This window comes from Salvelinus alpinus, chromosome 5 (assembly GCF_045679555.1).
Source record: "Salvelinus alpinus chromosome 5, SLU_Salpinus.1, whole genome shotgun sequence".
In the NCBI taxonomy this organism is placed as follows: Eukaryota; Metazoa; Chordata; class Actinopteri; order Salmoniformes; family Salmonidae; genus Salvelinus; species Salvelinus alpinus.
In genome coordinates, this window is record NC_092090.1 from 32,462,696 (window position 1) to 32,534,784 (window position 72,089).

A 72,089-nucleotide genomic window follows, 5' to 3' on the forward strand; every position below is an offset into this window, starting at 1 on the left:
TCCTACTTGTGCTGTGAAAAATGTCTGTCCTCCTTTTTTATTTGGTGGTGAGCTAACATAAATATATGTGGTGTTTTCTCTCTAAAACATTTAAAAAATCGGACATGTTGGCTGGATTGACAAGATGTTTATCTTTCAAATGCTGTATTGGACTTGTTAATGTGTGAAAGTTAAATATTAAAAAAAAATAGATTTTGAATTTCGCGCCCTGCACTTGAGCTGGATGTTGTCATAGGTGTACCGGCGTCGGGCTGACGTCGGGCTGCAGCCATAACAGGTTAACTTTCACACATTAACAAGTCCAATACAGCAAATGAAAGATAAACATCTTGTGAATCCAGCCAACATGTCCGATTTTTAAAATGTTTTACAGCGAAAACACCACGTATATTTATGTTAGCTCACCACCAAATACAAAAAAGGACAGACATTTTTCACAGCACAGGTAGCATGCACAAAACCAACCTAACTAACCAAGAAACAACTTCATCAGATGACAGTCTTATAACATGTTATACAATAAATCTATGTTTTGTTCGAAAAATGTGCATATTTGAGGTATAAATCAGTTTTACATTGCAGCTACCATCACAGCTACCGTCACAAATAGCACCGAAGCAGCCAGAGTAATTACAGACACCAACGTGAAATACCTAAATACTCATCATAAAACATTTCTGAAAAATACATGGTGTACAGCAAATGAAAGACAAGCATCTTGTGAATCCAGCCAATATTTCCGATTTCTTAAGTGTTTTACAGCGAAAACACAATATAGCATTATATTAGCTTACCACAATAGCCAGAAACACAAGCCATTTACCAGCAGCAAAAGTTAGCGATCGTAACAAACCAGCAAAAGATATATAATTTTGGACTAACCTTGATAAGCTTCATCAGATGACAGTCCTATAACATCAGGTTATACATACACTTATGTTTTGTTCGAAAATGTGCATATTTAGAGCTGAAATCAGTGGTTATACATTGTGCTAACGTAGCATCTTTTTCCCAGAATGTGCGGATATTTTTATGACACTCAACTATTCTGACCAAATAACTATTCATAAACGTTACTAAAAAGTACATGTTGTATAGGAAATGATAGATACACTAGTTCTTAATGCAATCGCCGTGTTAGAATTCTAAAAATAACTTCATTACGACATCCAGCTTAGTTATAGCGAGAGAGTGCCCAAAATCTGGGCGCAAACTACTAGTACACATGTTCGACAGATATATGAAATAGCATCATAAAATGGGTCCTACTTTTGATGATCTTCCATCAGAATGTTGTACAAGGGGTCCTTTGTCGGGAACAATCGTTGTTTGGTTTTAGAATGTCCTCTTCTCCAGTCAATTAGCACGGAAAGCTAGCAAAGTGGCGCGAAGCTCTCCTTCGTGAACAAACGCAGACAAAGCAACACGCCTAACGTCCCGAAAAAAAATTCAATAATCTAATAAAACTATATTGAAAAAACATACTTTACGATGATATTGTCACATTTATCAAATAAAATCAAAGCCGGAGATATTAGTCGTCTATAACGACAGCTTTACAGAAGGCAATACCAGGTCCCTTCTCGCGCGTTCCAGAAAACAGGAAATTGGGGTCACGTCATGCCAAGAGCTTTTATTCGACCTCAGATCATGTTATACACTACATTTCTTCTCTCACTGCCTGTTGACATCTAGTGGAAGGCGTATGAAGTGCATGTATACTAATACATATCAAGCACATTTATAGGCAGGCCCTAGAACAGAGCATCGATTTCAGATTTTCCACTTCCTATTAGGAAGTTTGCTGCAAAATGAGTTCTATTTTACTCACAGATATAATTCAAACGGTTTTAGAAACTAGAGAGTGTTTTCTATCCAATAGTAATAATAATATGCATATTGTACGAGCAAGAATTGAGTACGAGGCCGTTTGAAATGGGCACCTTTTATCCAGGCAACTCAATACTGCCCCTGCAGCCCAAAGAAGTTATTAAGGGCCATCTCATACATAGTAAGGTACTTCTCTCTGATTAAGTGCAATATTGCACATAGTAAGGTCCTGATCTCTGATTAATGGCCATAACATACAGAGTACGTTTTCACTCTCTGATTAAGGGCCATATCATACATAGTAAGTTCATACTCTCTAAATAAGGACCATGACACACAGAGTCAGGTCCTACTCTATGATTAAGGGCCATACCTACATAGTAAAGTCCAACTCTCTGTCTGTGGGCCGAATCATTTGTAGTTAAGTTATACTCTATTATTAAGGGCCATACCTTACATAGAAAAGTCATACTCTCTGATTAAGGGCCATATCATACATAGTAAGGTTCTACTCTCTGATTAAGGGCCATCTCATACATACTAAGGTCCTACTGTCTGATTAAGGGCCCTGTCATACACAGTAAGGTCCTACTGTCTGATTAGGGGCCCTGTCAAACATAGTAAGGTCCTAATCTCTGATTAAGGGCCATATCATACATAGTAAGGTCCTGTTCCCTGAATAAGGGTCACACCATTAATAGTAAGGTCCTATTCTCTGATTAAGGGCCATCTCATACATAGTAAGGTACTTCTCTCTGATTAAGGGCCATCTCATACATAGTAAGGTACTTCTCTCTGATTAAGGACCATCTCATACATAGTAAGGTACTTCTCTTTGATTAAGTGCCATCTCATACATAGTAAGGCACTTCTCTCTGATTAAGTGCCCTCTCATACATTGTAAGGTACTTTTCTCTGATTAAGTGCCATCTCATACATAGTAAGGCACTTCTCTCTGATTAAGGGCCCTCTCATACATAGTAAGGTACTTCTCTCTGATTAAGGGCCATCTCATACATTGTAAGGTACTTCTCTCTGATTAAGTGCAATATTGCGCATAGTAAGGTCCTGATCTCTGATTAATGGCCATAACATACAGAGTACGTTTTCACTCTCTGATTAAGGGCCATATCATACATAGTAAGGTACTTCTCTCTGATTAAGTGCAATATTGCACATAGTAAGGTCCTGATCTCTGATTAATGGCCATAACATACAGAGTACGTTTTCACTCTCTGATTAAGGGCCATATCATACATAGTAAGTTCCTACTCTCTAAATAAGGACCATGACACACAGAGTCAGGTCCTACTCTATGATTAAGGGCCATACCTTACATAGTAAAGTCCAACTCTCTGTCTGTGGGCCAAATCATTTGTAGTAAAGTTATACTCTATTATTAAGGGCCATACCTTACATAGAAAAGTCCTACTCTCTGATTAAGGGCCATATCATACATAGTAAGGTTCTACTCTCTGATTAAGTGCCATCTCATACATAGTAAGGTCCTACTGTCTGATTAAGGCCCCTGTCATACACAGTAAGATCCTACTCTCTGATTAAGGGCCATATCATACATAGTAAGGTCTCATCTATGATTAAGGGCCTTACTATACATTGTAAGGTGCAACTCTCTGATTAAGGGCCAAACCATACATGGTAAGGTTCAACTCTCTGATTAAGGGCCATCTCATACATATCCAGGTCCTAATATCTGATTAAGGGCCATAATATAAATAGTAAGGTTCCACTCTCTGATTGAGGGCCATATCAAACGTAGTAAGGTCCTATTTCCTGATTAAGGGTCATACCATTAATAGTAAGGTTCTACACTCTGATTAGGGGCTATACCATACATAGTAAGGTTTCACTCTCTGATTAAGGGCCATTTCATATATAGGAAGGTCCTACTCTCTGATTAAGGGCCATATCATACATAGTAAGGTCCTACTCTCTAAATAAGGTCCATGACACACAGTCAGGTCCTACTCTATGATTAAGGGCCATACCTTGCATAGTAAGGTCCAACTCTCTGTCTGTGGGCCAAATCATTTGTAGTAAAGTTATACTCTATTATTAAGGGCCATACCTTACATAGAAAAGTCCTACTCTCTGATTAAGGGCCATATCATACATAGTAAGGTTCTACTCTCTGATTAAGGGCCATCTCATACATAGTAAGGTCCTACTGTCTGATTAAGGGCCCTGTCATACACAGTAAGGTCCTACTGTCTGATTAAGGGCCCTGTCAAACATAGTAAAGTCCTACTCTCTGATTAAGGGCCATATCATACATAGTAAGGTCTCATCTATGATTAAGGGCCTTACTATACATTGTAAGGTGCAACTCTCTGATTAAGGACCATACCATACCTAGTAAGGTCCTACTCTCTGATGAAGGGCCAAATAATATATGTATGGTCCTAGTCTCTTATTAAGGGCAATACCATACATAGTACGGTCCTACTCTCTGATTAAGTACCAAACCATACATGGTAAGGTTCAACTCTCTGATTAAGGGCCATCTCATACATATCCAGGTCCTAATATCTGATTAAGGACCATACCATACATAGGAAGGTACTTCTCTCTGATTGAGGGCCATATCATACATAGTAAGGTACTTCTCTCTGATTAAGGGCCATCTCATACATAGTAAGGTACTTCTCTCTGATTAAGGGCCATCTCATACATAGTAAGGTACTTCTCTCTGATTAAGGGCCATCTCATACATAGTAAGGTACTTCTCTCTGATTAAGTGCAATATTGCGCATAGTAAGGTCCTGATCTCTGATTAACATACAGAGTACGTTTCCACTCTCTGATTAAGGGCCATATCATACATAGTAAGGTCTCATCTATGATTAAGGGCCTTACTATACATAGTAAGGTTCCACTCTCTAATTAAGGGCCCTCCCATACATAGTATGGTCCTAATCAAATATTAAGGGCCATACCAGACATGGTACGGTCAATACCGCACACAGTAAGGTGCTACTCTCTGATTAAGGGCCATACCATACAGAGTAAAGTCCTACTCTCTTATTAAGATCCATATTATAGAGAGTAAGATCATACTCTATGATTAAGGGCCATATCATACATAGTAAGGTCCTACTCTCGTATTAATTGCAATACCATACATAGTAAGGTCATTCTATCTGAGTAAGGGCCAGATCATACATCGTAAAGTCCTACTCTATGATTAAGGGCCATAACATACATAGTAACGCTCGACTCTCTGATTAGGCGCCATACCATACCAAGTAAGGTTCCACTCTCTGATTAAGGGCCATCTCATACATAGTAATGTCCTACTCTCTGATTAAGGGCCATATCATACAGAGTAAAGTCCTACTCTCTTATTAAGAGCCATATTATAGAGAGTAAGATCATACTCTATGATTAAGGGCCATATCATACATAGTAAGGTCCTACTCTCGTATTAATTGCAATACCATACATAGTAAGGTCATTCTATCTGAGTAAGGGCCAGATCATACATCGTAAAGTCCTACTCTCTGATTAAGGGCCATATCATACATATTAAGGTCCTATTCCCTGATTAAGGGTCATACCATTAATAGTAAGGTCCTTCTATCTGATTAAGGGCCATATCATACATTGTAAGATCCTACTCTCTGATTAAGGGCCATAGCAAACATAGTATGGTCCTACTCGTTGATTAAGGGCCATATCATACATCGTAAGGACCTACTCTATGAAGCTTGTTTAAATCAGGCCAATATCCCTAGAAAGAGGAACATAGTAGCCTATATCCACTGTTAAAATAGGACCCAGCCCAGGGCTAACTCTGATTGAATGTTTTATCACAGACAATCCTGAGTGCTGGAAAAAATAACTAATTCATTCATCCCTGTTCAAGTACAGCACTGTAACAACCATGTAATTCTTCCCAGATTTTCCCTTTCATACGACTTTGATTTGTCATGTTATTTCAGTCTCTTTAATCCCTCTTTCCTCCATCCTTCTTTTCTTCCCTCGTTCACAGAATGCTTGATATCAGTGTGCAGTAATTCACTTATTGAGTATCCTGCCTCAGTCGTGTCATGGCAGGGCGACGGGAGTAATTCGGCGCTCTGCCACGGTAAAAGGATACAGTAAGTAGGTGTCCGGGGCAGCTTAGGAAGGGCACGGAGATCCATCAGAGTGGCGTATATGATGGATCGCGCCAGCGTCCGGGATGAATAGACATGCAACGCAAAACACATGGAGACCAAAATAGGAGGAGGAATATACATTACATCCATTTAATCATCCACTGCCACGCGTGTGTTACTGTAGCGACGCAGGCAGGCCACGCTCTGCTCTACTTTCCCTTTCTACCTCACTCTCTCTCTCCCTTTCTCTCTTTCTTTCCCTCTCTCTCCCTCTCTCTCCCGCTGCCTTCAAAGGCCTCAGTCAGATTGATTATGTACAGGAGAGCAACAAGCAGAGACGCAAAATACCTGCCAAGGAGAGGATGCTGCACGCTTTTTCACCATGCCACAAAAAACCTACTGTGAGACGACAGTGAGAAAAAAGAGAAAGAGAATAACCCGTTGGCTTCATAACAATACTGGGTAGAATCTTGTGACTTCGTAATACAAAATACATCAAGGATATTCTCCTCTCATAATCATGAACCTACAATTATAATTCCAATATAATATCCAATAGGCCAGGGCACTCCAACCCTGTTCCTGAAGAGCTACCCTCTTGTAACTCTAATCTAGCACACCTGATTCTAATAATTAGCTGGTTGATAATCTGAACCAGGTTAGTTCCAGTTGGGATTGGAGCGAAAACCTACAAGAGCGTAGATCTCCAGGAACAGGGTTGGCGTCCCCTGCAATAGTCCTATAGTATGTTAGCTTTTCCACTGGTGTGGTGCTGAAGAGAGATAGGAGAACTCACACAACAGCATTTTATTTAACCTTTATTTAATAACTAGGCAAGTCAGTTAAGAACAAATTCTAATTTACAATGATGGCCTAAGAACAGTGGGTTAACTGCCTTGACAGATTTTTACCTTGTCAGCTCGGGGATTCGATCAAGCAACCTTTTGGTTACTGGCCAAACGCTCTAACCACTAGGCTACCTGTCGCCCCAGCATGACAAACGAGAACCGTCAGTGTATTGACACGTCGGGGGACCAGAGAGCTGAGAGTTCAGTGGGGAATTGAGGTGAAATGTCAAAGGATATCTAAGTTTACACAGCTGCAGGGCAGAGGATGACAGAATCCCTCGCTACTGTCTGACGGAGGAGGGTAAAGAAGTGGAGGCCATTAGGAAGGACTACCACAACATGGAAAATAGATAAGGTGCTGGGTGGGTTGGGGGTCCATCACCATCTCCTGCAGGTAATTGCCTTCACACCCAAGACCTGGTTTAACCTCCAGGTTGAAACACTCAACACCTTTAAGACTGCCGTATAAAACAGCACCACCAAGGTCAATCTGAAGAAATGTCTTAATGCGCTGAGATTTGCATGAATAGGAGAGAAGGTAGACGATTAGGGCGACAATACAGCAAACTCTTCAGAGTTTTCTCATGACAAAATCTGTTGTGCATGACTGGCATTGTTGTCAGTGTGTGTGTTGTATGCTGACAGTATTCGTTGTTTGTCTGATGTAGCGTATGTCCTAATATGTACACCGTACTGCTCCTATGCATTCAGCGCTATCAATGCAAACATCTCCCTCTTGGCCCATTTTGACGAGAGCTGTCCTACATGTCAAGGCTGACACCAAAGTACAGGCCTTCCCTCCCCTCCCGAGACCAACAAAACACTGAAGGTTTCAACTCACTGTGTTCCCTGTTTAAAGTTGGGATTTTGAAGGACTCCAGCCTAACTCAAGATGAAGGGGGAAACAGCAGATTGAGGGAAATGGGGAGGATGAGAGGAGATCAAGACTGTACGACTTGAAAAGACACTTTCGATAAAGGAGAGCAAAGACCCTTTTATGTTTCTTTCATGAGAGGATGAAGACATAGGAACCACTTAGATATTCCAATATACATGGTGAGGTTGTGGTGATCTTTCTTCCAGATTCAGTACCCCTTACCACTCATAAATATACATGAGACATATGTAAATTATATTTCACAGAACCTTTTTTTAATGTGTATGTTGCATTTAGCCATGTGTGATTGTTATTCAACTTTTCTTTTCATAGTGTATTATATCCAGTGGTAAAGATAGAACAAATGAATCTGTCCATTTTTGGGGATCTACAAAGCAAAAACATCCTGTTGAAATGACTATGAAGGAGGTTAGGTTATTTTCTACACCAGTAAGCTCTGTAGTATCTGAGGTAGTGGTGGGTTAACCGTCTTTTGACTCCAAGGCATGGTGGAGCCTCTCTGCCAGCCGGACCCACAGACTCCCCCTCACCTTGCTCATCTGGGGAAGATCTGGGGCCTGGCCAAGGGAGAAGGGAGATGGGAGAGAGGGGAGGGGCTGGATGAAAAACGAGGATGTCACAACATTGTTGCAAGGTTAGCACTGGCGCTAATGGAGCTGTGCTGGGGCAGGGCGCCCCGAGGATCGACCCCGCCAAGGGAGGGCATGTACGAGTCCAAGATAAACTACTGTTGGGGGCATGGCACTGCCCCAAGCCCCACCACTGCCCGCTAAGTTTGCACACACATGCACGCAGACACACACACGCAGACACACACACACACACACACACACACACACACACACACACACACACACACACACACAACACACACACACACACACACACACACACACACACACACACACACACACACACACACACACACACACACACACACACACACACACACACACACACACACACACACACACACACACACACACGCACGTAGACACACACACACACCCTTCGATTTATCTGACCATCACATCCAGCTCTGAGAGATCCCCTTTGTTCATAAAGGATGGAGTTTGACACAGCCCTATTCACTGTTTATATTAACACTCTTACTTGCTTCTTACAGGGTTAGGGTTAGAGTGGGGGCCTATCTATCAGGGGATTGTTTTGATATTCTGTTTGACCCTGTCACATATTCTCATTTTGGAACTATTCCATCTAATACTCAGAAACGTGATGCTTGAGGTAAATGATCGATCGTTGGAGAAAAATATTGTTTTTATTCAACTCACCCTTTAATCCATCTGTCTGACAAATCAAGTGAGCCCTCCTGTAGTGCTGTAATAGTGCTATAATAGCAGGAAACCTCTCACTTAAACTGGCAAACCTAATTGAACTATTGATCTAATTGCAGATCAGGAGACAGAGAGCGAGAGGAGACCACTTTACGGTTCACATTTCAGGAACTCTCTGCCAAGCCGTTCTGCTGCTGCTGTCTAGCCTCATCATCTACATGGGAACATGCTTGTCGTAGTCCTCCCCAGTTCAACTACATAGGTGATTTTAACACAGGGAGATGGTTCCTGAAGAGAAGAGCTCAGGGGTGCCACAGTAGACAGTCATGGGAAAAATGAGAGAGAATAATGAAAAAGACATGCGATTGTATGACATGGCGTTCTCCTACAGTGTTGAGGTAGACAGATGAGATGAGGGGACAGAGGGTTAAAGGGATAGGGGGACAGGTTTAGGGGTGACACACCCCGGAACCTGATGGTCCTGCTGTCACATCGGATTCAGCTTGGACTCAACTTGGACAAAGATGGCCGTGTTTTGGCAGTGCAGCGACAATATTAATGACTAGTTTATGTCTGTTTGGCTATGCTCATTCAGAGCCAGAGAGGGAGAAAAGGAAAAGAGGGAGAATCTCTCCCAGCAGAGCTTTAAGGAGCTACACTTCCTGCCAGGAGAGGAAAGGAATGCTGACATCTCCCTGTTGGCAGCTCATAGGCATTTTTGATTGGTCAAGAGGGGATATGGAGGTCAGTACTCTATGCTTTGATTGGACAAGGAAGGATATGGAGAGGTCATCGTGAAGTGTTCTCATGCCTTTTAGGAGCCGGGGTAGATGGGTGACTGGAGATATGACAATAATTAGAAAAGAAGTTGGTCTCCACTTTGCTGCTATAACAGCTTCCATTCATCTGGGAAGGATTCCCTCTAGATGTTGGAACATTGATGCGGGGACTTGCTTCCATTCAGCCACAAGAGTATTAGTGAGGTTGGGCACTGATGTTGGGCAGTTAGGCCCGGCTCGAAGTCGGCGTTCCAATTCATCCCAAAGGTGTTCGATGGGGTTGAGGTCATGGCTCTGTGCAGGCCAGTCAAGTTCTTCCACACTAATCTCGAATAACCATTAAATAACCATTACTGTATGGACCTCACTTTGCACACAGGGGCATTGTCATGCTGAAACAGGAAAGGGCCTTGCCCAAATTGTTGCCACAAATTTGGAAGCACAGACTCATCTAGAATGTAATTGTATGCTGTAGCGTTAAGATTCTCCTTCACTGGAACTAAGGGTCCTAGCCTGAACCATGAAAAACAGCCCAATACCATTATTCCTCCTCCACCAAACTTTACAGTTGGCACCAGTGGAGGCTCCTCAGAGGAGGAAGGTGAGGACCATCCTCCTCAGTGAATTTCATTTAAAAAAATTAAATTGTAAAACATTAAAAAAGTATAATCACGTCACCAAATAAGTTATTAAAACACACTATTTAGCAAATAAGGTCTACAGTAGTCTCAACAGGACTCTGTAGGGTAGCACCATGGTGTAGCCGGAGGACAGCTAGCTTCCGTCCTCCTATGGTTACATTGACTTCAATACAAAACCCAAGAGGCTCATGGAGGCTACTCCTTCCATAGACTAACAAACTAATTATGACTACTTCCGGAGGACATCCTCCAACCTATCAGAGATATTGTAGCATGAACTGCCATGTTGTCCACCCAATCAAAGGATCAGAGAATGAATCTAGTACTGAAAGCATAAGCTACAGCTAGCTAGCACTGCAGTGCATATATTATAGTGAGTAGTAAACTCAAAGAGAGAGAAAGACAATAGTTAAACAATTTTGAACAAATACATTTCTCATAATTCCAAAATGAAGGAGAAGCAAGAGAGAAATAGAAGGCAAGAGATATTATATTTTGTAATTTGTTTCACTTTCAGTTTCACATGGCTAGCAAATGCAGCTAGCTAGTTTAGCCTACTGAAACACCCTGCTCAAACAGAGGGATGCTATGTAAGTTAGCTGGCTATGACTATCCAACACAACACTGGAACTCTTCCAAGTCAAAGTAAGCTTTTGGTTTTAAAATGTATTGCCACCGAGGCCTGCCGGTGTAACTGCTTACTGACTGTACATTGTAACGTTACTGTATTATTGTAGTGGGTTTACTAACGTGTTAGTTCTATTAGCTATGCTGACTATGATGTTACTTTAGCTAATATGGTGACAACGATGTGTGCTGTGTGTAGCGGTTTTGCATGTACAGTTTTTTTTTGCCTGGTCAGATACAGGTGATGTGTTGTGCATTGCTGTCCACAAGCGAAGGGAAAAGGTGAGAGGAGGAGAGTTCATAGATGCAATAAGGAATACAATGTGGCTGCTATGAAATTGAACTGTGTTTACGCCTGATCGGGGTGTATTCATTCCACTGATTCTGTAGAAATGCATTTCTTAAACAGAAGCAAATAGAACAAAACGGAGATAAACATTACTGAATTTGTCAAATGGAAACTCTCGTTTGCAACTGTAGAGAGAGAGAGATAGAGAGGGAGAGAAACCCCTGCCTATAGATGTATGGTCCTGTCAAGAGAAATGATTTGGGCCACTGGAACAGCATAAGTACTATGAGTAAGCTGGAATCATTATCACCGATATTACCACTTCAACACACACTTCAATAAAGCCATGGGCCACCAGCTTTCACAAGGATTTAAATGATGCCCAAACCCCTCTTCCCTTCCCCTTCCCCTGCCTCCCTCCTCCCCCTTCGCCAGACTGAAACCTCAGATGATCAGGCCTGGCTGGAAAAAGAGCCTGAGGTTTTGTGGGGTTCCCTCCTGAGCCGTGATATCACTGATGCTGTCTCCACTCCTAATCTCACCCATGTCTCGCTACCCGCTCTGCCTGGCCTATGGGAGATAATGCCTGATGGAGAGAGTGACTGAAAGGGGGAGCGAGAGAGAGAGAGAGAGGGATTGTGTGTGTGTGTGTGTGTGTGTGTGTGTGTGTGTGTGTGTGTGTGTGTGTGTGTGTGTGTGTGTGTGTGTGTGTGTGTGTGTGTGTGTGTGTGTGTGTGTGTGTGTGTGTGTATTTGTACATGTATACCTGTGTACGAGCGTGTGTGTGTGTGTGTGTGTGTGTGTGTGTGTGTGTGTGTGTGTGTGTGTGTGTGTGTGTGTGTGTGTGTGTGTGTGTGTGTGTGTGTGTGTGTGTGTGTGTGTGTGTGTGTGTGTGTGTGTGTGCGTGCGTGCGTATTTGTACATGTATACCTGTGTACGAGCTTGTGTGTGTGTGTGTGTGTGTGCGTGCGTGTGTGGGATTGACAGAGACGGGGGCCCTTACACAACCCCACAGAGACAGCCCTGTCCAACCTTCTCCAAAGCCTCCACCACTGATCTAACAAAGCCCCTCTTATTCAGGGCAGCAGACTGAAGCCTACGGGGAGAAAACCTCAAAGACTTTAACAACACCTCCAATGCCAGCCACCATGAAGGCTTGTTTCTTTCATTATTCAGCTCAAACAGGGGGCCCTGTGGGTGCCAGTGTGGGCATGCCCGTATTAGAGAGAAAATAATCCTATGCCCACACACTATCAACTTGCATAGCATTGGCACCCACAGGCCTTATTGCTGGGAACTTTCCACTACCAGCATCATCACCCAGAGTAATATGTTTCCATATGTGGTGGCAATTATAAGATCCCAGCACAGAGGTGTAATGGGAGCCATGCTGGCTCTCCGTGTGTAGTGCACAGACCACAGTGGCTCACACGTCCCTGTAAAACCACAGGGGTACACTGTGACTACTGTACACGGGGCCCTTGGTACAGATGTAGGATATTCATTTGAGGCAGTTTGCTACAGCAGGAACATAATCCTGCAGCAACAGGAAATGTGAATTATTTTATGGATTATAATTAATATACTTTTTGTAAATGATAAACTTTAGAAGCCTTTTTAAACCTCAAATAAATGACAGTTTGGCATTTCCTGCCGTGCAGGAAAATTCTCAGCAACAAAAGAGTGATCAAATTAAGATCCTACATCTGTAGGAGAGATACTGGCTCATAACCTATGGTGTTTACTTGAATAACCACACTTTGAGCTAAGGTAACATCTTTAGTTGAATTTTGAATCCCTTCTACATATTGTCTAGTTTGTTTGTACATTATGGAGTTGGGCTGGGACAAAACCTCTCAGTCTAGGACACAAATTATCAGTCTAGGACACAACCTCTCAGTCTAGGACACAAATTATCAGTCTAGGACACAACCTCTCAGTCTAGGACACAACCTCTCAGTCTAGGACACAACCTCTCAGTCTAGGACACAACCTCTCAGTCTAGGACACAGCCTCTCAGTCTAGGACACAACCTCTCAGTCTAGGACACAACCTCTCAGTCTAGGACACAAATGATCAGTCTAGGACACAACCTCTCAGTCTAGGACACAACCTCTCAGTCTAGGACACAATCTCTCAGTCTAGGACACAACCTCTCAGTCTAGGACACAACCTCTCAGTCTAGGACACAACCTCTCAGTCTAGGACACAACCTCTCAGTCTAGGACACAACCTCTCAGTCTAGGACACAAATGATCAGTCTAGGACACAACCTCTCAGTCTAGGACACAACCTCTCAGTCTAGGACACAACCTCTCAGTCTAGGACACAACCTCTCAGTCTAGCACACAACCTCTCAGTCTAGGACACAACCTCTCAGTCTAGGACACAACCTCTCAGTCTAGGACACAACCTCTCAGTCTAGGACACAAATTATCAGTGTTGAGAAAAGTATTGAGTTTGGATGCTCTTCAGCAAAAAATGGCCAATCAAAACCATAGCTTTGGGGACTTTATTAACCTGTTTAGGGTTTCCTGGCATTTCTCAGTTCAGTGTGGGAATAATGATGTTGAACAGTAGCTGTGGAGTAATAGAGCATGAGATGGAGATTTCCTTTGGCAAAGATTCAGCCTTTGGTCTTTCCATCTCTCTCTCTCTCTATTTCTCTCTCTCTCTGTCTCACTCTCTCTCTCTATTTCTTTCTCTCTTTCTTTCTTGCTGCCATCCTTCCTCCAAAACTTCTTATGGCAAGAAGGGGGTGGATTTAGACATGAACCACTGGCTCCGTTTGTATTTTCAGTAACATTTGGACGTCCCATCACAGAGCTAGAACCCACTAGACTGCACATAAAAGTTGTGCTACCAAGGTGAGTAACACAAACAGACCATTTGAACCAAGACACAAAGTACAGTAAGCATTTCCCTTTTCCATTATATTAACATTGTGACCATGCAGATTCCCATTAGGAAGGTAATGGTCTGATTTGTCGATGATGATAGATGATCGCACCTCTGATCTGTGGAGGCTGGATCCAAAACTGTCCATATGTTTATATTCATGCTGATCTAAAATACAAAACTGATCTGTGATCAGTACTCTGAGAAGCTTTTTGAATATGGGCCATGGCCCTGTCCTTCTGACTGTTATGGTTTTATCTGCAGCGGCTTTGGACCATCAATAGTCCTCAGAATGAGCTGCTGATAGGAAGCGAGGATTTTATGATCATGGCCTGCATCTGATTTTCCTCTCTCTGAGTCCCTGAGTTTCTTTACGGTTCCTGAGATGTTGTTTTATCGTTTTACTGCTCTAAGAGGTTTTGCAGCAGTTGTATGTATTCTCTGAAGACAAGAGCAGAATGATGACCCTCTCCCCGACTGCCTTGGCTTGTTGCCAAAATGTCTCCATAATCCTGTACATACAAACATTCGAGGAGAGGGGAATATGAGAGGCTGGGCTGACATACTTGTTGGTTATTCTCATCACACTTGTATGCCATAAGTACAACAGGTAACCCTAATCCCAGGTGGTTTACTGGCTGTTAGGGTGTTCTGTTTCTATGTTCTCAGTGGTGTACAGAGAGACCCATATTCTAAAAACAAAAGGTTGTGCTATTTTCAAGTAACTAAGGTACAGGCTGAACAAGAACACCACCCACGGAACCACAACAGGACATTCTCAACTGTCACCTCCTCCAAGCGTCGCTTTTCCGATAACCATCACCTACATACAGAAACATCCTCTTCCACTCACCTCATCAACCCACAGTGCACTCAACACACAGAGTCAGTGTGCTATGAGCACTGAACCTTACCAAGAGAGAAAATGGACAGTGATCTATCGTAGGCCACCAGAGCTGAGAGGCTGCACTCCCGGTACACTGACGATTCTCCACTGAGGCTCCAGAGAAGCATCATCGGTCGCCTGTCACTCAACCCTCCACCCATCCTACTACCCTCTGACCCTCAATACACTGATAGGGTGGTGCTTCATCATATCTCTGACAGAGGAAAGGGAGAGAAAGAGGGAGGGAGAGCGAGAGACAGAGAGATAAAGAAAGAGGGAGGGAAAGAGAGATAGAGGAAAGGGCAGAGAATGAAGTAGAGAGAGAGAGAGAGAGAGAGAGAAAGAGGGAGGGAGAGAGAGAGAGAGAGAGAGAGAGAGAGAGAGAGAGAGAGAGAGAGAGAGAGAGAGAGAGAGAGAGAGATTGAAAGCCTCAGTGAGAATACGTTATACTGTATACTGTAGGACAGAGAGGAAGATAATTGAGTGGAGAGCTAGAGCTTGGAGAAAGAGAGAGGAGAGGCAGATTGGTGTTATGGTATTCAGGGGCATGGGGAGAGTGCTTTGGGGACAGTGGGGTTAATAGTCCAGGGGAAGACAGACCTGGCACCAGCATGTTATAATAATACACTTGGCAGGCCAAGTGGTGTCAACTCCTGTCATTCCCCTGGGGAGGGAAGGACACAGCCTAATCTGTATTCAGTCCTGACATTGTCCACATCTGATATGGAACATTAGCCCCTAACTCCCTCTATAGACTAGTGTCCTTCAGTTTATATTACTTTATGTTAATAGAGAGAGAAAAGTCGGCAAGCCGTCGTTTGTCATTGTTAGTGTGGGTGCTCCGTGCGCCTGTTTTAAATGCATGTGTTTATCAGATAGAGAGAGGTAAAGGGGGAGAGGGGGAAGTAGACCTGACGGGGCAGGGAACCTCCTTTTTTTCCATCTTTATTGATCTTTGATCCAACTAAAGAACAACCCCCCTTCCTCCCTTCATATCCTCCTTCCCCTCACTCTTTTGGCTATGTTACGTTCCTCTTTGACCGTCTATTTTCCGTTCCTACGCTGAGCATCCGCATCTGAGTGGCGCCAGGCAGGAGGAACGTTGTTAGGTCCATGTGGAACAGCGAGCAGCAGGGAACTTGCTCTTCCACCTGGATCGTTTGGTTCCCATTATGTTCCTCCTGGCTATTCACTCAGGAAAGTACTCTCTACCAATGGGGTTGAAGCTTAGGGAGAAAAGCTGTGTTAATACGTTACATTTGGACCCAGTGCCTTGACGTGTGGTGAGAAGATGTTTGATTTGAACAGGCAAACAGCTTAAGTAGTTTAACATTGAAACAGACATTAGGGATCTCAATGAGCTGTTATGAAACATAAAACAGTGACAGGAAGATTGAAGACTTGAAAATGAGGAGTCAATCGTTTTGGGAGAAAGCCACATAGTTCTGAACCTGATACCAACCCTCATCTTTCTCACCCCTTACACTCATCATCTGATAATCCTATGAATATAAAATACTGCCCACTATAATTTGTCTAGTAATACCCAAATACATAGGCCTACAGTAATAAATAATGTTGCATGGGGATGTATTGGGTAGCGAAGCAACCCTACCACCTATTACAAGTGTACTAACAAATGTGCTATACTGTATGTCAACTAAACATCCTACATCAGCGTCTTGTTGTCTCAACCCCATTCACATCTCCAGACCCTTGTATAATCCTTGTAGAACTTTGTTTTGTTGTTTTGTGTACTTCAGAAAAACAATGATCTGGTTCAACAGAAGATGTTATTTACAATACAATTGAAAAGCACAACAGCAACACTAATGATGATTCCACCAGTCAATGGCAAAACAGAACACGAACAGTGCTACAATTAGAACCCTGCTTAACACACCGCACATCATCTCATTTGAATGAAATAAAACGAGAGTGAGCATCTGATGAAGTCAGCCGAGGGAATATTGTTTAAATCCGACTCTATTCTCTGACTTCTGTTGGAATTAATGCGGCTAATTGTCTTCAGCCAATTAGGAGTCTATTCCCTGCTGCCGTCTGGTGAAACACTGCCAGCTAATTGGATTAAATCTTTATCATTTCCTGTGAAACTGGGAGCGAAAGGGGAATATGAAGGAACGCTATTGCATGATAATTAAAATCCCAACCTAATGACTGTGTTTTTATTAACATCCTCTTTTCATGTGTGTCTCTTTGCCTTAAATAGGGGTGGAAAATCAAGCTAAAGCTGGGGTCTTAGGCTACATGACCAATTTGATGACGTTGAATCATTCACTGTAGGGACACTCCCTTCTGCTAATTCTTATTACTCTGAGACCAATCCTAGTCTATGTTTCAATGTCCATATTATTTTAGAATGCATGCCCAATGTATTGGTTTGTCGTAAGGGGTACACTAGTTGGTGCCCATATTGGAATAGAACCATAGTTTGTGTTTACACAGGTAGCCCAATTCTGATATTTTTCTAATAATTGGTGTTTTGACCAATCAGATCACATCTGTTGCCAATAATTTGGCAAAATATCAGAATTGGGCTGCCTGTGTAAACCCAGCCATATAATCCCATAATCCAAGTGATAATTAAATAAACAGGTGTCCTAATGTCAACAGCTGTTTGAAATCACTCCATAAATATTTGAAGGTCATAAAGGATCTAGTTTTGTTTTTGAGAATGTATTTTTCTGTAACTCCCACCAGCTGTCAGAGATCTCCCATCATCAGCTCTGATGGAGCAGAGAGAACAAAATGATACTGATCATCACACACTTGGTCTTTGTTCTCTACACACCGCCATCCTCCATCTGGTAACCAATGTGGAATTAATACAATGTGGACATAAGACCTGATTAAATTGATCCAATGCTTATCTCTCTCTCTCTCTCTCTCTCTCTCTCTCTCTCTCTCTCTCTCTCTCTCTCTCTCTCTCTCTCTCAGAGGTAATGTATACTGGGTTTCATATCATCAGAAACAATAGAAAGTATAAGGATGTATACCACACAGGACAATGCTATTGCTAAACAATTATAAAGAGAGAAGAGGGAGGCTATAGGTCATTATTATTGTCATAATCATTAGGTTCCTGACCTCTCCACATGACAACATATCAGATTTATTATGACTACTTTATGAATTGGCACAGAGACATTATGAAAAGTCATCAGTTTGGATTGGAAAGCCTGATAGTCCACTTAATACACACTGAGCAAAGCTGAATAGCTAGGTTGTTTTTATTGGCCCATTACCTGATTGGTTGTTATGAAGGTGTGAGGGGATATTTTTGTACCACACTTAATAGCCGTGATGTATTTCCTCCCCAGTAACAACATAGATGCTGTTGCTCACCAATCCTGCAATCCCATCCACAGTAACATCATACTAATTTCATCAGTGGCCCATGGCTCAACCAAACCACTGGTGCGGACATCAATTCTCTATTAGCACACTGCTGTCAACATAGAGGCAAGCTACTTACTGCAGGCTCACTCTGTGGAGTGACTACTGTTTACGTTTCTGGTAATAATGTGTTTACTTAAGCTGTCCAGGGAATCAGAGCCAGTGACAAATCCTTCCTCAAGGATAAACTACTTATTCAGAATTAAAGAGAGTTCCTCGAAAACAACGATTAGGAGAAACAGAGAGTGAGCGTGTGTGTTTTTGTGTTTGTGTGTGTTTTTGTGTGTGTGTGTGTGCGTGTGCGTGTGTGTGTGCGTGTGTGCTCATGCACTTACTTGTGTATTAAATACACAATTCTAGTAAAGGGTCTTAACGATATCTCTCCCTTCTGCTCGAGGATAAGCAGAGATTTGGACTAATGATGTCATTTAAAAACAATAACATTTGGGAGTAAAACAGACAGACAAACAGACAGACAGACAGACAGACAGGCCACTTAGCTGATGGCTAGTGGTTAGAGTGACAGCAGTGACAGTCAGCTAACCTGGAGGATGTCATGCAGCTTGGCTCTAAGCAGCACTTGAGTAATATGGGGATGAGCTGCTTAGCCATGGTTGTTACCATGATGATCCTGTAGAGAACAAAGCTCAAAAGCTGGATTTCTTAGAAACATCAATACACTTTCAAGTAAGCAGGCCCTTTTCAATTGTTTTTTCAAATGGTGAGTGCATTGTCCTATAACCTCTTAAAGGTGCTGGTTGAATTATTTGAAACTACAATATCAATTCAAATCCATTCAAATAACTTTTATGAATGTGTGGAATGAATGATACATACAAGACGCATAACAACATAGAAAACAAAAACATGAAGGCTATGGTATAAAGGACTAGAAGCATTCTATGCAATCCCAGGGAACATACACATACAGTATTTACAAATACAATTACAAACTTAAAGAGTTAAGGAGTTTGATATGGCCACATGTCAGCTCTTGCCAGGGTGAGAAGTATTGCATGTGTAAACTCAGGTGTCCTCTCTCAAAACATGCAGTACCTCCGCAACATAGTCACTACACGACACTACACACCAATTCCCTGACCATTCAGTTAACCCTTCTCTACATTGGCTCCACCATATTGATTTAGTGAGAGCTTCCTCCTCCTTCCTCTGAGGGAGCCAAGTCGTGGGCCAGCTCTTCTTTGCAGCTCCGCTCCCAGTGTCGTTTCCCTGCCGACGCAGAGGGACAGACCAGCGATGAGGGAAAGCATCTGGAAAAACAAACAGGAAGCCCGGAGAGAGGAATCTTGGGATGAAATACTGCCGAGTTGGACGACTGCAGCGCTCTGCCATAATACGGGGGGCTGGAGGTTGAGGGGTGAGGGGGATTGAGGGGCCAAGAGGGGCTTTGGTCCCATTTGTACTGCATGCCTCATGAAAATATAATGAACAGGAGGTATTGACCCGGGGCACACACACACACGTTCGGATGTACACACACACGTACACATGCACGCATTAGGTACACACATGAGCACACACAAATGCGCACATGCTCACACACACGTGTGCACACACACACACCCAAACACACACACTGTACAGTCCAGCTCAAACACGCTCTAGGCTGCCAAGAGATTTGATAGCCATTATTGACATGCTGTTCTTTTTCATTGGTCTTACCGTAGTGAGAGTTGTTGTTAAATTCTTTGTGAGCCGATACTATCAGAACGAAAGTAATGCAATATAGTCACTTAGCTCAAGAGCAAAGGACAGTCATGTCTGATGTCATTTTAGTGGAACATGATATATCTAAACCATGTTATTTCATGCCTGTCTACACACACTCTTCATCGTGGAAATGTCTCACGCTGACATTTCAAATAGAATTTCAAGGATCTGTTTTGCAGCTGGGAGAATGGCTCAGTTTTATTGAAAAGGACTGGAGAGGTAAATGGATGTGTATCTGAGTGGTGAAAATGACATTGTGCAGAGCATGGAGCAGAGGGAGAGAGATCAATGATGATCATAAACAAAATACAATAAAGTCATCTATTGCCATTATGAGCAAATGGGCATTGTATTGGAGGCCATGTGCGGTTTGAAACATGTAGCGTTTAGCTTTGCCAAGAAACTTGGACGAACACATGGAAAACAATTGGCGTGTTATGCAAAACAAATGCACAGATGAATACGCTCTGTGGACCTCTTCACTCTGCACCTCTTCACTCTGCACCACACACACACACACACACACACACACACACACACACACACACACACACACACACACACACACACACACACACACACACACACACACACACACACACACACACACACACACACACACACACACACACATACACACACACACACACACATACACATACACATACACATACACAAACACACACTCTTCCCTTCACACACACTGACAGACAATCGCCTAGCACGCGTCAGAGAAACCCGAGTGCTGTTTTGTCACACACCAACATCTGGATCTGCTAAGGAAATGAACAGCCGTTCTCCTGTCATTTAACCTGCAAGCTATTGACCCACGTGTTGAAAAGTCTTCTTGGATACTTACAGAGGCCTACTCAGGATACAGCCCCGCGCACCATAAATCATTGGGTTCCCTCCTTCCACGGGGTATTCGGCGTCTGGTTGTAATTTTGAGGTTTCTTTCAGAAACATTTACAGTAGTGCACAGATTACCTAAGCGCCGTTTCAAATCCGCGGCAGATGCTCCACACAGAAAGATGTAAAAGATGCTCCACACAGAAAGATGTAAAAGATGCTCCACACAGAAAGATGTAAAAGATGCTCCACACAGAAAGATGTAAAAGATGCTCCACACAGAAAGATGTAAAAGATGCTTGCGAGGCGGATCGCATATGATCGTATACAGGCACGTGAAATGAATTACCCCAGAGTGAAATCCATATGGCTGGAATTGATTTTAGTTTCTGTCATCCTTTCTGTTTTTATGGTACATTGATTAAGACTGGATGGTTGACAGTAAACCAGAGATATGCTCTGGTGATGGGGCAGTTTAGGATGGTTGACAGTAAACCAGAGATATGCTCTGGTGATGGGGCAGTTTAGAATGGTTGATAGTAAACCAGAGATATGCTCTGGTGATGGGGCAGTTTAGGATGGTTGATAGTAAACCAGAGATATGCTCTGGTGATGGGGCAGTTTAGGATGGTTGATAGTAAACCAGAGATATGCTCTGGTGATGGGGCAGTTTAGAATGGTTGATAGTAAACCAGAGATATGCTCTGGTGATGGGGCAGTTTAGGATGGTTGACAGTAAACCAGAGATATGCTCTGGTGATGGGGCAGTTTAGGATGGTTGACAGTAAACCAGAGATATGCTTGGTGATGGGGAAGTTTAGGATGGTTGATAGAAAACCAGATATATGCTCTGGTGATGGGGCAGTTTAGAATGGTTGATAGTAAACCAGAGATATGCTCTGGTGATGGGGCAGTTTAGGATGGTTGACAGTTAACCAGAGATATGCTCTGGTGATGGGGAAGTTTAGGATGGTTGATAGTAAACCAGAGATATGCTCTGGTGATGGGGCAGTTTAGGATGGTTGATAGTAAACCAGAGATATGCTCTGGTGATGGGGCAGTTTAGGATGGTTGATAGTAAACCAGAGATATGCTCTGGTGATGGGGCAGTTTAGGATGGTTGACAGTTAACCAGAGATATGCTCTGGTGATGGGGCAGTTTAGGATGGTTGATAGTAAACCAGAGATATGCTCTGGTGATGGGGCAGTTTAGGATGGTTGACAGTAAACCAGAGATATGCTCTGGTGATGGGGCAGTTTAGGATGGTTGACAGTAAACCAGAGATATGCTCTGGTGATGGGGCAGTTTAGGATGGTTGACAGTAAACCAGAGATATGCTCTGGTGATGGGGCAGTTTAGGATGGTTGATAGTAAACCAGATATATGCTCTGGTGATGGGGCAGTTTAGGATGGTTGATAGTAAACCAGATATATGCTCTGGTGATGGGGCAGTTTAGGATGGTTGACAGTTAACCAGAGATATGCTCTGGTGATGGGGCAGTTTAGGAGGGTTGATAGTAAACCAGATATATGCTCTGGTGATGGGGCAGTTTAGGATGGTTGACAGTTAACCAGAGATATGCTCTGGTGATGGGGCAGTTTAGGATGGTTGACAGTTAACCAGAGATATGCTCTGGTGATGGGGCAGTTTAGGATGGTTGATAGTAAACCAGATATATGCTCTGGTGATGGGGCAGTTTAGGATGGTTGACAGTTAACCAGAGATATGCTTTGGTGATGGGGCAGTTTAGGAGGGTTGATAGTAAACCAGAGATATGCTCTGGTGATGGGGCAGTTTAGGAGGGTTGACAGTAAACCAGAGATATGCTCTGGTGATGGGGCAGTTTAGGATGGTTGACAGTTAACCAGAGATATGCTCTGGTGATTGGGCAGTTTAGGAGGGTTGATAGTAAACCAGAGATATGCTCTGGTGATGGGGCAGTTTAGGAGGGTTGACAGTAAACCAGAGATATGCTCTGGTGATGGGGCAGTTTAGGATGGTTGATAGTAAACCAGAGATATGCTCTGGTGATGGGGCAGTTTAGAATGGTTGATAGTAAACCAGAGATATGCTCTGGTGATGGGGCAGTTTAGGATGGTTGACAGTAAACCAGAGATATGCTCTGGTGATGGGGCAGTTTAGGCATGAAGAGAGGAGTTTCTTTAGTTGTTTACAGCACACAATAAGGCCGTTCCTGGTGAGTATTGGAGGTAGTTGTAGTAACTGTTGTGGTGCTGCTTTAAATGGAACCGTGATTCAGCAGTAGCACTATTCTGAATCTATTGTACGATACTGCTTGTCTACACCATCCTTCAGGCCGGATAGGAACAGTTGTCCATGAACAAAATGTATGGATGATATTGCTATCGAACTTAACCCTGGATAAAATGTGATGAACTCGGAAGCAACAGAATTAAGTAACATATTTGCTTTGAGCAGCTGCTGGCCACTGAACTCCATTCACTACACTAAATTCTAGAAGACCAGAGAACAAAACGTCTGGTTCTCTGTCCTTGGCCATGCAGCGAGAGGGGAAGAGGTAAATTATTCACCAAAACAAGACAGTACTAGGTAATAGAGCTGAGGCCTACAGTAACTCAATCAGAACCTAACATCTGAAGCACACATCGCTTGCCCCAAGCCTGCAGGCCTGTGAAGCTCGACCCTGCTCCCAGCACACAGACACGGCTGCAGCCTCTATGAGGTCAAAGGCTGTTTGTCGACCACAAACCACATGAAATTGGCTCGCCTGTCGCAGCAGCCGGTGGAAGATCATAAGACGGTCATCGCTAGAGGCTTAGGTCCCATATAAACACACGTGTACTCTCACAGAGAGGCACACACATACGTTCTATATATGCACTCAGCTGTGTCCCTTTACCTTCCACTCAAAAAGTATATTGGTATTTGTTGAATTAGTCCACTGTTGTACAGAAAGTGGCACAGTATCATATGATGCAAAATGAATCATACTGTGACACTTTCAAAATGTTGAATGTTGTGTATGTTAAAAACTTGGTTGCTGACATGCAAAACATTTTGGTACAGTGTCAACAGTGGACTACAAACAAATGAAAATATACTAAAATATTGTTTTTGAGTGGAATGTTCCTTTAAAGTGCTTCAGATATGATCTCACTGATATGACTCAGTAACCCAATTGTACAACCTTCTTTCACATAGGTAAAACTATCTACAGTACAGACATAAAACAAAAACACTCTCCATTGACATATGGAAAATACAGTATTAAAGAAACAACTGCACTTCCTCCCACTGTTTCCTTAGACTGCCTGTTTAGTTTGGACAAGAGGAGGTTGAATGAATCATACCTCAAAGTTCAATAAGTCATACCTCCATTCTTGCACAATATATTTCAATTGTTTGTAATTCATTTGACGTGTTGTTGACAGCAGCCTGTTCTCTTTTCAGCACCTCAGGTTCTTGTTCCAGGGGTGACCTATGTGTTCGGTGTGTTTCTCTCAATACCTATAGGTGATATCACATAGTCATTACGTTTCTAAGAGGTCTAATCAGCCTGACCATATTGGCTGTGCCTTTCTCTCCATTTGGTTCAATTGCACGCACATCATTCTGCCAATATAAACTAATGATGAACCACATAAACAAGAAGGACGAAGATTACAGCTGAGAAAAGATAACGGTAACGACGATGATTATAATAATTACAGTGGTACAATGCCAAAATCACTTCTCTATGGACTCAGCACGATAAGTAACATTCTCTATGGAGTCAGCACGAGAACTAACATTCTATAGGGACTCATCAGGAGAAGTAACATTCTCTATGGACTCTGAAGGAGAAGTAACATTCTCTATGGACTCAGCACGAGAACTAACATTCTCTATGGACTCTGAAGGAGAAGTAACATTCTCTATGGACTCTGAAGGAGAAGTAACATTCTCTATGGACTCTGAAGGAGAAGTAACATTCTCTATGGACTCTGAAGGAGAAGTAACATTCTCTATGGACTCAGCAGGAGAACTAACATTCTCTACGGACTCAGCAGGAGAAGTAACATTCTTTATGGACCCCGCACGATAAGTAACATACTCTACAGACTCAGCATGAGAAATAACATTCTCTATAGACTCAGCACAAGAAATAACATTCTATATGGACTCATCAGGAGAAGAAACATTCTATAGGGACTCAGCAGGAGAAGTAACATTCTCTATGGACTCAACAGGAGAAGTACCGTTCTCTATGGATTCAGCAGGAGAAGAAACATTCTATTTGGACTCAGCAGGAGAAGTAATGTTCTCTATGGACTCAGTACAAGAAATAACATTCTCTATGGACCCCGTACGAGAAGTAACATTCTCTACGGACTCAGCACGAGAAGTAACGTTATCTACAGACTCAGCACGAGAAGTAACGTTATCTACGGACTCAGCAGGAGAAGAAACATTCTCCATGGACTCAGCAGGAGAAGTAACATTCTCTATGAACTCAGCACGAGAAGTTGCATTCTCTATGGATTCAGCACGAGAAATAACATTATTTGCTGACTCAGCACGAGAACTAACATTCTCTATGGACTTAGCAGGAGAAGTAACATTCTCTACGGACTCAGCAGGAGAAGTAACATTCTTTATGGACCCCGCACGATAATAACATACTCTACAGACTCAGCACGAGAAATACCATTCTCTATCGACTCAGCACAAGAAATAACATTCTATATGGACTCATCAGGAGAAGTAACAGTCTATATGGACTCAGCATGAGAAGTAACATTCCCTATAGACTCAGCAGGAGAAGTAACATTCTCTATGGACTCAGTACAAGAAACAACATTCTCTATGGACCCCGCACGATAAGTAACATTCTCTACGGACTCAGCAGGAGAAGTAACGTTATCTACGGACTCAGCAGGAGAAGAAACATTCTCCATGGACTCAGCAGGAGAAGTAACATTCTCTATGGACTCAGCAGGAGAACAAACATTATCTACGGACTCAGCAGGAGAAGTAACGTTCTCTATGGACTCAGCAGGAGAAGTAACATTCTCTATGGATTCAGCAGGAGAAGAAACATTCTATTTGGACTCAGCAGGAGAAGTAACGTTCTCTATGGACTCGGTACAAGAAATAACATTCTCCATGGACTCAGCAGGAGAAGTAACATTCTCTATGGACTCAGCACGAGAACTAACGTTCTCCATGGACTCAACACAAGAAGTAACATTCTCTATGGACTCAGCATGAGAAATAACATTCTATATGTACTCAGCAGGTGTAGTAAAGTTATCTATGGACTCAACAGGAGAAGTAGCAGTCCCTATGGACTCAGCAGGAGAAGTAACATTCTCTATGGACCCTGCACGATAAGTAACATTCTCTATGGACTCAGCACGAGAAGTAACATTCTCTATGGACCCTGCACGATAAGTAACATTCTCTATGGACTCAGCACGAGAATTAAAATTCTCTATGGACTCTGAAGGAGAATTAACATTCTCTATGGACTCTGAAGGAGAAGTAACATTCTCTATGGACTCTGAAGGAGAAGTAAAATTCTCTATGGACTCTGAAGGAGAAGTAACATTCTCTATGGACTCAGCACGAGAGGTAACATTCTCTATGGACTCAGCATGAGAGGTAACATTCTATAGGGACTCATCAGGAGAACTAACATTCTCTATGGACTCAGCATGAGAGGTAACATTCTATACGGACTCATGAGGAGAAGTAACATTCTCTATGAACTCAGCACGAGAAGTTGCATTCTCTATGGATTCAGCACGAGAACAAACATTATTTGCTGACTCAGCACGAGAACTAACATTATTTGCTGACTCAGCACGAGAACTAACATTCTCTACGGACTCAGCAGGAGAACAAACATTATCTACGGACTCAGCAAGAGAGGTAACATTCTCTATGGACTCAACAGGAGAAGTACCGTTCTCTATGGATTCAGCAGGAGAAGTAACATTCTCTATGGACTCAGCAGGAGAAGTAACGTTCTCTATGGACTCAGCAGGAGAAGTAACATTCTCTATGGACTCAACAGGAGAAGTACCGTTCTCTATGGATTCAGCAGGAGAAGAAACATTCTCTATAGACTCAGCAGGAGAAGTAACATTCTCTCTGGACTCAGCAGAAGTAACAATCTCTATGGACTCAGCAGGATAAGTAACATTCTCTACGGACTCATCACTATAAGTAACATTCTCTACGGACTCAGCAGGAGAACAAACGTTATCTACGGACTAGCAGGAGAAGTAACGTTCTCTATGGACTCAGCAGGAGAAGTAACATTCTCTATGGAGTCAACAGGAGAAGTACCGTTCTCTACGGATTCAGCAGGAGAAGAAACATTCTATTTGGACTCAGCAGGAGAAGTAACGTTCTCTATGGACTCAACACAAGAAGTAACTTTCTCTACGGACCCAGCACGATAGGTAACATTCTCAATGGACTCAGCACGAGAAATAACATTCTATATGGACTCAGCAGGTGTAGTAAAGTTCTCTATGGACTCAACAGGAGAAGTAGCAGTCCCTATGGACTCAGGAGGAGAAGTAACATTCTCTATGGACCCTGCACAATAAGAAACATTCTCTATGGACTCAGCACGAGAATTAAAATTCTCTATGGACTCTGAAGGAGAATTAACATTCTCTATGGACTCTGAAGGAGAAGTAACATTCTCTATGGACTCTGAAGGAGAAGTAACATTCTCTATGGACTCTGAAGGAGAAGTAACATTCTCTATGGACTCAGCACGAGAAGTAACATTCTCTATGGATGCAGCAGGAGAAGTAACATTCTATATGGACTCAGCATGAGAAGTAACATTCCCTATAGACTCAGCAGGAGAAGTAACATTCTCTATGGACTCAGCATGAGCAGTAACATTCTCTATGGACTCAGTACAAGAAATAACATTCTCTATGGACCCCGCACGATAAGTAACATTCTCTACGGACTCATTATGAGAAGTAACGTTATCTACGGACTCAGCACGAGAAGAAACATTCTCCATGGACTCAGCAGGAGAAGTAACGTCCTCTATGGACTCAGCAGGAGAAGTAACGTCCTCTATGGACTCAGCAGGAGAAGTAACATTCTCTACGGACTCAGCACGAGAAGAAACATTATCTACGGACTCAGCAGGAGAAGTAACGTTCTCTATGGACTCAGCAGGAGAAGTTACATTCTCTATGGACTCAGCACGAGAACTAACATTCTCTACGGACTCAGCAGGAGAACAAACATTCTCTATGGACTCAGCAGCAGAAGTAACGTTCTCTATGGACTCAGCAGGAGAAGTAACCTTCTCTATGGAGTCAGCACGAGAAGTTACATTCTCTATGGAGTCAGCACGAGAAGTTACATTCTCTATGGACTCAGCAAGAGAAGTCAAATTCTCTATGGACTCAGCAGGAGAAAAAAACATTCTCTATGGACTCAGCATGATAAGTAACATTCTCCATGGACTCTGAAGGAGAAGTAACATTCTCTATGGACTCTGAAGGAGAAGTAACATTCTCTATGGACTCAGCAGGAGAAGTAACATTATCTATGGACTCTGAAGGAGAATTAACATTCTATAGGGACTCAGCACGAGAAGTAACATTCTCTATGGATTCAGCAGGAGAAGAAACATTCTATTTGGACTCAGCAGGAGAAGTAACGTTCTCTATGGACTCGGTACAAGAAATAACATTCTCCATGGACTCAGCAGGAGAAGTAACATTCTCTATGGACTCAGCACGAGAACTAACGTTCTCCATGGACTCAACACAAGAAGTAACATTCTCTATGGACTCAGCATGAGAAATAACATTCTATATGTACTCAGCAGGTGTAGTAAAGTTATCTATGGACTCAACAGGAGAAGTAGCAGTCCCTATGGACTCAGCAGGAGAAGTAACATTCTCTATGGACCCTGCACGATAAGTAACATTCTCTATGGACTCAGCACGAGAAGTAACATTCTCTATGGACCCTGCACGATAAGTAACATTCTCTATGGACTCAGCACGAGAATTACAATTCTCTATGGACTCTGAAGGAGAATTAACATTCTCTATGGACTCTGAAGGAGAAGTAACATTCTCTATGGACTCTGAAGGAGAAGTAAAATTCTCTATGGACTCTGAAGGAGAAGTAACATTCTCTATGGACTCAGCACGAGAGGTAACATTCTCTATGGACTCAGCATGAGAGGTAACATTCTATAGGGACTCATCAGGAGAACTAACATTCTCTATGGACTCAGCATGAGAGGTAACATTCTATACGGACTCATGAGGAGAAGTAACATTCTCTATGAACTCAGCACGAGAAGTTGCATTCTCTATGGATTCAGCACGAGAACAAACATTATTTGCTGACTCAGCACGAGAACTAACATTATTTGCTGACTCAGCACGAGAACTAACATTCTCTACGGACTCAGCAGGAGAACAAACATTATCTACGGACTCAGCAAGAGAAGTAACATTCTCTATGGACTCAACAGGAGAAGTACCGTTCTCTGTGGATTCAGCAGGAGAAGTAACATTCTCTATGGACTCAACAGGAGAAGTACCGTTCTCTATGGATTCAGCAGGAGAAGTAACATTCTCTATGGACTCAACAGGAGAAGTACCGTTCTCTATGGATTCAGCAGGAGAAGAAACATTCTCTATAGACTCAGCAGGAGAAGTAACATTCTCTCTGGACTCAGCAGAAGTAACAATCTCTATGGACTCAGCAGGATAAGTAACATTCTCTACGGACTCATCACTATAAGTAACATTCTCTACGGACTCAGCACGAGAAGTAACGTTATCTACGGACTCAGCAGGAGAAGTAACATTCTCTATGGACTCAGCAGGAGAAGTAACGTTCTCTATGGACTCAACACAAGAAGTAACTTTCTCTACGGACCCAGCACGATAGGTAACATTCTCAATGGACTCAGCACGAGAAATAACATTCTATATGGACTCAGCAGGTGTAGTAAAGTTCTCTATGGACTCAACAGGAGAAGTAGCAGTCCCTATGGACTCAGGAGGAGAAGTAACATTCTCTATGGACCCTGCACAATAAGAAACATTCTCTATGGACTCAGCACGAGAATTAAAATTCTCTATGGACTCTGAAGGAGAATTAACATTCTCTATGGACTCTGAAGGAGAAGTAACATTCTCTATGGACTCTGAAGGAGAAGTAACATTCTCTATGGACTCAGCACGAGAAGTAACATTCTCTATGGATGCAGCAGGAGGAGTAACAGTCTATACGGACTCATCAGGAGAAGTAACATTCTCTATGGACTCAACAGGAGAAGTACCGTTCTCTATGGATTCAGCAGGAGAAGAAACATTCTCTATAGACTCAGCAGGAGAAGTAACATTCTCTCTGGACTCAGCAGAAGTAACAATCTCTATGGACTCAGCAGGATAAGTAACATTCTCTACGGACTCATCACTATAAGTAACATTCTCTACGGACTCAGCAGGAGAACAAACGTTATCTACGGACTCAGCAGGAGAAGTAACGTTCTCTATGGACTCAGCAGGAGAAGTAACATTCTCTATGGAGTCAACAGGAGAAGTACCGTTCTCTATGGATTCAGCAGGGGAAGAAACATTCTATTTGGACTCAGCAGGAGAAGTAACGTTCTCTATGGACTCAACACAAGAAGTAACTTTCTCTACGGACCCAGCACGATAGGTAACATTCTCAATGGACTCAGCACGAGAAATAACATTCTATATGGACTCAGCAGGTGTAGTAAAGTTCTCTATGGACTCAACAGGAGAAGTAGCAGTCCCTATGGACTCAGGAGGAGAAGTAACATTCTCTATGGACCCTGCACAATAAGAAACATTCTCTATGGACTCAGCACGAGAATTAAAATTCTCTATGGACTCTGAAGGAGAATTAACATTCTCTATGGACTCTGAAGGAGAAGTAACATTCTCTATGGACTCTGAAGGAGAAGTAACATTCTCTATGGACTCTGAAGGAGAAGTAACATTCTCTATGGACTCAGCACGAGAAGTAACATTCTCTATGGATGCAGCAGGAGAAGTAACATTCTATATGGACTCAGCATGAGAAGTAACATTCCCTATAGACTCAGCAGGAGAAGTAACATTCTCTATGGACTCAGCATGAGCAGTAACATTCTCTATGGACTCAGTACAAGAAATAACATTCTCTATGGACCCCGCACGATAAGTAACATTCTCTACGGACTCAGCACGAGAAGTAACGTTATCTACGGACTCAGCACGAGAAGAAACATTCTCCATGGACTCAGCAGGAGAAGTAACGTCCTCTATGGACTCAGCAGGAGAAGTAACGTCCTCTATGGACTCAGCAGGAGAAGTAACATTCTCTACGGACTCAGCACGAGAAGAAACATTATCTACGGACTCAGCAGGAGAAGTAACGTTCTCTATGGACTCAGCAGGAGAAGTTACATTCTCTATGGACTCAGCACGAGAACTAACATTCTCTACGGACTCAGCAGGAGAACAAACATTCTCTATGGACTCAGCAGCAGAAGTAACGTTCTCTATGGACTCAGCAGGAGAAGTAACCTTCTCTATGGAGTCAGCACGAGAAGTTACATTCTCTATGGAGTCAGCACGAGAAGTTACATTCTCTATGGACTCAGCAAGAGAAGTCAAATTCTCTATGGACTCAGCAGGAGAAAAAAACATTCTCTATGGACTCAGCATGATAAGTAACATTCTCCATGGACTCTGAAGGAGAAGTAACATTCTCTATGGACTCTGAAGGAGAAGTAACATTCTCTATGGACTCAGCAGGAGAAGTAACATTATCTATGGACTCTGAAGGAGAATTAACATTCTATAGGGACTCAGCACGAGAAGTAACATTCTCTATGGATTCAGCACGAGAACTAACATTATTTGCTGACTCAGCACGAGAACTAACATTATTTGCTGACTCAGCACGAGAAGTAACGTTATCTTCGGACTCAGCAGGAGAAGAAACATTCTCCATGGACTCAGCAGGAGAAGTAACATTCTCTATGGACTCAGCACGAGAACTAACATTCTCTACGGACTCTGAAGGAGAAGTAACATTCTCTATGGACTCAGCAGGAGAAGTAACATTCTCTTTGGACTCAGCATTAGAAGTAACATGTCAAAGAGATTATTTAAAAGACCATCATGACTAGAGTTTGTAGGCCTAAATATGGTCCAGAGTTTTTCAAGGCCTGGTTACAGGGTGAATAAAAACTCCTGGCCACAGATATAGGTGATGACAACCAACGTGTCATCAGAGCAAAAGTGTAGTGTGAAACGAGGGAGGTAACAGACAGACATAGCTTCACATGGGCTCTGGTGCTCGTGATTACAAACCTCAAGACAGAAACAGAGAGATGGAAAAGAGAGAAAAAGGCCTGTGTTCCCCGGTGGACAGCAAGGCCATGAAATCAGTGCCAAAGCCATAAAGAATAGAGATTGGCAGGGAGAAATGGAGGGGGAGGGAGACGAAGGGGGAAAGAGACAGAGGGAGATGTGGGGTTGGCCTAATGTCTCCAGTACAGGGATCTGAGCGAGAGCCAGTAAGGAGAGAGAAATTAAGAAAAGAGAGACTGGGGAATACAAGAGCAAAACAAACCTTCATGTCCTAAGATGACTTATTGTAAGACCTCACACTCAGCCTACACATCCATCCACTTCTCATTCCTGACACAAAAACAGAATTCATAGTACAGAGGACAATGAGAACTTAACAATGAGAATGTCATTAATACAAGCAGCACCTTCTTTTGGGAATCAACTGTTGTTGAGGCTAGCAGCAAAACAGAAACACAATCCTCCAGGTCACCTCAGGTGAACAGAAAAAAGGTAAAGGACATTTACACGCAGACTGGCCAAATGATGTAATGATCAAGGGTGTTTGGTGTTTTATAATGGGTTAATGGTAAAGGGGTCCCTACCCACACAACACAAGAATGGCCAACAAAAGACCCAATGCTAGCGAATGATCCTGCTCACTGCATTAGAGTGGAGAAGCCCCTCTCCAGGAAAATGGGTGTTGAGAATTAATTCACCTTCATGTAATATTCATTGAGTTATAATAAAACTGGGCAGACCCCAGAGCTTCTCCACGGCAATATAAAGTGCAGCATAATTGTGTTTTATCACAGTTTTGGCTGTGAAGTATGACTCTAGACTAAAAGAGATGCTGGTGTAATGTGTACTGCACAACACAGTGCCCCTACTGACTTGGCTGACTGCCCTGCAGTTTGCCACGAACCACCAAAAGGAAATGTGGGGCCAGGTTTAAGATCAACCTTAACCCCACCTACACAATGACTCTACTTATACTTGGCAACTGTCTCTTTGGCTAACAATAGAGACAACCAGATTGATATTTCTCTGTGATATCCTGCAAGACACAAGTCCTTATCCATACTATCTTTGCATTTTAATTTCAAGACTATTCACCTTTCTCTCAAGAACAGGATGATCTGCAATGGTACTGAACATGCCACTAATAATTTTCCTGCATAATAGTGAAATTAAAGGAGCGATGATGAGAGAGAAAGAGACAGAAAGGGAGAGAGAGAAAGAGAATGAAAAAACGAGTGAGAACACTCCTCTATCTTGGCTAGACCCAGAAACAGACTACAATCAATTAGTCTAGCTCTACAATAGCAGGAAATCTCATATTGGGGTCATGTATCCCTTATCTGACTGTGGATTTTCACATGCTAGATAATATTCTAATGGGGAATGGTGGGGAATGAATAATGTCAAAGGGAGTGTTATTTTTGCCCCAGGGCACTTGGTAACACACACTGGTAATGGACACAAAGTGAGGATCACACAGTTTAGGGCACTTTCTCAAGTCCTCCCACACAAGTGGGTTAGATAAAGATCAGATGAATTATGACAAAAGGCACCTTTCTATATAATAACTTTTTTTTCACCACAGATAGAGACTTGGATATTCATAAATAAAGAAATGATTAAAGCCGAATGTAAAATGTAAAATTCAAGGCTTACAATTGAACACATTTTTTTTTAACACAAAGGCTAAATAAATACTACATTGGGTAACATAAGAGGAGTCTCTACTTATTACCTAATTCAACTATTCAACTATTCACGTCAACACAACCCATTGGTGCTCTTGTGTCATGATGTAGCTGGTAACCATTTTAACTATGGTGGAGTGGTGTCAGTTTCACTCCTTAACATTACTGATTCATCAGGAACAAGACAGGACAGGTGGAGGCAATATGAGTCATGCCTGTTAGAAATCCATCGTATTACCTGTCCAGGTTTTAATTTCAGTGTGAGACAAGAAAAAGGAGACAGGAAAAGGAGGCCTCTTAACACTATTGAGATGCACGATTGAGCTCTCTCCTTCCCCAACATCTCCTTTGCAATCCGGACAGGTGTTGTGTGGGTAAACTGGCACCGGTGGACGCGCCACTCTAATTCCACTGACAGCTTTATGACCTTTTATGTGTCCCAGCTGCCTTGTTTATGGCCGGCTGACTGTGCGTTCATGTTCAACAACATTAAACATGCATAAGCTAGGCTCTGCGGCCCATCACAGTGCACGGTACACACACCCTCCGAGCCCCGCACTGCTAATGCTAGACGCTAACACGTCTACAGAAAAAGGAGGCCATGAAAGCCATAAAAACCAAGCGGAAATTAAAATGTCGGAAGCTGTTGCATGTATGACGATGGATATATGGTGTCTTATGACATGGAACACAATAGAACTATAAATCATGAATTTGGTGGAAACACTAAGATATTATACAATGAGGTGTTTGTTGGTTCAGTATGACCAAGTGGAATTGAGAAAACAGTAGTGTTTTGATAGAGAGGGGCTCCTATACTAAGACATGGGTTTTATGGGACCCCCTAGCTCCCCCACAGTAAGTCTGATTTATTTCCCCTGTCCGTACAGTGAGACAAGGTCAGAAGAGGCGAGGTGGAGGGACCAATGGCTCCAGGGGCGCCGACCCTGCGGAACCTAATACATGATGGTTAATTAATAATGCCTCTGGGAAAATGTTCCAAAAAACAGAATCTCCCCTTGTTCCTGGAGTACAGTAACCTACTCATCAGATTATTGGAGTGGAGTGGAGTGTGTGTGTGTGTGCGTGCGTGCGTGCGTGCAATTGTGTGTATGTATGTGTCAAGGAATCGGAGAGGAAACAGCCAGTGATTTATGGACCATTGTTGTTTGGAGGGTATTTGGCCAGAGTCCCTGTTCTTATCAAGCATGTAAGTCTGGGACCTCACTGGAGCGCACTCTGACCCCACTCGCCCTAAATCTCAACGCCCTGGCCCCTGTGAACCAGATAAGGCGGCCCTTTCACCTGTACCCTGGGACCTCCAAAGAACGAGTCCAGAATACATTCTTGATAAATCTTACGTGTTGTCCCACTTCCTAGATCCAGTTTCTCAGGTAGCCATTCTTTCCACCTGAGAACCATAGTACTTGGAGATTAGTCTGAAATGATCTTGAGTCGTGCTTCTTTACACTCTAGAATAAGACAGAGAATCAGATCCTTTATCTCGATCTGTGTCCCTGTCTGTGATGGCTGCCCTGGGGATAGGGATGGAAGGAGGTGGAGAGCCATATGGAACACATTGGTTCCTGAAATGAAGCAGTTGGAGTTTCAGTGGGCCAACTATTAAATCTGGGCAGCTTCCCTGCTCCTTACCAAGCAGGCCTGGCTGGACAGTCATTGAAGAGAGGGAGAGGGAGAGAAAAAAAGAGGGGGAAAGAGAGAGAGGGGGAAAGAGAGAGAGGGGGAACGAGAGAGAGGGAGAAAGAGAGAGAGAGGGAGAAAGAGAGAGAAAGAGAGAGAGAGGGAAAGAGAGAGAGGGGGAAAGAGAGAGAGGGAGAGAGAGAGAGAGAGGCAGAAAGAGAGAGAGGGAAAGAGAGAGAGAGGGAAAGAGAGATAGAGGGAAAGAGAGAGAGAGGGAAAGAGAGAGAGAGGGGGAAAGAGAAAGAGAGGGAAAGAGAGAGGAGAGAAATGGCAGAAAGAGAAAGAAAAAACAGTGAGAAAAAGGGAGCGATAAATAGAAAGATAAAAAGAGAGAACATAAAAAATGATATAATTCATCAGCAAGCTGCCCTGCCATGCAGAGAGCGGATAGGAGGCCTCAGTATCGCGGGCCATAACAAAACATGTCAGTATCATTATCGGCCTAAAGATATGATTAGAGCCACTCTGGGCCGTGTCCCTCTATCTCTCCTCTTTCTTCTTCACATGAGGAATCTATTCTTCTCCACTCCCCCTGTTTTCTCTTTCTTTTATAAATGGAGGTTATCATTTGGTTGTCAGGAGCTGATCCAGGGAATAAACAGTACAGTGCCCATGCCTGATCAGGCACGCTGAAGGCCAGCCTGGCACGGGGACCACTGCCAACACAACTATCCATTTAACACAGCAGTCATGCAATATTTGTGGACTCTTACTATCACTGTAGAAGTGTGGTGGTGTGTGTATAGTATGTGACTGTGTGTGTTTGAAGTAACACCATGAAATATGGGTGTTTTGAAGACCCACATGAAGCCAATGTGAGTGTTTAAAACACCCACCTGGTCTCATGCGCATGTGTGCGTGAATTCACCTCATCAGATAAAAGCATTGGCTACAGCAGTTCATGGACATTTTTATGGTTTGGTAACAAGGTAGCTACAAGCACATAGGGGTTGTGTGTGCAGACAAACACACACTCACACACACACAGGCCTCTATCCAGGGTTCAGCGATTTTCTCTTTATTAAAAACAAACAGAAGAGTAAATGGGTGTTCAGACATGAAACTGCTGCCTTTTTTTATGAAGCCCAGGAGTCCCAGACTCCCAGACAACCCACAGTAAAAGAAAGTAGCAGCCAGTCCAGATGAATATTATTTTGCTCCAGTATGGGAAGAGCTCTTTTAAAGGTCAACTACCCCTTACATCTAACTACCCCTCTGGTTTTAAACGGCCTATGTGGCATCGATATGAGTCAGAACCATTAATTATAGTGTCAAAATCAAAATCAGGTTGGTCATAAAACTGAGTTTTGTAAACGAGTTTGTCACGGTTTATTGGAAGGTTGGGTATGGATTATGATCACTTGCCCAGTGCCCACTAACACGAGAGAAGCAGCTGTACTGCGCTCTATCCAATCATCGCAGTCAGAACCTCCAGACAGTGAGACAGACAGGTCCATTAAGCAGCGCCTCAGACTTGTTTACATAAGACAACACATCACCAATGTTAAGCTGAAATAACTCTTGGCCCTAAGCCCTTTATGGAGTGGCCACTTGCTGATGTGTATGATAGTGTCAATCACGCCAGTATGTCACTTTTGTCAAAATGAGAATTGAGACGATCAGATCCCAACTGCAACTTGTCAATATTCCAAAACCCATTCCCGAGCATCTTGTGTTCCCCCCTGACCTGTTTCATAACATGACTCCCTATGAAACACTGCCGGACAGGCACACTCTGGTAATACATAGTGAGAAAGTTGTAAAAAACGAAATGTCACCGAAGCACACACGTCGCCACTCGCCAGTGACTTGACAAGCCGATTGTGGCCTGGCTGCTCAATGAATGTGCCTGCTAGCTACTACTTGCTAGCTTCATTGACAAACTTAGCTAGTGATTTTAAGCACTGATAAACAGTGTGTAGCTTGTGCTTAATTTACAATCGTTTGACAGCTTGCAGATGAAGTTGTAAACATCTTATTACTCTCAGAAATCAGTCCTGAGCGAGCAGCCAGACTTTCCCGACTCGACGGCCTGTATGCAGTTCACTGACTTGTTTTTCATGCACATTTATTATCTTGAGAAATACTGCACCAAACAAAAACTATTTTGAGGAAGTGGCTGTTGTTGCTACGGTGACTCAGGAGGAACAAACAGTACCTGCCAGGGTACGATATGTGAACATAACACACCGACAAACCACACCTCCAAGACAACTATCGTTTGGCTTCAATCATGGTCGCTAGCCTTTCTTAATGAGCAATCTGTCACGTTAGTATAGAGGGATCGGGAGACAGGCGCAGGAATGTGAAATAAGGGTTTTCATTTCCCAAATTACAGTGTGCCGTGTAAAGGCACGGGGACGAAGACCAAACAAACACGTATACAAAAGACAGGGTAGAAACCCAAACAAAAGAGCGAGGAGTACCTCGAATAAATACATCACATGGGACGAGACCTGTAATCATCTGCGCGATCCACAATGGCACAAAAGCCAAAACACACGACACAGGTACTCACACGCACCAATGGACATTGTAACAATAATGGACCAGACAATGGTGAACAAACGGCACACTTATACAATTAATAATCAAATGGGAATAGGGACCAGGTGTGCGTAATGACAGTTCCGGAGGGATCCCTGACACAATCTTCAAAATGAGGCCAAATCAGGAAGCGCAGTCGCCTTTTAAAGAGACAGAGCCTCGTTACATCTGTCTATTCCATTTAGGTGGAGATACTGGAGGAATGAGGTACACACACACATGCATGCGCATGCGCACACACACACACACACACACACACACACACACACACACACACACACACACACACACTGAAAAGGGGTTCATTCATTTATGGTGGAAGAGCTGTTATCATGTCTGATCCGTATCCCGCTCACACACACCAGTCAGGGGTCTGTGAGTGGCCCAGGAATATCAGCGTCTTTTCTCTTCTAACAGATGATTGGGCTGTACAGTACAATCTGTGGGCTGAGGCTGTGCCCTTTGGTTCTGGGTCTTGACAAGGATAACAGTACACAACATTACAGTGTGTCCCAACTCCTCTACCTCCTCTTTTACTACTGACACATACAGTCATTTTCTTTCCCTTAAAATCTCACACACTTCTACTGTTTCTAGCCAGGATATGAATGGTAATGACATGTTTAAAACAGAGAACATATAGCATTTGAGAGAATGAACATACAGTATATATTTAATGGATTACATATACAGCTGTGTAGGAAGTGAGTGTCTTTACATTTGATGAAATCATGTATTGTAATCAACTGTATAGTAGGTGTTTGATTAATGAAGCATGTTAAAGATAATGACAGATGTGCAGGTGCTCTAGAGACTGTCACCCTCCCTCCAGTTTCCAGACTGACCCTGCCTGTCTCCACTTTGTGGCCTCCATTGCTCCCCTCACAGGCCTCAACACCAAGGCAGGTAATGGGCTCTGACACAATGTTGTGTGTGTGTGTGTGTGTGTGTGTGTGTGTGTGTGTGTGTGTGTGTGTGTGTGTGTGTGTGTGTGTGTGTGTGTGTGTGTGTGTGTGTGTGTGTGTGTGTGTGTGTGTGTGTGTGTGTGTGTGTGTGTGTGTGTGTGTGTGTGTGTGTGTGTGTGTGTGTGTGTGTGTGTGTGTGTGTGTGTGCGTGCGTGTGCGGGTGCGTGAGTGAGATGGGTCTCGGCTGGAGAGACTACAGCTCCTGGACCTCATCATCTTCGCCTGTGACCCATCAGAAGAAAAAGAATGCTTCCAAAAAAGGAGGGATGAAAAAGCAGAGGAACACCTGATGGGGTCAGTCGTACACTGTACACAGCAGTTTTTCTAAGACTTTGTTTTACTAAAGAAAGAGGAGCAGCAGCCAAATCACAAATGCAGATGGTGTTCCACCAACCATCCAAAAGGGTTCTACCTCTATGGGAGGAATACACAGTATTTCACTAGGGTGTCCTGCCTGATCTTTGCCATTATCAGATAAATACTGTCCGTACACAGTGTAACGTTTAAAACAATCGGTATTCTCTCTGATAAAAATCCCCTCTGTTGTGAGATCTGTGCAGGAGTAACATAATGCAGGAAACAGATAACTAACTTGTCTTGATAATGGCCTTTAAGTCACCTTGAATGAATCTAGCTGTCATGTCTAATACTTCAGCACAGGAAACAAAGCTCTTGTTCTCTGTTCTACTGTGACAGAGTGTATTGTGTGGCTACATGACTGGAACTGTTGATATGAAAGCATCCTGGCAGCCTGTTCATTGAGCCTTAATTGTCTGATAACCGTCTTCCTTTCTTAGTACTGCAGCGAGTCTTCCCAAAGTCAACAATGAGAAAACAAGATCGCTGCGACATGGTTTTGCGACAATGGCAATGACTACAAACGCAGCTGAAAAACATGTTGCATTTTAATAAGCACACAGTCATAAACGGAGGCCTTCTCAAGAAATTCTATGATTAAATTTCAACTGCTTAATCACTGCAGGCCTGGTACTCATAACTCAGCCCGGCCGGCACAGCTGTGACGCTCTTTCATTCTCTCTTTTTTAAGGGAAATAAAGGAGAGACAGAGTCATTGTAAGAGGGGGATGGACAGGTGTACATTGTCATTGAAACATAGTGTTTTAGCTCTGATGCATTGGTGTCAATGGCATTCGCTGTCTATGGCATACTATATACAGAAGTATGTGGACACCCCTTCAAATTAGGATTTGACTATTACAGTCACACCCATTGCTGACAGGTGTATAAAATCGAGCACACAGCCATGCAATCTCCATAGACAACATTGGCAGTAGAACGGCTTTACTGAAGAGTTCAGTGACTTTCAATGTAGCACCATCAAAGGATGACACATTCCCAACAAGTCAGTTCGTCAAATGTCTTCATGAGCTTCATGAAACGGCTTTCCACAAGCCTAACATCACCATGCGCAATGCCAAGTGTCGGCTGGAGTGGTGTAAAGCTCTCCGCCATTGGACTCTGGAGCAGTAGAAACGTGTTCTCTGGAGTGATGAATTACGCTTTACCATTTGGCAGTCTGACGGACGAATCTGGGTTTGGCGGATGCCAGGAAAACGCTCCCTGCCCGATGCATAGTGACAACTGTAAAGTTTGGTGGAGAAGGAATAATGGTCTGGGGCTGTTTTTCATGGTTCGGGCTAGGCCCCTTAGTTCCAGGGAAGGGAAATCTTAACGCTACAGCATACAATGACATTCTAGACAATTCTGTGCTTCCAAGTTTGTGGCAACAATTTTGGGAAGGCCCTTTCTTGTTTCAACATGACAATGCCCCCGTGCACAAAGCGAGGTCCATATAGAAATTGTTTGCCGCGATCGATGTGGAAGAACTTGACGTGCACAGAACCCTGACCTCAACCCCATCGAACACCTTTGGGAATTGTAACGCCGACTGCGAGCCAGGTCTAATCGCCCAATATCAGTCCCCAACCTCACTAATGCTCTTGTGGCTGAATGGAACCAAGTTGCCGCAGTAATGTTCTAACATCTGGTGGAAAGCCTTCCCAGAAGAGTGGAGGCTGTTATAGCAGCAAAGGGGGGACCAACTCCATATTAATGCCCATGATTTTTGAATGAGATGTTCGACGAGCAGTTGTCCATATACTTTTGGTAATGTAGTGTATGTCTGCTAGGGATCTGATAGGGCCAACAGGGACCTGCATGCCATTTCTTCAGGTACAAGAGGAGAAAGAGGCGAAGGAGCGTAGGAGGAGATAGAAGAGATGGAAGAAAGGAGGAAGCAGAGATTATAGTGAAGCAAGAGGGGCAAGAAGAAAGCAGAAGACAGTCTAGGAAGATGAGGTGGAACAGTAGGAGGAGAAAAAGACAGTGAGGGAGGAGAGATGCTTCAGTCTGATTTATACCGGACCGTAATAAAGTGGGCATCTCCCTCTCTGGCTGTTTAATATGCGAATATGCAGAGCAGCCCTCTCCTGACAGCTCACCATTAATGAAATGGTGGCTGAGAGCGCAGGTAGCCATAGCTCATCTATATAAAAATACATAATGATGGTTTTACACAGAGTCATCTTTTAGAGATGGGACTATGTGTCAGAATGAGGCAGATACCCAGAAGTGCACAGAGTGATGACTCTAAACATCTCTAGTAGCTCTAGATCTATGCATCCATGCAACCTACAGCACTACACAGCAGAGCAAATGGATTAGATCAAATGGTGAAAAATGGCATGTTTGTACGTAGAAAGAAAAACTCCATGTTATCATGTGAGATTTGTCTTGTGCTTTCTAAACAGGTTTCACACACTCGTTTAGGGCGGAATCCTGACATTTCTGGATATGATCAAATATCCAACACTGATGTGTTTGGCCAGTTTTATACCTCACCATCTGGAAGAGCATCATTTAACCCTTCTAACATGATGAAACAAATGTCCTTTCTGCCTCCCCATGGTGATGCCAGTGTTATTTACACACTTTAGTCTTCAATGAGCCAAATGTCCCATCCACATAGCCAATCCATCTAAGAGACATGATTCCCTTATGATTCATATAAAAAGCATTCATCATGCATTCATTACACAAGTGTTTTTAAAGGATAGCACGTGTGTGCTGTGTTCACTGTAACCATAAAACCAAATTAAAATCAGAATCCATTGAGGATCACCTTGTCAGTTAATCTGTTTGGAAATAGAAAGTCAATATATGAATCACATATGTACTTTTGTCCTAGCGATCATTTATCTCCTCTCCAGATCAATCCCTCAGGTAGCTAGACTACAGATCAGGCAGAGATACATTTACACATTACAAATCCCCTTATATCAGAGACTTACATCACAGACTACACTTCCCCAGTCCCTCATCATAAAGGCTTCATAGTGAGACCCACAGAGGACCAGACAGGGGGCAGAGAGGGGAAGACAGAGAGCAGGAAGAGGAATCATCCAATGTCCAGCCCCCAGAGGCCTGCTAATACCTACTCTGGCTCCATGTATTTTACATGAACAATCCTCAGAGGGCACGGAGGATAGGAATCTTCCACTATTTAAATACAGGATTTGGGACATCAAAGCCCAGTCGATATTGGAATAACAGAAATAATTAGGGATGTGGAGGGAGGCAGAAATAGACACATTTCCATAAGATGATAATTAGTCCCATGGCTAGCTGGGTCAGGATTGTGCGTACATTGCATGTGTGTGTGAGGAAGAAATTAGAAAATCATGTCTGAAATATTCCAACCAAGTATCGATTCTCATTCAATAATCTCAGTCCATAATGGTGAATGGAAGGGACAGTAGTAAATGATACCAACGGAGATATTCCTCTGCCCAGTCAATCAGTTCAGAGTATTGAATAAATATAGTTGAACTGAGTGAAGATAAACTTTAATATCCATACATACAGACACAACGTTACTGTAAAAATACAGTGTGTGGCTGGACACTTTAATTAGGTATCCAGCTCCATAACATCCAGAAGTTGTTTTATCTTTTATTTTCTATCATTCTAAATGAGCCTCTGATTAATACTTACCATAGTTCCTGTACAGCCCTGTATAACAGATACAGATCATAAAACCTATTTTCTGGGTACTGTAAGGTCAACTACGTACGTTGTTCCTTTGATCAACATAACGAGGAGAAAGTCTGGTCACACATGCCTGGTGAATGATTTCATGACTGTGTGCATGACGGGTACAAGATGAAGCGGCAAAAACCGCAATTACCTTAAAGCTTCAATCAAACGGGACCAGTGAACTAAAATCACACTTCTCTCAGTACAGTCATTTACAGCGTCTTGTTCTATTTCACGTTCTGGAGTGAAAAAGAGAAGGGTTTGTTTTCTCCTGCTGAGAGGCACATTTAAGAGGGGCCAGCTAGTCTGTCTCCTTATCTACGTAATAACCCCTCCACAGACCTGCCAACACGGGTAAACACAGGGTGCTTAGGGTGTGTGCATGTGTGTGCGTATGTGCGGGTGTGTGTGTGTCTGTGTCTGTGTGTGTGCGTGAACGTCTTTCAGCATCAACTTCAAGATCCAGGACCAGTTAGTGGAAACCACTCCAGCCAGTGGAAGTGTGGTGTTGGGAGCTGGGCGCTCCAAGCCTCCCCTCCACTTCTCCCCATAAGAACAATTGACTCTGGCTGTGTCTGGCACATCTACTGGCCTGTAAGCTCTTTCCATGCGTTTCCACATTCAATCACTCAACAGCCTTTAAAACAGAGCGCCGCTCTCCAATACACAGTCAGGAACACACTATGAAATCTGATTTATTTACACCCACAAATATCTCTCCCCCAGGACGTATTATCACCTCCATAAAAGCAAAGGGAAGTTGCCTTGGAGAGAGGGGGAAAGATGCTGAACGCTGGTGAACCTTTTCTTTCCTTTTTTCTCATATTTTTTTCTGCTCTTCTTCTGGAGTCTGTCATGTATAGGCATTACCGGTAAACCAGCGCATGGCTGACTGGCTGACTGGCTGTCTGGCTTTTTGCCTGATGACTGTCAGAGTCATCGCCATGGTGATGGATGGATGGAAGACGGATAAAGTGATTCTTCCTGCTGCTCACCTGACCCGACCCCTCCGAGCCCCTCCCCTTCATCGCTCATAGCCACGCTGACCTTGTGTGATCCGCACATGCTCGGTTGAGTCAGCGTTGAAGGGAGGCATCATGGCGTGGGTCTGAATTGAGCCGGGAGACATCGATTGATGGACAGGCTAAGTCTGGACACCCGATGCTGGAGAAAGGGAAGTGAAGAAAGACAAGGTCCATTGTAGTCAAGTCCATTGCGAGGCATTTGAATTCAGAACATGACTTGGATATTCAATTAAAATTGAATGTGGATTTAAAACTCGGTCCATTTAAAGTCCATTTAAATTCCAGACTGAAATGATATTGAAGCCAATACTAGGAGCATAGGAGCATAACGGAAGCAAAGTGTCCAAAAGGATCCTACTAGGTGAAACCCTGTTTTACGTAACATGATTATCTTATGCAATCCCTATCCCATGTCCAAATGTTCACACCCCACAGGTCGTACACACAGGGCATATCGGTTGAATGAAACACAAACCACCCATGAACCAAAAACCTTTGAAACCCATAGAGACATAATATCTACCAATCTCACTGCATCTCTAATAAATCTATTGGCATCTCATCATTTTCCACCTAGCATCATGGGAAACAGTGTCCCCTGGTGTCTACAATTATACTCCTCCATCCCACATCTCCCATTGAAGCTCCAAACCAAACTACAAATCTAGATCATCATCCTCGCCTCATAAACATATCATTATCTAAGAGCCATTTCAGTGTCTGCCAGTCAGTCAACTCCCCTCTATCAGAGCTGCTGCCAGTGTTGTACAGCAGTGTTGAATGGTGCATGTGTCACCAGTCCAAACATACTGGAGCCATTAGAGAAGTTGGTCTGGAGCAAAAAGATCAGTGGGCTCTTCTTTTTGGCGCTTTCAGCACCAAAACCTATTATGAAAGTGAGAGGAGGAGAAAGAGGAGAAAGAGGAGAAAGAGGGGGAGAGAAATGAGGAGAAAGAGGAGGATGAGGGAGAATATTCTCTTCTCTCCACAAACTGAGGAAGTTAGAAGAGTTGTGTTTTATAAGAAGGCACAGATTTGTTTGGCCAGGATGCCAAGGCTCTGAGTGCAGCAGCTATCAGGTTCAATGTCTTTACTGCCACTTGTAAGGACACAGTATATGTCCTCAGCTGGCATATACAAGCCCAGTGGAAAGATGGATGAATGCAATGTGGTTCTTTCTAGAGCGAAGCACTGCATAGTGTGCACTACAGTATGACTGCAATGAGGTCCTTCAAATTGAACCCTTCCAGAATTTGCAGTGCACTTATCTAATGCCCACTCATCAATATTTGACTGTTCCTCCCTGTGCCTACACACCTGTTGCTGAGCAGACGCCTGGTGGACCATAGCGACCAGAAACCAGAAGGCCGCTCGGCTTTCTGGCCCTTTGTGGGGCCAACCGGGTGCTGTAGTCCTGGACCCGTCACCATCAAACTGCTGACTGGACGCAGTCTTTGTTGCTACTGGGCGCTATTGGTGCTAGTGACATCCCCTCACACACTGGGACTGTGTGGGATCTGGGTTAGGGCTCAGGCCTATTGTGTTCTCAGAGCCAACAGGGTTAACAGAGCCAAGGCACACGTCCCAGATCACCCTACCACCGCGTCACTCTATTGTCCCCAAGTTTGGCTCCTCTGTCCTGGCATTCTCTCAGAATGAGGTAGTATGAGAGAACTAATCAGCCAGTGGTGTCATGGAGATTAGTGGAGTAGGGGGACAACCCCAGTAGCCAGGTGCCAGAGGGTTAGATGGTACAGTAAGGCGCTAGAGGGCAGAATAATGGAATGGATCTCCAGTTTTTGTAACATACTGTAGCTAAAGGCCAGGGTTAGTGGCCTGTGGCCTGCTGTTTGGAATAGAGGCCAGGAGATATGAGGAATAGCGTCATTCTGAAACCACAGGTGCTCACGTGGAGACACATTAACACAGGCACACACACAATCATTTTGGTTACACACATCTATGACATTATCTTCAATGTCCATCCATTCAGAAGAGTCTATTCTCTGGAGCAACACATAACTGGGCCTCAGAAGAGTAACGATCAGGGGGCTTAGAGAGTAGAGAGAGGCTGCTCTGTGATGTTCAAGGTTAGAATGTAAACCCATGGAGACATGAAACTCACCAGACCCTGCTCTGGCTTCTTTCCTGCTTTGGGACCTCTATGTTATCAAGATAAAATACTCCCTTTTTCCCTCTCATCCTCCACTTCCTCATCCTCATTCTGTTCTTCCTCACCTTGCTACTTCTCATCCCTGCTTCTTAATGTGATCTCAGAGGAGAAGTGGTACTATGCTTTTCCAATCAGAAAAAACGATCAGATTAGATCGGTGCAACTAACATTTTGTTCAGTCAATGACGTAGAAAACGGCGACCACAGTCGGAGCCCTTAATTAGTGGTGGGCAGGAATTTAATATCCAGGGACTGAGCAGCATTACCACTGGTCCAGGTTTCTCCCTCTGATGCAACCCTCAATTCTCCAGGCGCAACAGCACCTACAGTACAGCACTACAGTCTGTCTTCTGAGAGAGAAAAACGAGCCTGTCTCACTCCGGCAGACAAATTTGAGAAGCCACTCCTGACACCAATCTTTTCCACATGGATGGCCTATCGGCGTCCTCTTTTCCTGAACGTGTTATTTCCATAATCCGGCGGTTTCTCCATTGCCTGGGGTTAATAGATGGGCCAGGGTATGTGGGATGGCAGGCCTTTGTAGGCCCTAACGAACGGTTTGCGGTCTGATGAATGGCGTTTGGGCTGCGACCACGTCACTTGTTCCATTAGCAAAGCCTCTCCCCCAACTCGGCCGTATTGAACCAGGGCTTTCAGCTATTAGGCTGATGCATGACACAGTCAATTCCAGTTACGCTTTAATAAGTGAATATTTATCTGAGCCCCCCGTCTCAAAGAAAGAGGGAACGAGGGAAGAAAAAGGAGACAGAAGAGCGGTCTGAATTGTTCTCATCTCCAGACGTGTGTGTGTATATATAAATATATATATGGGTGTGTGTGTGTGTGTGTGTGTGTGTGTGTGTGTGTGTGTGTGTGTGTGTGTGTGTGTGTGTGTGTGTGTGTGTGTGTGTGTGTGTGTGTGTGTGTGTGTGTGTGTGTCGTGTGCGTGTGCGTGTGTGTGTTATGCGCCCCTGGTTAATCTCCTTTGTCAGCCGAGCGTCTGCGAGGTTGGGTTTAGTGTGATTTATCTGCAGTAGTCTATCCCAGCAGGCAGTGTGGTAGTAACAATCACACCTCAAACATACAGAACAGTACTACTGGAACCATCTACCACACATCCCTGTGTCTGGAAGAAGTGATGCAGGGATTGCAGGGTTTAGCTCCAACCAGACACTGTCACTAATTACATTAAAACTGAGCTAATTGATCAACATCAGTAATTAGCTAAATTCAACCTACAGTATATCTCCCAGGTCTACAAAAAAGTCTGTAGACTAAAAGTGTGGAACACACAGGGTTTCCTACTGCACCTGTAAGGATGTGGAGTCACATCACTGTGTATACCAATAACATATTCCCTCAGCCCAATCCCATGTGGAAAGTTGTTTCTTCTTCTCTCTGTAATGCAGACTGATAGAACATTAAATGCAGTGCTAATGAACAGGACTCATAGTCGTTAGGAGGAGTAATGTAGGTTAGAGAGAGAGAGAGAGAGAGAGAGAGAGAGAGAGAGAGAGAGAGAGAGAGAGAGAGAGAGAGAGAGAGAGAGAGAGAGAGAGAGAGAGAGAGAGAGAGAGAGAGAGAGAGAGAGAGAGAGAGAGAGAGAGAGAGAGAGAGAGAGAGAGAGAGAGAGAGAGAGAGAGAGAGAGAGAGAGAGAGAGAGAGAGAGAGAGAGAGAGAGAGAGAGAGAGAGAGAGAGAGAGAGAGAGAGAGAGAGAGAGAGAGAGAGAGAGAGAGAGAGAGAGAGAGAGAGAGAGAGAGAGAGAGAGAGAGAGAGAGAGAGAGACAGTGATCCTTCTGCCTGGTCTGTATAGAGACGTTGATCTTTGTGACCAAGTGTTGCTGAGTGCCACTCTGACAGGCTATTAGTCATAAGGCTTAACGACTCACCTCCTATCGCTATGGTAATCCATACTCCAGGATAGGGCCCTCCAGATAGGTTAGGGGCCACTCACACACTTCAACATAATAAACTCACAAACAAACATTAACATGTGCGCACGCACATGTGCACAAACAAATACACACACACATACAAGCTAGCAAACACACATGCTAAGACAAATTAAATCATCACTCCTGGTGACATTCAAGGTTGACAGTAAAAAATAAGTGAATGTTTAAATCAATATGTCAATCAATCACTAGCATTTAGTGTGTGACAGAGAACAGTACAATAACCAAGTCCCTCTCACCTGTCCCTGACCGGTTCCCCACTCACCTGAGGGACACATCCCACTCTGCACCTGTCACTCTGGCATCACTGAATGACACCTGTACACGCTAAAACTCATTTTCCGAAAGTGCTTTTCTAAGGCCTCTGAACCATTGATTGAAGTTTTACACATTGAAGTGTAAAAGTGTGTCAGTGTGAGTGCATGTGTGTTTTGGATCTCAATTGTTCTTGTCCTGTTTCTCTAGTCTCTTGAAATTCACCATGTCATGAAAACAAAACAGACACTTTAACACACCTGGCAGGACACCAAGTGGGACAAGCTGTCCTGTGTTCTGGTCAAACTACCAGGCCAAGACAGGGCCATCCTATGCATGGGCCAAGATAATCCTACTATAGCAAAACCTTGGCCAATAAATGTGCTATATTATTTGCAGTATGAGTAAAGCGTTTTTAACTGGAAGATACTCTAGCTTATTTATCCAGCCATAAGAGCAAACACCGGTCAGAGGTCTATATCACCCGGTAGTCAAAAGTAGATGAATCACTGTGATACAATTAGATGGTGATTTTGTGTATTTTTGACTGCTGTTGGCACCTCACTGGACGAATGGCACATGAATTGCTCCACTAAAGTGTATTTGGGAGCACAACTTTAAATAACCTGCTTGCCAAAATAAACTCCCACTGTATGCATGTGTCTATTGGTTGATGTGGATTCCATATGGTGTGGCCTATATTGGCTTTCAAAGAAAATACAAAGACTTGTTTTATGACAAGCAGATATACATGATATAATGAAATACATGTTGGTGCCACTGCAGAGATGACTATTGGTGTTCAACTACAAACTAAAACATGTATTTCAGAAAACTCCACAGAGATTACAGACCTGCATCTCGTCATATTTTCAACAATGCAATGAAAATCGATCAAAATAAATGGGATAAATTAAACAAAGTATTGTTTTGTCCTTTGATATGGAAGCCTGGCTGCTGCATTTCAGAAGTGCCCAAGTCAAAGTAATTCAGTTAAGTCAAGTATTCAATTAAAAGACAGAACAGTGAGTGTTGGGTACAGCGGGATTAGCGTGTCATGGAATACATTGTGAGAGTTGCTAAGAAACAGAGAACCAATCGTCTCCCCATTCATTGAGCCACAGGGGACTAGTTTGGAGTTAATTGCTGCGAATCCAATTTTTTAATTAAAATGAACATCATGACGATCTGACTTGATTGTTTCTTCCTCTTCCTCTCCCCTGTAGGACGACTTGAAAGAGTCCTGTTGTTTTATTTTAATTGGGGCAGTGATGTAATTGGCCTACTCCATGCTGGTCCATTCAATTTAGCCCTGCCGTGTGTGTGTGTGTTGTGTGTGTGTGTCTGAGAAATAGAGAGAGAGCGAGAGAGAGAGAGAGAGAGAGAGAGAGAGAGAGAGAGAGGTGGTAACTTACATCGTCAAAAGCGTAGTATAAAAAATGATAAGTCAATGTTGCAGTCACCCTTTTGTCAGTGGTTTCTTATGTTACAAACAAAGCTCTAAATCCTTTGAATGAACTACATGTCCCTATTCTTTCTCGGAAAGTCAACATGAGGCCTTTCCTCAGAGCCCAAAGTTCCAGTCAGTGTACAGGATAGAGAAACATTCTGCCCTAAAGTTCAGCAACAAAGTGGAGAGAAAGAGAGAAAGCGAGAAAGAGAAAGAAAGAGAGAGAGAGAGAGAGAGAGAGAGAGAGAGAGAGAGAGAGAGAGAGAGAGAGAGAGAGAGAGAGAGAGAGAGAGAGAGAGAGAGAGAGAGAGTGGAGTAAAAAGATGAGATGCTGAGATTTACATCAAGGTATTGCCCAACAACGAATGAAGCAAGGAATTGAAAGTTGGATGGCAGAAAAGAGAGAGGGAGAAAAGCAAAAGAAGGAGTGGGTAAAGCCGGAGAGGGGGTATTTGTTGATGCCGTAAGGCCTTTCACCCTACTCTCTCTCCGTGTCCCCATGGTCCCGCTTAGGTAACTTTTGGACGCCCTCTGAACATGCCGCACCCAAAGATTATTTCTATGCAAATTAATAGATGGGGAGAAAGAGAGAAAGAGGAGAGGGGAGAGGGGAGAGAGGGGAGGAGGAGGAGAACAAGGGAAAAATGCAAGCGGCAAATGAAATGTAAAACACACTGCAAAAAAATCGATTCCTCATGCGTCGGCTTGGGTGGTGTACCTTGCAGAGGTGGCACATTGATAAATATTCATAGTGTGTGTGTATTTTGCCTCTTCAAATGGCTGTGTTTTTAAACCAGGGGTCAGGGATGGAGAGAGGGGGGTATGAGGGAAGGCTAGGGGAGCAGACTCTGTAACATAGCCCCCCAACAAAAGTTGTATTTTTCACTTTAGCTCTAGACATCTCACCCCACACTTACACAGTGAGAGGGTTGTTGAGAGTGTGTGTGTGTGTGTGTGTGTGTGTGTGTGTGTGTGTGTGTGTGTGTGTGTGTGTGTGTGTGTGTGTGTGTGTGTGTGTGTGTGTGTGTGTGTGTGTGTGTGTGTGTGTGTGTGTGTGTGTGTGTGTGTGCGTGTGTGTGTGTGTGTGAGAGAGACAGTAGGAGAGAGGGTAGTGAGGGGTTAGTGAGAAAATAGAGAAAGGTGGAGCGCAAGATGCAAAACAACTTGGAGAAAGAAAGAGAGAGAAAGAGAGAGAGAACAAGCGAAAAACAGAACGAGAAAAAATAGAGAGAAACAGGAGGGGGAAAACAACAGTAGTGACCATGTGACATCTGCTGTATTGGTCCACCTTTTTACTAAAACTGCCCTGATTTGCTCATTCAGCGCAGGCTTGGAGATAGCACAGCCACTTTGAACACATATCACATCAAATCAAAGTTTATTTGCCACATGCGCCGAATACAACAAGTGTAGACTTTACCGTGAAATGAGTACTTACAAGCCCTTAACCAACAGTGCAGTTCAAGAAGAAGAAAATATTTACCAAGTAGGCTGAAATAAAAAGTAAGAATGAAAAGTAACAATAACAATAACGAGGCTATATACAGGGGACTGAGTCAGTGTGCAGGGGTACAGGCTAGTTGAGGTAATTTGTACATGTAGGTGCGGGCGAAGTGACCATGCATAGGTAACAAACAAACAGCGAGTAGCAGCAGTTCACAAGAGGGGGGGGTCAATGTAAATTGTCCGGTGGGGATTTTTTATGAATTGTTCAGCAGTCTAATGGCTTCAGGGTAGAAGCTGTTAAGGAGCCTTTTGGTCCTAGACTTGGCGCTCCAGTACCGCTTGCCGTGCGTCAGCAGAGAAAGGCTCTGACAATTTTATGGGCTTTCCTCTGACACCGTCCTGGATGGCAGGTCCTTGATGGCAGGAAGCTTGGCCCCAGTGATGTACTGGGCCGTTCGCACTACCCTCTGTAGCGCCTTACAGTCAGATACTGAGTAGTTGCCATTTCAGGGGGTGAAGCAACCGGTCAAGATGCTCTCGATGGTGCTGCTGTAGAACATACTCCCCCACGTCTAATAAAATCCCTGTAATTATCATATGCTTTGATTATAAAGGTCACTCTCTCAGCCAGACAGAGCATCATGTGTCATGTTCCAGGGGAAGCTCATTTAACACACTATTTCAATCTCTTTTCATCTTTATTCAACAATTTAACATGCCATATCTCTTTATGTGGGGCCAACGACTGTTTGACACTGTAAACCCAGGAGAGAAGTTACTGTTACGGAGTCCCCTGTAATCCTTCATCATTGTGTCCTTATTTTTGATGCATGTACAGTTGAAGTCGGAAGTTAACATACACTTTAGCCAAATACATTTAAACTCAGTTTATCACAATTCCTGACATTTAATAATAAAAAATTCCCTGTCTTAGCTCAGTTAGGATCATCACTTTATTTTTAAGAATGTGAAATGTCAGAATAATAGTAGAGATAATTATTTATTTCAGCTTTTATTTCTTTCATCACATTTCCAGTGGGTCAGAAGTTTACATACACTCAATTAGTATTTGGTAGCATTGCCTTTAAATTGTTTAACTTCGGTCAAACATTTCAGGTAGCCTTCCATAAGCTTCCCACAATAAGTTGGGTGAATTTTGGCCCATTCCTCCTGACAGAGTTGGTGTAACTGAGTGAGGTTTGTAGGCCTCCTTGCTCGCACACACTTTTTCAGTTCTGCCCACAAATTTTATATAGGATTGAGGTCAGGGCTTTGTGATGGCCACTCTAAAACATTGACTTTGTTATCCTTAAGCCATTTTGCCAAAATTTTGGAAGTATGCTTGGGGTCATTGTCCATTTGGAAGACCCATTTGCGACCAAGCTTTAATGTCCTGACTGATTTTTTGAGATGCTGCTTCAATATATCCACGTACTTTTCCCTCCCTCATGATGCCATCTATTTTGTGAAGTGCACCAGTCCCTCCTGCAGCAAAGCACCCCCACAACATGATGCTGCCACCCCCGTGCTTCACGGTTGGGATGGTGTTCTTCGGCTTGCAAGCCTTCCCCCTTTTCCTCCAAACATAACGATGGTCATTATGGCCAAACAGTTCTATTTTTGTTTCATCAGACCAGAGGACATTTCTCCAAAAAGTACAATCTTTGTCCCCATGTGCAGTTGCAAACTGTAGTCTGGCTTTTTCATGGCCATTTTGGAGCAGTGGCTTCTTCCTTGCTGAGCAGCCTTTCAGGTTATGTCGATATAGGACTCGTTTTACTGTGGATATAGATAGTTTTGCACCTGTTTTCTTTCCTCCAGCATCTTCACAAGGTCCTTTGCTGTTGTTCTGGGATTGATTTGCACTTTTCGCACCAAAGTACATTAATCTCTTGGAGAAAGAACGCGTTTCCTTCCTGAGCGGTATGATGGCTGCGTGGTCGCGTGGTGTTTATAGTTGCATACTATTGTTTGTACAGATGAACGTGGTACCTTCAGGCATTTGAAAATTGCTCCCAAGGATGAACCAGACTTGTGGAGGTGTACAATGTTTATTCTGAGGTCTTGGCTGATTTCTTTTGATTTTCCCATGATGTCAAGCAAAGAGGCACTGAGGTTGAAGGTAGGCCTTGAAATACATCTACAGGTACACCTCCAATTAACTCAAATGATGTCAATTAGACTACCAGAAGCTTCTAAAGCCATGACATCATGTTCTGGAATTTTCCAAGCTGTTTTAAGGCATATTCTATTCAGTGTATGTAAACTTCTGACCCACTGGAATTGTGATACAATGATTTATAAGTGAAATAATCTGTCTGTAAATAATTGTTGGAAAAATTACTTGTGTCATGCACAAAGTAGAGGCCCTAACCGACTTGCCAAAACTATAGTTTGTTAACAAGAAATTTGTGGAGTGGTTGAAAAACGAGTTTTAATGACTCAAATCAAAGTGTATGTAAACTTCCGACTTCAACTGTAGGTGTAATCGACATGTGTGTAGGCCTACTGCCATTGAATGTGATCTATCTCCTTTCTGACTGCTATAGAATACAGTGGGAAGACACTGTTATACAGGAGGATGGGTGTGCCAGTGCCTGTTTGTTTGATTACCCTGAATTAGTGTTATGAAACTGACACAATTAAAAGGCTGTAATACCCACTGCATTGAAAAGGTACAAGTGTAACATTTCATTGTTTTGACGTGTGTGTGTGAGTGTGTGTGTGTGTGTGTGTGTGTGTGTGTGTGTGTGTGTGTGTGTGTGTGTGTGTGTGTGTGTGTGTGTGTGTGTGTGTGTGTGTGTGTGTGTGTGTGTGTGGTGTGTGTGTGTGTGTGTGTGAACTCTGTTAATTAGTATGTATCCCAGTATCCTAACAGGCCTAAACCAAAGCCCAGTGGTTCTAGCCATAGGCAATATTCAGTGTGTGTCCGTGGATTCGTTTTTTCCTGAGCTGGTTGCAAGTTGTGGTCTATTTTAATTCTCCTCTTGCAATTGGGCTGAAGAACAACAGAGAGGGGGAACCCCTTGGGAGAGCATTGTAAACATGCAGCTATGTTGCACAGAGCAAGATCCCACTCCTTCTGCCTGCGCAATACAAAAGCCGCTCCTTTCATCTGAGACAAACAAGTGGATAAAGCAACGCCTACTTTCACACACACCTCTTTAATTAACAGATTCATTTACCATGTTTAATCTGTGTGCAAACTCCAAATACAACAAACAAACACAAGCAAAGCAGGATTTTTTTATTTGTTTGTACGGCTTCAACATTTAGTAGTGCACTGAAATCCGAGTGAAATTGGTCTGGAAAACAATGTTCTGGCTATGCCTCCGACAATCAACTCCACAGAAGATATTTCTGGCTTAATGATCTAGGTTACTTATGATAAAATAATTTTATTAAAAATGTTCTGGGTTATTTGCAGCCCTGTGAAAATAGCAAAAAAAGCTTCTTAGATATTCAGATTACACTACTTATGCCCCACCACCGATCAAATGTTAACTGCTGTTTCACCGTCCCAACCATTCAAAACAGACCTTATGAGACAAGGAGAATGTAGCTGCAAGCAGCCATGGCGGGGTTCAAGCCCTATTGCACTTCAGCACCACAAGCAGGACACATTTTACTCATTGTCCTTGGATGAGCTACCAGACAAGAATAACCCTAGGCTCCCCTGGCCCGAGTGGCTAAATAATGTGTCGGAATACGAGACCCCAGTACAGTGACTGTGACACCGCAATTACAGAATTAATACAACAGATTGGGTAACACGCTCCTTCCCAAAAGTACGTTTAACATTTTAGGATCAGATAGTGGGTGTTTCCGTATCAGTGCATCACATCTCCAGTATCACCTCTCCATTACCTGTGTGTTCCTGCAAAGTCTGGTCACCTGAGCTCTCTCCATTTATTATCAAAGTACACAGCACATTCAAACCTGGGGGGAAAGGCGATGCCTGGCCAGCTTCAGTGTCCAGTGCAGGCAAACTAGCTGAAGTTTCACAATTATTGGTGACCGAGCAGAAAAATAAATAAATAAATAAATAAAAATTGCCCCTACGCATCACCATGGGAATCCTAGACCTGCCAGACGTTATAGATCGCACTGCGGTTGCGGCTGTTGAGGTAACTCAAAGTGTGGGAGGGTTTGACCGTCAAGATAAAAAAATATATATATACATTCGCTAACGATATTCTCACAGCTCGACATCAGTCAAATATTGTAGTTGAAGTTCTTTCCCCAAAAAATATACATGTACCGCATACAAAATGATTTCAGTTGAAATTCTTACATTGACTCAATTATTTAAAGCTGTTGAGTTGAGAAGGGAAGTGTATTTCCCCCTCAAAGGGATATGTTTGACAGTATTTTTGTATAAAGCGAGGCACTTTGAATTTCTTGGCAGGATTGCTGTCATTTGCATGTCCATTGTGAGAGAAGACAGGGCTGTGGGATTTCAAATGAAATGAAATAGTGCCACAATAAAAGACACAGAGGATTTCAGAGCGGGAGGCTTCAGGTGTATGCGGTACACGCTAATGAAATGAACTAGACGCTATGGAAATATTCCCCTCCTCACAACAAGACATTTGTAGCTGTGACTTCAATGGAGATAATTGAATTTTACAGAAAAAATCACAGACAAAAAGAGAGTTTTGTGTGAGTGAGTGGTGTTTATTTTTTCACTTTCTCAATGGAGAACATCTGTTATCACTTTGGGCATTATAAACAGTACCATACATACAAGCAGAAAAGGAGTAGGTTAATGAGAGACTGAAGACGAGAATTAACATGTAGCCTAACAATTGATAATGAAAATGACTATATATTGAATACAGCAAATGTGATTTGTAGACAAAAATGCATTACTACTAAATAAATGAGCCAAAATTCTGCAGTGGTGTAAGGTGTGTATATGGGAGGCGAAGTCAAGTGCAGGAGAGCGGAGTATAATAAACAGGCACACTTTAGTACCGGTTACCAAATGACAGCACATAAAACATACTAGTGCCAAAAACACGGTCTATAACAGTGTGCAGCGCCTGACAATCATCCACGTAACAAATAACAATCACTCACAAATACAACATGGGGAACAGAGGGTTAAATAATAAACAAGTGATTGGTGAGTGAAGCCAGGTGTGATAAGACAAAGACAGAACAAATGGAAAATGAAAAGTGGATCGGTGGTGGCTAGAAAGCCGGTGACGTCGACCGCCGAACACCGCTCGAACAAGGAGAGGGACCGACTTCGGCGGAAGTCGTGACAAGTGGTCAAAAATGTAAAAAAAAGTTGTCATGCTTGTTCAGATCAAAAAATACATTTCACACAACATAAGGATATAAATATCCTCACAAAAAAGGCCCTAGTAGGGTATTTTTACTACCACAATGACAGGGCCATGGACACAGGGTTTGTTGTCAGTCTGCTTCAGCTTTGATCAAAAGGCTTGTGAGAGGTTGAGGTGGATATTATGAAAGAACTCAACGGTTTAGACACACTAGCCTCCACATCTGGAGGAAGTCCCCTGTCCACAGCACAAAGAACCAGGAAGGACGATGGAGAGGGGGCGTCAGACACAAATGACACAACATTTCAATGAGACTGGCGTGAGACTACTGCCTCTCAATTACAGAGAGAGTCAAGGTCAAGGAAAGGGTCAACGGTCAAAATGTTGAAATCAGTTTGCATCAAAAGGAAAAAAAGTCAGATTGACACACATTTTGAGACTCATCAAGTTATCTTGTATTCACAGTGTTAGATTAGAATCATCACTTCAAGGTAGAAAACTGTAACACGCACACATTACACAGGGCTAAACGTGTCTCTTGTCTGCAATAGAATAATGATTCAATGAACAACCACTGGTGGTATGTAACTCACTAAGCTATCCTGTGACATTTCTGTACAGTATGTAAAATGCAGGCAGATGTCTGGTAACTGAAGCTGTCAAGCTCCATCTTCATTCTCTATTCTAACCTCTTCATTATCCTCCTCTAACACCCTGAGGCCAGAACACACAAACACACCCGCTGTTCCATTACACTAACTAGCTCCCTCCTGTGTTTGTTTAGCCCCAGAGCCGGGGTCTCGTACACATCTGAGAGCTCAACCCGACACTTAACAGATATTAGAGATGAAATGACCTTCCTCGCTCCCGTACGTACAGTACTCCCACCCTCTGAATACAGCTGCAGTTCACCTCTCTAAAGAAAGAAACATTATTTTGTAGTTGTCAGAAAAAAGAAAAGGAACACACATCCTCCACTCCGGCGTGTGGAGTGCACCAGCCATTTCCAACTTTTTCTTGTTTTCCCCTGCAATTGAATAGCAATTAAATTGATTATCTCGCTCTCTTTTCCACTCACCTAGGTCTTGTGAGTGAGTGAGTACTTTTGTGTGAGAGGAAGAGGGGAAGGGGAGGAGTGACATATTTAATCGAGTAGGAGCTTCATTTCTGCTGGAAGACTTATGAAATGAGAGGCAGAGAGGGACCTTTATAAGGCTGGAATTAGAGCTGGGCTGCAAGGCTGCCTTCACTAGATCCGTTTGGGAAGTGTATGAAGTGATTCCATTATAAGAGGGAGCCTTAAAAGGAAGGGGGCCTCAGCCCAGAGGACACCTTGGGAAGGAAGGGAAGAGAGGACCTTGCTGTGTTGAGGAGCAGGAGGAAACCTTGCTGAACCAGCAACTCTCCACACAGAGATAGAGAGAGAGAGAGAGAGAGAGAGAGAGAGAGAGAGAGAGAGAGAGAGAGAGAGAGAGAGAGAGAGAGAGAGAGAGAGAGAGAGAGAGAGAGAGAGAGAGAGAGAGAGAGAGAGAGAGAGAGAGAGAGAGAGAGAGAGAGAGAGAGAGAGAGAGAGAGAGAGAGAGAGAGATTGCAATCGGACATTTGCTCAGGGCATCACAATTACCTCCAAAATAAAGGTCATTTTTACATCACTCCAACACTCACCAAAGAAGAAAAAATAAATTGACTTTATTGTAAAGGTACATTGAAAGTGGAATGCTCATTTGTACAGTACGGACATAGGAGAAGTAGAAAAAAACATACTTTTAAATCTTAATTTCTCTGCCAGAGTTATAGAAGCAGTAATACATAGGTTAGGGACTTTGCCATCAGTGTACTTTTTGTATTGCTTATTTGAAAAATGTATTTCTTTAGCATTTTAATTCTCTCCACTCTTATTGTTTGGATAAAAGGAAATAAAGACAAAATGGGAGATGATTCTTCTTCCTGGACTTGATGGGGGACATTATGGTCTCTCAGTCTATCACAAGGACATCAACTGTCCTTTCTATATCCTCTCCTCCCTCTTTCATAATGGACATGAACCTGTTGCCCTGTGTCACACAGAGAGACAATCTCCTCATCGGGCCCTCCCTAACCTCTCCCTCAGACACAAAGAGCACTCCACTCTGCGGGGCCGAAAGAGCGCTCTGTTACACTCTACACAAGGGCCCCTCACTATGGTCAACAAGTGGACTATTGATTACTGCAGCCTCTCCTACACTAATTACTCTAGGGCTCAAAGAAGAGAATGAGGACACAGTTATTCTCTCTCTCTTTATCGCTCCATCTCTCCGTCTCTTGCTTTCTCTCTGTCACTCTCTCTTAGAGACTCAATATGGGCAGGAGAGGGAGAGAAGGAGGCCACTATGGTAACTGCATCAGACAAAAAACAACCACACTCTAAAAGAATGGAGGGATGATTGAATGCCTTGATTTTCTAACAGTCATTTTTACCACCCCACACTTTTAGCACATTAGCAATTTCCCAACTTGATGTTGGACAAAAGCAGGAAAATACAGGGATTTCCAGAAAGCTCTGAGCTCCACCACAATCCTTAACTTTACAAATAGGCACAGACATGGCTTTCTGGCAGAGCTTACTTTGCTTTGACACCTGTACGTTGTCTACTTATGGTCAGCAGGGTTTGGTCAAGGTTTAAAGTCTGTGTGGTTGTGAGTTAGTGTGAGTATGAGCTCTCCTTGACAAGACCGCCAGTGGTCAGACACATTAGCCTTCAGTATCAGAACTGTGAAAGTCTCCTGAAAATAGCTCGCACAAGTCACAGCGACCAAACGTCAGACTCGGAGATCTATTAATGACGGGTCAACTGGCGCTCTACAGTTACTAAAGCCTGGCATTGTGGTTTGAATGATCCAGCACTGCGGAAATGTACAATTCACTCACTGCTGTAATTTTATCTCACAGCCTGAGTGAGAGAGTGAGTGAATGTGTGTAAGGGGGAGAGGGAAAGTGGAGGGATAGGAGAGGAGAGACCACTTGCACGTCGTCCCTGTAATAAATGAGCTGATGATAAGGGTAGTACACCTTTTGAACGAATGACTGTAGTTCATTTAGCCAATGTAAATATGAGAATGACACTAGAAATGACTCATTCAAGTTGTGGTGGAGATCGATAACATTTCTGTGCATTACCTTTTAAAATAATAAATGTCCAGGGATCCAGAAAAATCACATACATTTCCAACATACTTGTTTTTTAAAGACAAAGAACAACAAAACTAGAATGACACAAAAAGTTGAATGGCAAACTTGGACTTTTTGAAAATCCTCCAGGAATGTAATAATCTATTCCACACTGCATTATTCCATTCTGGCTGAGTGGATCCACTGTACTTGTCACACCCAGCGTGTGTGAATTACCGTAGGTATATAACGTGTACCCTCATATTAATCTTTCGACTTTGATTGTAGATTTGCCAGGTCTGCTCGCTCTCATTTGCAAGTCAAAATATGAGATTGAAAATGAGATACATTTACCAAAGGCCACTCATACAGTGTCACATTAAAACACTATCACCACAAATAAAGCACACACACAATTCTGCACAAACACATGTGTATGCATGCGTGCGTGTGCGTGTGTCTGAGTGTGACCACACACACCAATGCAATACATTCCTTTTATTACTGTGGTTTAGTGACCTATACAATACACAGTTCATCACTGTACATCAGGATTCATAGCTGTAGAATATCTCGTACAATTTCCATCCATTTTTGTACATATTCATTCTCTGGCATAAGTTGACCATTATCCTTCCATAACTTGTCTGATAACTCACTCAGCCCACGGAGAGAACCAAGGCCAGCATCTCCATCACTACTTAGGAAAATAAAATAAAAAAGAGAATAAATATCAAAGCATAAACACATCGTCCGTCTCTGATAGTGACCGTAGTGTTTGGAGATGTAAAACCCTCCTAATGAGAGATTTGTTTTCTCCTCTAGCCAGGCAAAGCCCCAGAGTGCCCATAAACAGGCCTGTATTAGTCTCGGCATGGAGCACGGAGCGGAGCTGGCGGGCTGCTGCCCCTCATGCTTATTAATTCATGGAGGGGAGTCAGAGGGAGGCAGAGGAGGTAGAGGCGGTAGCTGCTAACACTGCCAGGCCAGAGCGGACTAGTGGTCTGAGCCGCGCTCCGCTTTCATATTCTAATGAGCCAGCGCAGAGCAGGAAATCTTTGCTCTACAGCCCCACCATGTTAACAGGGCACACCAAGAGGCAACACTGCCACAAACATAACTCACAGAGAAAGAGAGAGGGAGAGAGAGTGGTAGCGAGAGAGAGAGTGAGAGGAAATCAAAAAGTAAAGTAAAAGCGAAGTAGCAAGGCCTTTGATAATGATAAAAGTTTGCTGACGACAGCAATAAAACAAGCAACAGCCCAGCCGTGAAGAGGAAAGGCGAATATGTTTTCTCCTTGTCTCATATACCAGTAGCTACTTTATGAAGCCCCCAATACATACGGTGCATTACACTAGAGACCATCGTGACCTGTTAAAATGAGGGGCGACAGCTCAGTTTAGATGCTGAATTAACCTAGAGGTAAATGAGAATCATTCCTGAACACGTTCTGAGACTTAAGTGTATTTGCTCGAATTACTGTGGTCTGAGAGAGAGACTGTACTGAGAGACTGTACTACAGGTGTAGGATCTTCATTTGATCACTTCTTTGTTGCCGAGTACTGTCCTGCACCGCATTAAATGCAGATGAGCGTCATGATTTACATACATTTACTGAAAACCCACAATAACAGTAATGCACTTTTCATGTAGCCAACTTTTGTCCTGCTAATAGCCTAACCATCAATCAAGCAACATTATGGACTAAACATTCAAATCCCGCTGCTGCAGGATTATTTTGCTATGACAAAACTAGTCAAATGAAGATCCTGTATATAGTGTTGATATGATATTCATTTTCGTGGTTTCACGAGAGACGTGATGAGATATCTGGGGAAGATAGAGTTGTTATCACATATACATGGTTTGGTGTTGAGATTGTGTGTGAGCATCACTGTTTGTCTAATTGGAATTTATAGTCTTGGTATTCGTCATCATTCCCGTTTGTGTCCAATATTTTTCAGATATGTTATTTACTAAATGTCTAATTGCCAAAGGAAAATCTAGGTAAAGGGGTATTTCAAATTTTGTCAAACAACGTTATACCTTGGGAGTGTCCTCAAGTTGTGTCCATGTCTGCATATAGTTGAAGTCGGACGTTTACGTACACCTTAGCAAAATTGTAACGATTCTCGTCTGGTGAAGGAGAAGAGGACCAAAATGCAGCGTGGTAAGTGTTCGTCATAATTTAATTGAAAAACTGAACACTACACAAAATAACAACGAGGAGGAAACGAAACAGTTCTGCAAGGTGAACAGACACTACACAGAAAATGAACACCCAATACCAAAATGGGGAAAACAGGCTACCTAAGTATGATTCTCAATCAGAGACAACGATCGACAGCTGCCTCTGATTGAGAACCATACCAGGCCAAACACAGAAATATAACATAGAAAAAATAACATAGACTACCCACCCCAACTCACGCCCTGACCAACCTAACACAAAGACATAAAAAATGAACTAAGGTCAGAACGTGACACAAATACATTTAAACTCATTGTTTTTCACAATTCCTGACATTTAATCCTAGTAAAAATTCCCTGTCTTTGGTCAGTTAGGATCACCACTTATTTTAAGAATGTGAAACGTCAGAATAATAGTAGAGAGAATTATTTATTTCAGCTGTTATTTCTTTCATCACATTCCCAGTGGGTCAGAAGTTTACATACACTCAATTAGTATTTGGTAGCATTGCCTTTAAATTGTTTCACTTGGGTCAAACGTTTCAGGTAGCCTTCCACAAGCTTCCCACAATAAGTTGGGTGAATTTTGGACCATTCCTCCTGACAGAGCTTGTAGGACATCCTTGATCGCACACACTTTTTCAGTTCTGCCCACAAATTCTCTATAGGATTGAGGTCAGGGCATTGTGATGGCCACTCCAATACCTTGACATTGTTGTCCTTAAGCCATTTTGCCACAACTTTGGAATTATTCTTGGGGTCATTGTCGATTTGGAAGAGCCATTTGCGACCAAGCTTTAATTCCTGACTGATGTCTTGAGATGTTGCTTCAATATATCCACATATGTTTCCTTTTCCATGATGCCATCTATTTTGTGTGAAGTGCACCAGTCCCTCCTGCAGCAAAGCACCCACACAACATGATGCTGCCACCCCCGTGCTTCACGGTTGGGATGGTGTTCTTCGGCTTGCAAGCCTTCCCCTTTTTCCTCCAAACACAACGATGGTCATTATGGACAAACAGTTCTATTTTTTGTTTCATCAGACCAGAGGACATTTTCTCCAAAAAGTACGATCTTTGTACCTATGTGCAGTTGCAAACCGTAGTCTGGCTTTTTTATGGCGGTTTTGGAGCAGTGGCTTCTTCCTTGCTGAGCGGCCTTTCAGGTTATGTCGATATAGGACTCGTTTTACTGTGGATATAGACACTTTTGTACCTGTTTCCTCCAGCATCTTCACAAGGTCCTTTGCTGTTGTTCTGGGATTGATTTGCACTTGTTGCACCTAAATACATTCATCTCTAGGAGACAGAACGCGTCTCCTTCCTGAGCGGTATGACGGCTGCGTGGCCCCATGGTGTTAATACTTGCGTACTATTGTTTGTACAGATGAACGTGGTACCTTCAGGCATTTGGAAATTGCTCCCAAGGATGAGCCAGACTTGTGGAGGTCTACAATTCTTTTTCTGAGGTCTTGGCTGATTTGTTTTGATTTTCCCATGATGTCAAGCAAAGAGGCACTGCGTTTGAAGGTAGGCCTTGAAATACATTCACAGGTACACCTCCAATTGACTCAAATGATGTCAATTAGCCTATCAGAAGCTTCTAAAGCCGTGACATCATTTTCTGGACTTTTCCAAGCTGTTTAAAGGCACAGTAAACTTAGTGTAAGTAAACTTCTGACCCACTGGAATTGTGATACAGTGAATTATCAGTGAAATAATCTCTGTAAATAATTGTTGGAAAAATTACTTGTGTCATGCACAAAGTAGATGTTCTAACCGACTTGCCAAAACCATAGTTTGTTAACAATACATTTGTGGAGTGGTTGAAAAACAAGTTTTAATGACTCAAACCTAAGGGTATGTAAACTTCCGACTTCAACTGTATATTCCAGAAATCCAGAAATCGTCTGCAATCTTGATTCCCGGAAATTCAGTCAAATGATAGGTTGAAAAGTGAACTCCTTAGCTAGCTGTACACTAATCCGGAGGCTTATAAGAAATCCTGCAATGCCCTCCGACGAACCATCAAACAGGCAAAGCATCAATACAGGACTAAGACTGAATGCTACTACACCGGCTCTGATGCTCGTCGGATGTGGCAGGGTTTGCAACCTATTACGGATTAAAAAGGGAAGCCCAACCGTGAGCTGCACAGTGACACGTGCCTACCAGATGAGCTAAATTACTTTTATGTGCGTTTCGAGGCAAGCAACACTGAAGCATGCATTAGAGCAAGAGCTGTTCCGGACGACTGTGTAATCACGCTCTCCGTAGCCGATGTGAGTAAGACCTTTAAACAGGTCAACATTCACAAGGCCGCAGGGCCAGACAGATTACCAGGACGTGTACTCAGAGCATTCGGCAACTGGCAAGTGTCTTCACTGACATTTTCAACCTGTCCTTGACTGAGTATGTAATACCTATAATCAAATACTGACCATATTACCTCCAGAGAGAATTATCTTTGGTTAGTCACAGCCGTGTATATTCCCCCTAAAGCCAATACCACGATGGCCCTCAAGCAACTACACTGGAGTTTATGCAAACTGGAAACCACATATCCTGAGGCTGCATGTATTGTAGCTGGGGATTTTAACAAAGCAAATTTGAGGAAAGTGCTAGCGAAGTTCTATCAACACATTGACTGTAGTACTCGCTTAGGAAAAACATTAGATCACTGCTACGTGCCTTTTCAAGACGCCTACAAAGCCCTCCCCCGCTCTCCCTTTGGCAAATCAGATCACGGCTCCATTTTGCTCCTCCCTTCCTATAGGCAAAAACTCAAACAGGAAGTACCCATGCTAAGGTCTATTCAATCCTGGTCTGACCAATCGAAATCCATGCTTCAAGATTGCTTTGATCACGCGGACTGGGATATGTTCCGGGAAGCTTCAGATAATAACACTGACATTTACACGGACACTGTGACTGAGTTCATCAGGAAGTGTATAGGGGATGTTGTTCCCATGGTGTCTATTAAAACCTACCCAAACCAGAATCCATGGAAAGATGGCAGCATTCGCGCTAAACTGAAAACCTGAACCAACAATGACGAGACAGCCTACAAGGAGGAGGTGAGGGCCCTGGCGGAGTGGTGCCAGGAAAATAACCTCTCCCTCAACGTCAACAAAATTAAGGAGCTGATGGTGAACTTCAGGAAACAGCAGAAGGAGCACGGCCCTATCGTCATCAATGTGACCATAGTAGAGAAGGTGGAAAGATTCAAGTTCCTCGACGTACACATCACTGATGATCTGAAATGGTCCACCCACACAGACTGTGTGGTGAAGAAGGCACAACAGCGCCTCTTTAACCTGAGGAGGCTTAAGAAATTTGGCTTGGCCCCTAAGACCCTTATAAACTTTTACAGATGCACAATTGAGAGCATCTTGTCAGGTTGTATCGCTGCCTGGTACGTAAACTGTACCGCCTGCAACCGCAGGGCTCTCCAGAGGGTGGTACGGTCTGCCAAACGCATCACCGGGGACACACTGCCTGCCCTCCAGGACACCCACACCACCCAATGTCACAGGAAGGCCAAAAAGATCATCAAAGACATCAACCACCCGAGCCACGGCCTGTTCACCCCAAGTGAATCAATGCTGGGACCCATTGACTAAAAACAGCTTCTATCTCAAGGCCATCAGACTGTTAAATAGTCGTCACTAGCCGGCTACCTCCTGGCTACTCAACCCTGCACCTTAGAGGCCCTATACACATAGACATGGAATCACTTGCCACTTTATTAATGGAACACTAGTCACTTTAAAACCTCTTAAGGATCCGCCCCTTTGTTAAATTTTCGCCTAAAATAACATACCCAATTCTAACTGCCTGTAGCTCAGGCCTTGAAGCAAGGATATGCATATTCTTGGTACCATTTGAAAGAAAACACTTTGAAGTTTGTGGAAATGTGAAAGGAATGTAGGAGAATATAACACAATTGATCTGGTAAAAGATAATCCACAGAAAAAAACAACGTTATTTTGTATTTTTTTTGTACCATCATTTTGAAATGCAATAGAAAGGCCATAATGTATTATTCCAGCCCAGGTGCACTTTAGATTTTGGCCATTAGATGGCAGCAGTGTATGTGCAAAGTTTTAGACTGATCCAATTCCAAATCCATTGCATTTCTGTTAAAATTGTTGTATCAAGACTGCCCAAATGTGCCTAATTTGTTTATTAATGACTTTTTATGTTCAAAATTGTTCACTCTCCTCAAACAATAGCATGATATTATTTCACTGTAATAGCTACTGTAAATTGGACAGCGCAGTTCGATGAACAACAATTTAAGCTTTCTGCCAATATCAGATATGTCTAAGTCCTGGGAAATGTTCTTGTTACTTACAACCTCATGCAACCCCGTGGATGGGACACCGATCCCGAAGTTAACAGCTTCTACCCCCAAGCCATAAGACTGCTGAACAGTTAGTCAAATGGCTACCCAGACTATTTGTATTGACCCCTTTTTTTTACGCTGCTACTACTCACTGTTTATTATCCATGCCTAGTCACTTTACCTCTACCTACATGTACATATGACCTCAAATACCTCGACTAACCCGTACCACCACACAATGACTCGGTACTGGTACCCTCTATATATAGCCTCCTTATTGTTATTTTATTACTTTTTTTACTTTAGTTTATTTAGTTAATAAATCTTTTGCAAATATTTTCTCACAAAAAATGTATTTTAATGTTTTGTTCTCTATCTTTGAATTCAGATATTAATTTCATGTCATCTAATTAGCATTGGTAATTTGCTAGCGAGGCTGCTAAATCGCAAATTCAAATTTGATTCTGTCACGTTCCTGACCTTATTTTCCTTTGTTTAAACTTTGTTTAGTTGGTCAGGACGTGAGCTGGGTGGGTAGTCTATGTTATGTGTTTCTATGTTGGGTTAAATGTGTTGCCTGATATGGTTCTCAATTAGGGGCAGGTGTTTGATGTTTCCTCTGATTGAGAACCATATTAAGGTAGGCTGTTCTCACTGTTTGTTTGTGGGTGATTGTTCCTGTGTCTGTGTCTGTCGCACCACACGGGACTGTTTTGTTTTCGTTCGTTTGGTTAGTCTGTTCCTGTTCGTGCGTTCTTCGTGTTTTATGTTAAGTTCTCATGTTCAGGTCTGTCTACGTCGTTTTGTTGTTTTGTAATCTATTCTAGTGTTCTTCGTGTTTTCGTCTTGTCTTTAATAAATTCATTATGTCTGCATAAAACGCTGCGTTTTGGTCCGATCCCTACTCCTCCTCTTCAGACGAAGAGGAGGAGAGAAACCGTTACAGATTCCTGATTTTGGCCGTGTTACCACGAGACCTGACAGTATTCCCTCGAGATTGGCCCCAATTACCACAAGAACTTGCGGGGTCACATTCAAAGCAGAAAGCTAATTTGAATCTGTAGTTTCGTAAATTAACAATGCTAAATAGATGAAACTAAATGGATATATTTATTCCAGGATGTAGAACGAGACATGTACAGCTAGCTTTCCTATTCCTTCTGGGAATCAAGATTGCAGAGGTTTTTATCATTTTTTTTAGGTCACTACTAAGGTATAAAAAACATTTGACAAAATACCATTCCTTTCTTTGGTTTGTGTTGAAAACAATTTAGAGAGGATTTGAGGACATTGATCTTATGAATTAGTAAAAGATGGACCTGGATTGTACACCTCTCATCTATTATAATCCAAACATCACAGTTCTATCAACACTCTGTCCTGTCATGCATTGAGTTTAGCCTCAGCCTTTAGTCAAGCACTGCCACACCATTAGAACTAATGTGAGCTATTCAAATTAAAACCCTTAGAAAGAGAGAGAGGGAATCAAAAAACCTATATTACAGAGATCATGCCAAAAAGCAGCATTTTAAAAATCAATACCAAAGATTTCAGTAAAACTCTCATGTATCATTGAAAAGTAGCTGTGAGTTTATTACCTTTTTACTGTAAGGAAGAACTTTGATACAGGTTCACTTTTGATTTTGTGATGAGCAGTCATTATTATGGCTGATACAATTTCTTAGGCTTCTGAATCCATAACAAAGGAATCAGACGCTGTTTCAGCACTATGCCGAGTTAAGGAGGAAAACAGAGACATATCAAAGTTTGAATCGGCCATTATGACTACTGTCTACCAATAAGCATGACTACGGCTAATTTAAGGAGCATGTAAGGGTTTTTGGAACAATGGGTCATAATATTATTTTTAATATCCTTCCCATACTCTCTTTACTGTGTGTTGATTCTGGGAACAACCAAAATGATCCATCTCCTCCCACATGTCAGAGTAATGGAGACAGACAGTAATGGTGGCAGTAAACTTCTGGCTGACTCCTTCGAGGGGAGAGGGAAAGAGTGGTGGGAGAGAGGGGAAGAGTGGCGAGAGAGAGGAAGAGAGTGGTGGGAGAGAGGGGAAGAGTGGAGAGAGAGGAGGAGAGTGGTGGGAGAGAGGGGAAGAGTGGCGAGAGAGAGGAAGAGAGTGGTGGGAGAGAGAGGAAGAGTGGAGAGAGAGAGGAAGAGAGTGGTGGGAGAGAGGGTAAGAGTAGAGAGAGAGAGGAAGAGAGTGGTGGGAGAGAGAGGAAGAGTGGAGAGTGAGAGGAAGAGAGTGGTGGGAGAGAGGGTAAGAGTAGAGAGAGAGAGGAAGACCGTTGTGGGAGAGAGGGAAAGAGTGGAGAGAGAGGAGGAGAGTGGTGGGAGAGAGGGGAAGAGTGGAGAGATTGTGGGGATATGATTCACAGTGAGTACTACAACAGGACAAGGGAGTGTTATTGATGGAGCTGTGTAGGTCTCTGTCGTCCCTCAGGCCTCTAGTTCAAACTGAAGAAGTGTTATCTGGAATGGCATTCACTGTAATACAAACACACGTATACACAGGCCTCAAGCACGTGCATGCAAACACACTCGCACTCAAACATGCACGTGCACACCCATGCACACACACAGAGAGAATGTAATACACACAAACAGACACAATTTCCATATTTACTGCTGGGTGAGGAAGGAGAAAGGAGAGGAACAAAACTCATAAATAAATGACAATGCACAGCTTGCCCTGAAAATAGAAGTCTAATTTTGTGTTTGCATTATATTCTGCTGGTAAAATGTAATCTCCCTTTTAATACCCTCCATTGTATAAACAGGAGAGAGGTTGCTGAAAAATAACATTAAGAATGCAACCTTATGAAAATCGATTTGGGAATTAAAAATATTATCTCTGCTTGGTTGTTTATTAATGCAACTTCAGGCATATCAACACTATCTACAGAAAAATCTAAGGAAAATGTTTGTTTTTTTGTCGTCTTTTTTAATGGGGAAAGGCTGCAGGACGGGGTGTAGCAACATGTGAAGTCATTGAAGATAAATGCCAAAAAGTGTAAATGTTTGCACCATTGTTTTGAATAAGATTAGAATCAAAACGTATCTGAATAGAAAGTGGTTATCACCACTACATATGTATACTGTGGGTATTTTTTTTTGCAAATACAGAAAATGCAACTGCATTTCCTTCCACTGTAACCTCCTGTTGTAGTAAAGTAAATTAACCACCCAAAGCAGCACCAAACACACATTCTTAATGGCTGCATATAAGTGACATAGATTGACTGCCATAGGATAGGTCATACTGGTGAGAAACACTCTAGGGAATACTAATACGCCTCTCGAAAACATCATCAAAAATACATAGTTGACAGCAGAAAGCAGACTTGTTTTTTTCTTCTTCAGGTAAATTAATTAAAATGCTTTTACTAACTAAACAATTACTGTGGTTTTAACTGTACCAAATAAGCAATCATGTCCTTAAGCGGTGAGAATAGATTGTTACACAGAAGATTTACTGTACAGTATGTGTTGTGAGACCAGAGGTATTGAGTAAAGATGACTAATGCGATTTGTTTTGTTGTGAGGGAACTGATAAATTGTACCTCTGTGGACCATTGGGCTGTTGGGCTGTGTGGCTGGATCCTAGCTGCCCGCTGTATTATATCATACTGTAAATGGCTGAGCCACAGAAGGCAGACTAGACTAATCACTTGGGTTGGTAAGCCAATCCTCCACGGACACGCACCGCAAGTATGAAAGTGTGTCTGTAGCCTCGATTATTTATTCATTTTGTTTGATTCAGGGGCAATGTTCCTCTGTTGGATTACCGCGTCGACTCCCTATCTGGTGAGAACACTGGCACCCTGCCCTCTGTTTAAGATATCAAAGATTTGCGGCGTCTCATTGCCTGGCGTTGGCTCGCCTTTGGGGAGTTTCACTAAACATGAAATGGATCAAGCCACAGCGATGTTGAGAGAGAGGGAGGGAGACGGAAAGAAAGAGCATGGGGACGGAGGGAGAGAGAGAAAAATGAAAAGACGTAATGGGTTCTTCTGTTTCAGAGGAAGAAGTGCTGTCGCTGCCTCCAGAAGCTACAGTTGCATCTTCCCTCTGCTCTGAGAGCCTGGTGGTCTCAGGAGAACCAGGCTGTGGGGACGGAGGCTAGAAGTTATCACCAGAGAGGACGGTGTCTGTGTGTTTCTGTAATCTGTGTATATTAGTTACGGCAGATTAATACATTTCCTCGCTTTAGTTTTGTTTCACCATTATGATGTACAAAAACGCGTCTGATTAATAAACCAACAGCCAGGATTTTTTCCATTCCAGGAACCAACTCAGGCTGATGTCATTGTAAAATGACAGGAACAGATTGCATACCGCTTGTACTTGTGTAATGCTTAATGAGGAGGCCTAATGGCTGACGGTATTCCCACAATCAGGATATAAGGCAACTTGAGGAAAACCAAGAGGCTAGGAACTCTTTTCCGTACAAACCTTACCTCAAAAATGTCACATCTTTTGTTACAAACCAATGATACACAGCCCCATGGACGGACACCACCTCTCCTACTCTAACCTGAGCAAACACAGCATCCATCATGGCCGCCGTCCGTCTGACCCAATGTGAAGGTGTTCTTATCTCCGAGCTCCTCTGATCAAAACAACCAGATCTGTATCCTCTATCCTCCAAAACGGAACCAATCCACAATCACCTCTGCATAATGGCTTGGGATAATCACTGGAGACCCTGGGGCTAATACCACACTGGGTTTCTGATTTCTCCCCTAAATCGCCATAAAGCATCCTCAAGCATCCTCCTGACTTCAGATAGATTACCTGTCTGTGCATTAAGCATAACTTAGACCACGTCTGAGACCACAGAAGACGCCAGCACACTGGCTGCTTAAGAGGGAGACGCTACATCTAGCTCCATCCTTGGCCTCTTCAAAACCACAGGGCTATTACGGCTGCCTGTTAAAAGCTTTGAGGGAGCGAGACGTCCACTCCACACAGTCAAAGTCAGAGGGGAAACAGAGGGGAAAGCGAAGCGCCCCATACCAAGGTGACTGAACCCATTTGTCTCTCTGTCTCCATCCTGCATCCACTTCTGATGCAACCAGTCCGAGGTCTCTAGAGCTGTTTTACAACAACTTCATTAACTGCTTTGAGATGAAGAACGTTGTACTTTGTTCTCAGCATTGTGGGAGTAGAAGGTGGAGGGTAAACAGCACTATCTTGGTGTAGTACCTGAGAGTCCAAGGTCACATTACACTTGGAACTTTGCTCTCAAAGTTAAAACTCTTCATCTTGATATTGGCAACTATAATAGAGATAGGAGTATAGCATCACAATTGCAATGTATTGACTCCAATGTAAAGGCAAGGAAGAGG